At 36.1% G+C, this 72,089-nt stretch overlaps 5 protein-coding genes across 9 annotated transcripts in view; 2 read left to right on the top strand and 3 right to left on the bottom strand.

Moving 5' to 3' along the window:
- The first annotated feature begins 12,572 nt into the window (after positions 1–12,572).
- LOC127952439 (hepatic leukemia factor) lies at positions 12,573–26,858 on the top strand. 2 transcript variants are annotated; one of them, XM_052550885.1, is made up of 4 exons: positions 12,573–12,886; positions 14,644–15,000; positions 21,710–21,921; positions 22,803–26,858. In XM_052550885.1, the coding sequence occupies exons 1-4, from the start codon at positions 12,772–12,774 to the stop codon at positions 23,016–23,018; spliced, it is 900 nt and encodes a 299-aa protein (XP_052406845.1). In that variant the 5' UTR covers positions 12,573–12,771; the 3' UTR covers positions 23,019–26,858. The 2 variants fall into 2 exon arrangements, with proteins under 2 accessions (XP_052406845.1, XP_052406844.1); XM_052550884.1 differs by having other exon boundaries at positions 12,574–12,892.
- Positions 26,859–27,526: 668 nt separating this feature from the next.
- LOC127953628 (monocyte to macrophage differentiation factor) lies at positions 27,527–44,436 on the bottom strand. Of its 4 annotated transcripts, none has more exons than XM_052552862.1 (8): positions 44,284–44,436; positions 35,898–35,979; positions 35,627–35,787; positions 34,987–35,061; positions 34,666–34,767; positions 31,994–32,063; positions 29,254–29,502; positions 27,527–28,322 (listed from the first exon to the last, which is right to left on the bottom strand). In XM_052552862.1, the coding sequence occupies exons 1-7, from the start codon at positions 44,310–44,312 to the stop codon at positions 29,299–29,301; spliced, it is 723 nt and encodes a 240-aa protein (XP_052408822.1). In that variant the 5' UTR covers positions 44,313–44,436; the 3' UTR covers positions 27,527–28,322; positions 29,254–29,298. The 4 variants fall into 4 exon arrangements, with proteins under 4 accessions (XP_052408822.1, XP_052408824.1, XP_052408821.1 ...); XM_052552864.1 differs by lacking the exon at positions 44,284–44,436 and adding an exon at positions 37,770–38,100; XM_052552861.1 differs by having other exon boundaries at positions 27,527–29,502; positions 44,284–44,435.
- Positions 44,314–44,871, bottom strand: LOC127953629 (small integral membrane protein 36-like). The gene has a single exon (XM_052552865.1). It carries the CDS (start codon positions 44,752–44,754, stop codon positions 44,461–44,463), a length of 294 nt encoding a protein of 97 aa, XP_052408825.1. The 5' UTR covers positions 44,755–44,871; the 3' UTR covers positions 44,314–44,460.
- Positions 44,872–65,713: 20,842 nt separating this feature from the next.
- On the bottom strand, positions 65,714–67,336 carry tmem100a (transmembrane protein 100a). Its single transcript, XM_052553034.1, has one exon. It carries the CDS (start codon positions 67,334–67,336, stop codon positions 66,884–66,886), a length of 453 nt encoding a protein of 150 aa, XP_052408994.1. The 3' UTR covers positions 65,714–66,883.
- Positions 67,337–71,178: 3,842 nt separating this feature from the next.
- The window catches only part of pctp (phosphatidylcholine transfer protein), an 8,656-nt gene continuing 7,745 nt past the window's right edge, over positions 71,179–72,089 (top strand). The window contains exon 1 of the mRNA XM_052552742.1: positions 71,179–71,351. Within this exon, the coding sequence (XP_052408702.1) occupies positions 71,223–71,351 (129 nt within the window). The 5' untranslated portion in view covers positions 71,179–71,222. The remainder of the gene's footprint in view (positions 71,352–72,089) is intronic.

The raw sequence follows: 72,089 nt of genomic DNA, 5'->3' as shown, positions 1-72,089 counted from the left end.
ACCTTCTGGTATCTAGCCCAGCTCTCTAACCATTAGGCCACAGCCTAATAGAGAAGTGATATATAATCACATGACACAAACCAGCATGAAGAACAAAAACATGCTGAGAAACATGTTAGTGTATGTGTGTGGTGCTGTATGCATTTTAGTGCTAATTCAGTCAGCTGTGAACCCAGGTGTGTGCGTGTATGTGTGTGTGTGTGTTTGTGTGCGTGCGCGCGTGTGTGTGTGTGTGTGTGTGTGTATGCGAGGGTGGGTGGGTGTGTGTGTTTTGGTAACTAGTGGCACACTTGCATCTAGATACCTGTTGTGGTTAAATAGCATTCACACACACACACACACACACACACACACACACACACACACACACACACACACACACACACACACACACACTATGTGAAAAATAGCATCACTACAACACACCCACACATACCCAAGTAAATGTTACACCACTGTAAAATGTAAATGACGTAATTAGTATTTGATGTTATTTACAGCAACTTTGACAATTTATTTATTGGTATATTTGTGTTTATATTTTTATACATTGTTGTTGTTGATGTTTCAGCTGAACAGTTGTTTGTTTGTTTTTAAATTAATTATCTTTTTTGCCTTACTTTGACGGGTTGATGACGTCAGGTTGAACCATGGTCACAGTGACAGCGGCTTTGACAAATATGGTACACGTTTGTTAGTGAACCCAATTTATTTCTCCTTTCAAGACCTTTTAAATTGGCATCATCTTGAATCGGCCTTATTTCTTTGTAGCCTTGTGAATTATGGCTTTGACTGTAAGTGAAGTAGAAGCCCAGAGTCTGTGTGTAATTTTCTTCTCAGACTGACCTGAATGAAGCCCTAATTAGCAGAGACACACTTGAGTTTGTTTCAAGCATCTTCCAGCATTCATTCATCTCTCTACCTTCATCCCAAACGGATGCTCTTTATGTAAGAAGCTATTATGCTGTTGCAGCTCATGTCATATTGAAGGGGCCGAGATCAGATATTAACATGACATATGACTGATAAAAAAAGGATTATTACAGAGCGACTGAAGTCAGACCATAATCAGCTGCTATATCTGACACTGTGGTTTATTATTATTATTATTTTGGCATTTTAGTATGATTTCTGATGGATTTTGTAACACTGTAGATTGGAGAAATGATGCCGAAAATTCTGATTTGATCACAGAAGTGAATTACATTTTAAAATATATCCACATAGAAAATAGTTATTTTGAATTGTAATAATATTTCACTTTTTCAAATTTTCTGTATTATAGATTTTAGAACACATAGAACAAAAAAACTGCACTAAATGGTCTGAAATGAAAACAAAAATACAGTAGACACAGTGAATGCTAACACGTGACAGGTTTCACACTGATCTGTGGGAAATTACTTGGGTGTACACATTTACATCAATCTCTTCACAGCCGTTTTTGATAAAAAGTGGAACTTACAAGATCAGATTTGACCCTATAAACCAGCACTGTCATGAAATCCAAATTCCAAACAATGAAGTCCGGTGCAAAACAGCTACAAATGAGAAATCAAAATGCACTCCTTCTTTTAACAAATGTCCCTGGTTGTATTGTGCCTAATTCAACAGTGCATGTTATATTGTGTGTTCTCAAATCAAGTATGGAGGTTTTAAGAATATGGCATTGGATCGACATGTGTTTGAGTAAATGATTAAATAATATCACTTTTAATATGTGGTGAATGTCGTTTTATGACGTATTTAGTGTTCACGGCTATCAGATGGTCTATCAGAGGTCATCTTACAGTCATCGACTGAGATAAACGAAGACATTCGCTGGCAGTTAACAAGCCTAACATGGAAATGCGAAGATGAAGAAAGATCAGAGACTCTAAACAATAATGTCTCAGATATTAGAGATGTGGCAGGGCTGCTGATGCACAGCATGTCCATGGGGATTTTTTGAATCAATAATTAATCAATATTTTACAGTCCAAACGTGTGTGGGAAGGTGCTTACCTTCTGGTCACACCTATTTGACAAATTATTATTATTATTTGAAATATTGCTGTGGTGTGATGAATAATTTTTTGCATGTGCAAATATCTCATGAAACCTCTCAGTTAACTAGCATGCATATTAATCGCATTAGCAAAATAATTAGAAATAGAAAATCATCAAAGAATTTGCAACAGACTTATATCATGCTTTAGAACAAGGCAACTTCCCAATTATTTTGTATTAGTTAGATATTTGTAGTTCCTTGTTAGTGCCATATTAAATAATTCAGTGGAATAATTCTGTAAGTGATATAATCTAGAAATAAAAACGTGTTAGTAACGCTCTTAAACAATCTAGTGAAATCGTATTGTAATATAATATTCTAGAAATAGACAAATCTAGTTAGTGAGTTAGTTTGTTAAAATATCCCATGCTACCTCTTAATTAAATCGAGCTCATAAAGCTGCACAGAGTAAATAAAAACGACACAGACTGCTTCAATTATTATTATTATTATTTTTTATTTCTTTTAATTGTTTTTTTTTATATATATATATTTGACAATATGCATGTTGCGTGTTGATATATTGTTCGAAAAAAAAATCTGTCCTCGACAAAAGTGAATGGGGGCAAATATCACTTGTTAATCTCTGACCCTGTTATCTTTTCCTATATAGTTCTGGTGCAATATATTAAAAATAAATAAATAATACATAAGGCATGTGAAAATCTGAGAAACAGCCACAGATATCAGCTTGAATGTGTATAACAGACTGGACTGGAATGGCTTATGTTCAGTGATATGAAAATATAACAACATATTTATTTCTAAAGCCATTTTCTTCTCTCAGCAAATGTTTATACATGTGACTGATTTGATTTCTGGATGTAGCTTCAACTTTGTTAGTATCCGTGACTCATCATATGCTGAACAAAAAGTTATTATTATCATCTTTACATGTGCTTTCATCTGGTGTCTCTGGTGCTCATGGGTCATACAGCAGATCTCCAGTCGTCTTTCATTTGTAGATTAAACCGCTTCAGTCCTGTTGACGGCAAAGCAGCTCTAATGAAACGCAGTGGGTGTGAAACCAGGCGCTGCTTCAAACCCAATTACATCTGTCGCTCTCTCATCTTTTCATGAGCTAAACACACTGTGGCTCATTGAAAAGGACAATAATCAGGAACTAATCAGACCCTGGTGTTGGCCCCTGATGAAAGACTCATTTTCTCTGCTTGCCATCGATCCTGATCTGTTTTCTTCTCGATAGGGAATCTTTCTGAGTGCACATATTGCCATGGCAACATTGTAATGAGACGTTGTCTGGTGTGAATAAGTCTACTGGGAGATTGAGATTTTATTCAAAACCAGTATGTGTGTGTGCAACAAGAGAGAACGAAATATATATTGGCTAAGTAGCAGATGCAGGGTTATTGTGGAAACCAACACCTGACACTTGAGACGCACCTGTGCCGTGTGTTACTGAGTGTACTCTTTGGGAATAATCCAGGGGAAAATTACTGGAACAGAACACATTTAGTTAATTACTTAGGTAGGTAGGTAGGTAGGTAGGTATGTCAGTGGTTTTAAAGAGCTCCCTTTTTTAATAATCTATCAATTAATTCTGAGGGTAGGGTAACATGTACAGGGTGAAAAGCAACGGTCCTAGAACTGAGCCCTGCAGTACTCCATACCGAACTTGGGACTGATATGATACCTCTTCATTTACTGCAAACTTTTGTTACTTGAAATACAATAAATGTTAACAGAAATAAATGATTAATCACACACACACTGTACGATTTTTTTTTTCAGGAGTGAAGCATGCCTGTTGTCAGAATGTAATTTATGTATGTATTTATATAGTTATAGAGGAATAATTACTTTTCTAAAAGTTACAGAATGAAGCACTTTTGCTGCAAAACAGAGCAAGAAAAGTCCTGTTTTCACGCAGAAACATTAATGAAATTGACTGGAAATGCAGCTTGGCATCATCCGTCTGTGATTGTTGTTGGCTGAGTGGAGCGTGTGGCATTTCACACCTCCCCGTCTCTCCTCTCACATCTCTCTTTTCTCACAGAGATGGGAAAACTCGCAGCGCTCATGGGCTGAGCTCAATTACTGAGATATCAACTTCTTATTACTATCCTGCAGGAATGAAATGTTCATGGACATTTAGATCCTGCTGATTATCTAACTATCAATAATCGTGATCACTGATGATTTGTATTATGGAAAGATGTAGCAAAAAGTTAGTTACCATGAACTGATAAACCATAAACTAGAAATCAAGCTTAAACATTTCTGTTATTAGAAACAAACAAGGGTAACCATGGGAGCTAACAAACAAGCAAGGAAGGAACAGGAACTAAAACACAATAAAAAAATACAGGGAAAAAATAAAAATACTTCAAAATAAAAGACTTACACCAAAACTTAGGGCAGACACAGAGCACATATGACAGTTCTAACTAACTGAAACTAACTTGCACTCACTCATTCACTCACTCCCTCACTCCATCACTCCCTCATTCACTCGCTCCCTCACTCACTCACTCCCTCACTCACTCACTCCCTCCCTCACTCACTCGCTCCCTCACTCGCTCTCTCGCTCCCTCACTCACTCACTCCTCCCTCACTCACTCACTCACTCACTCACTCACTCCCTCACTCGCTCCCTCGCTCCCTCGCTCCCTCACTCCCTCACTCACTCACTCACTCCCTCCCTCACTCACTCCCTCACTCACTCACTCACTCCCTCACTCACTCACTCACTCACTCACTCACTCACTCACTCACTCACTCGCTCACTCTCTCACTCACTCCCTCACTCACTCCCTCACTCACTCACTCACTCACTCACTCACTCACTCCCTCACTCACTCACTCACTCACTCCCTCACTCACTCACTCACTCCCTCACTCACTCGCTCCCTCACTCGCTCTCTCGCTCCCTCACTCACTCACTCCTCCCTCACTCACTCACTCACTCACTCACTCCCTCACTCGCTCCCTCGCTCCCTCACTCCCTCACTCACTCACTCACTCCCTCCCTCACTCACTCCCTCACTCACTCACTCACTCCCTCACTCCCTCACTCACTCACTCACTCACTCACTCACTCACTCACTCACTCCCTCACTCACTCACTCGCTCACTCTCTCACTCACTCCCTCACTCACTCCCTCACTCACTCACTCACTCACTCACTCACTCACTCACTCCCTCACTCACTCCCTCACTCACTCACTCACTCCCTCACTCACTCACTCACTCACTCGCTCACTCTCTCACTCACTCACTCACTATTTTTCCCTGTTCCATTGGAAATCAGTGAGTGAGTGAGTTTTATTTTATTAGTTAATAATTTAGTTAGTTTTAAAGGGTTAGTTCACCTAAAAATAAAAATTAGTCCATGTTTTACTCACCCTCAAAGCGTGCATGGCACGTTCGTCTTACATCATCCCCCCGAAACTTTCAGCAGAAGTAAGAAAAAAGTATTCATAATATGTTACATTTGGTTATTTTTCATACAAAACACATCAATTCACTACAGGAGGTCTTTATTTACCCCCTGGAGCCATGTGAGGCACATTTTATTATGGATGTGCATACTTTATTTGACTACTTTTGGACTGTCGAACAAAAACACCCACCTATTCCCTTTCTAACACTTGGAAGAGTAAGGAAACTGTTTTATATAGCTCCGATTGGATTCGTCTGGAAAAAGAAAGTCATATACACTTAGGATGCTTTGAGGGTAAGTTAAACATGAGCTGATTTTCACTTTTGGGTAAACTTACCCTAAAGTGTTGGTTTGAGGAATAACTCAGTGACAATTTGATAAGTAATAGAAATGATGGTAATGAAATGGGGGGAGGGGGATGTAGTGTGTTTAGTTAGTTGATAGGTTCTAAACATACATACACATATATATATATATATATATATATATATATATGTATATATATTTTTTTTATTTTATTTTTTGGTATGAATGCAGTGAAATAAGTAATCGATTATTATTGTAGTAATTATTATTCACAGTAGATTTTCACACAGTGAGGCGCTGAGGGCTGCAGCAGCAGTGCAGCACAGAGAATCACGTCACCAGCAGTTCACCGCAGAACATTATAAATCTTTCCGATTTCTTCCAGGGGATTTGAACGCACAAACCTTGAGCTCTTAAAAGATTTGACCCCTGAGCCGCACAGTGGCATCAGATGCTTCCAGAGAGCTGAGGGAATCGCTGGTTAACCGCTCACTCCCTTGAGTTCAGAGCTGAGCTGTCCTGTAGTGAAAATCAGTCATTGTACAGAAGAAAACTTACTGTGAACTGTTATGACTAAACAGTGTTCAGCCCAAAGGAAATCCACAGTGATCATGAGCCTCACTACGTCACCGTATGTGAAGAGCTTTAGATCTTGTGAGCTCCCTACAGAGTCCAAAATTAAAGTAATGAGTCACCCGAAAATGAGCTCTACAATCCGTGTCATGCACACATATATTAAGTGTTTTGGCCGTATAATGCTGAATACAGCCTTTGAATATGTGGAAGTGTGAACGAGAACGGCCGTGAGGAAGATTTTCATGAAATAATGAATACTCTTTTACTCTGTTTATCACACAAGGCATCATGTGACTTCAGAAGACTTACATATGGACTGTTATTATACTTAAATGGGTTTTATTTTTCAGGTTATGAAAAGTTACATCATCACCAACTGATTAAACGTCTGAAGATAGAAAGCCACACAGAACGACACGAGAGTGAGGAAAATGTGAGAGCAAGTTTATTTATAAAGTACCAAATCATATTTAATACAAATACATTGCAAGAAAACAATGTTCTTTATTTACTATTTATTAAAATTTATGAATATTTTAGGTAATAGGTTTAATAAATTTAGACTTGTCTTTTACCAGTTTTTTTTTTATTATTATTTTGTTTTTACAAAACACTCTCTATATAGAGCTAGTATCTGTATCACTGCTTGATTCAAGCATTAAAAGGGAAACCATCTTAGAAATTCATTTTCACAGGGACAACATTATATTTTAATAAAAGAATGTAATGTACAGTTTCACAGCAATTTTCACTGTAAACTGGCAGCACTGTGTGTTTTGGACGCGCTATCCTCAGATGAGAGATAATCCATCATGAATCCATCATGAATTTGTACGTACTGTGCTTCTTCTAGCTGCAGTCGGCAGACAGACTAAATCAATGATGGCACTGAAGAACTGATGTGTGTGTGTGTGTGTGTGTGTGTGTGTGTGTGTGTGTGTGTGTGTGTGTGTGTGTATGTGTTTATCCAGCTAAAACAGTGCTATTTTTCAAAAGTAGCAGTATGCTAATTCAGTTTTAGCAGCCTAAGTTTAGTGACGTGAACACAAGTAAAGAGTGAATGACTGTTAATCCACTTAGTAGCTCTATTTTTACCATGGTTAAATGTCCTTCACATGATTATACAGTTAAAATATACCCTGACCCTGACAGTAAAGAAAAAAATATCAATATAGCATGATAGAAATCATCTGGGTATTTGTCATAAGAAGGGAGAGATTCTCTGTGTGTGTGTGTGTGTGTGTGTAGCAGTCAGATGTTCTCTGTAATCAGGATTATCTGCGTCTTCTCCGCTCTCTGATCTCAGTTCCCACTGCTGAACAGGACAAATAAATCCTAAAATAACCCACTTTCCCAATCTGGCCTCGAGCTTCCACACTGTGTGTGTGTAATACATTTTAATGTAAAATTATTATTATTATTATTATTAAAAAAATATATAAAATCATTATAGTTCTAGAGGAACCCTATATTGTTCAAAAGTTGCTCCCTCACTCTGCAACCTCCCTCTCAGCTCTCGGTAGAAATATGAGGATCTATCCAGGAGACACGGCTGAGATATTAAAGAGATGTCATGTATGATTTTCCTCTTGTATGTGCACAGACAGTCACGAGGTTGATGATGAACATCAGTGGAGGTTCGTGTGTGTTATCTCAGCGTGAGTCTGCTGGAACGCAGCGGAGCCAGCGCTGGATTATGTTACATAACAGCAGCTCTGGCTCTGACTGCATGTCTTTCCACAGCCTGCCACAGAGACTCCAGACGACTGAGAGGAAGAGTTACACCTGTTACAGCGCTCGCTGACGTCTACGAGACTGTAGCGCTCCACAGAAGACTGTGTGTGTGTGTGTGTGTGTGTGAGAGACAGAGAATGTGCCTGTTGTTGTTGTTCCTCCGGTCGTCTCGCAGGAAGTGACCGCCCTGCCACTGTCGTCCCCTGAGAGACGTGAAGCTATCAACTCCACATAAGAAACACAATCAGAACCAACATCTGCATGGGAACACACACATGCAATTAGCCCAGCTGAGAACGTTTTTTCCAAAGTTGAGTTACTGTATTTGTCAAACCCATGCTTCACGCTGATAAAGTATCGGGCAGAAATAGCCAGTCTAAAAAAAATCACATGATGCACACAAACACAAAGAGTTCATTTGTTTACAGTCGAGTCTCAGTCGCTTACAATACACACAGACACGCACTCAAGTAACATCAAATCACCCTCAGGCCATCCAAGATGGAGATGAGCTTATTTCTTCATCAGATTTGGAGAAATGGAGCATCACTTGCTCACCAATGGATTCTGACGGCACCCATTCACTGCAGAGGATCCATTGGTGAGCAAGCGATGCTCCATTTCTCCAAATCTGATGAAGAAACAAACTCAACTCCATCTTGGATGGCCTGACGGCGAGTACATTTTCATTTTTGGATGAGCTAGTCCTGTAAATTCCTTCAAATTTCCCTAGAAAACTGGGGCAGCCTATGAAAACGAACTACAGTTACCTGTCATTCCAACGGTTAACTATACTGTTAGTCAGATAATGTGTCATCATTTTCTCTCATTTGTGTGATAGTACTAACCACAGAGAGTAATTAATCTGAAAATGCATCAGTAAATGTCGTGAGCACAAACTACCGAGCTTAAAAATACTGAATTTTCAGAGCGGAGACAGAACAGACCGTTGTTTCTGCATTTCGTATTTTCTTTCTAAATGCTTGACATGTCTTTGCGAGTAGGAAGTAGAAACTCATTGGCTGCTTTTGTTCATTGATCATGTAGGAGTGACTTTACCTGTAAACCGAAGGGGAGGTTCTGACCAGAAATACAAAGAACGAAGCCGCTTTCATTGAAGGAAACACAGAGCTTCAATAAAGGAAATGCTTTAACTAGGAAACATCGAAAAGAAACACAAACAAGGTGTTTCTAAAAGCATCTCTCTGGAAATCTGAAACCCCCCCCCCCCAAGAAAGACATCACTGTTTGGTTTTCTGTATAATTAAACATCTATTATATAGTACATTCATTTTGAACATGAAAGGCAATGATATTAAAAATGCAGTACTTTATAAACAATGCGATAGAAAAAGGCAAAGCATCTCTTCATGCATTTAAAAAGGTGACGGTGAAATCACACACAAAAGACTTTACAGGAAAGAAACAGACTGACAGTGTGAAGTACCTGTAAAATCTCCATTTCTCTTCCTCAACTGATAATAATGTGATCTCATGTTTCTATTGTCTGGAGTGAAACATGATCATCGAGTTTACACAAGCAAGTATCTTTTGTTAGACCTGCTTTCTAGCACTTTAAAGATGCAATAAATATCCAAATGTCTTGGTCTGTTAAATATTTAGGATGGTTATATGTCAGTTTAGTTTTGTTGAAAGTATAGTATAGTTAATTAGAAATAAATTAACCACTTTCCTGAAAGTTTGTTTTTGAAAAAAGTATATTATGTTCACTTAGGTTGCATTTATTTGATCAAAAAGTGCAGTAAAAATTTGAAATATTATTACAATTTAAAATAACTGTTCTCTATGTGAATATATTGTAAAATGCAATTTATTTCTGTGATCAAAGATTAATTTTCAGCATCATTACTTCACAGTCTTCAATGTCACATGACCCTTCAGAAATCATTCTGATATGCTGATTTGCTGCTTACAAAACATTTATTTTTATTATCAATGTTGAGAACAGTTGACCTGCTTTTTTTCAAAACTGTGATACATTTTAAATCCTTTGTAGCATTTTAACATTCGTTATTGTCACTTCTGATCATGGGAATGCATCCATGCTTAAAAATAAAAAAAAGTACTAATTTCTTTCTAAAAATCAAAAAAGTTTTGTGTATTTTAGCAACTAAGAAAGACACAGGCATGCATTGCTGCAGTTATGGTTTGTAACATTCATGTATTTGGCCAATAATCCTTTTATTATCTGTGGTATGTGCTGCACAGCTTGAATGAATTCAAATAACTCCTACTAGAAATGTGTCTATTTTTACCATTCTCCCCCCTCTGTGATTCACACAGGATGAATACAGTAGCTGCTGCTGGATGTGAAGGGTGAAAGGAAAGCGGAGAGGACAGGAGCTGTGACCGTGGGTCTTTTGCTCCAGCCGGAGGGTCGTGCACCTGTGGGTGGAGTGAGTGGGCCCAACACAAAACAACACAACACAGCATCCTAACAAGCTTCCTTTCATTTGGCACAGACGCCCGTCAGTGAATCTCGCTATATTTAGACGTTGGTTGTGATACAACCCTAGGCCACTGTATTTCATTGGACTTTTATCAGACTGGCGCATCTCTTTAATTGTGAAATCTGTCGTTTCGTCGGCTATACTCTCTGAGACAGGAGGGAATGCAGGTGACACCTCACTGAAACATCAGTCTCAGCAGCGAGTGAGTTTTCTCCGCATTCCTAATTTATCTCTCAGGACAGGGAACAGATGAGATCCACCATCTGTGCCACTGTTACCCCACGAGCATCATCATTAAATCTGTGCGAGTCAGCGACCCAACCAATTTGATGATAGAATAGAATAGAATAGAATAGAATAGAATAGAATAGAATAGAATAGAATCTATCAAGACCTCACATTGGAGAATCCGATTTGGATGGATGGATAGATAGATAGATAGATAGATAGATAGATAGATAGATAGATAGATAGATAGATAGATAGATAGATAGATAGATAGATAGATAGATAGATAGTGTGTGTGTGTGTGTGTCCTACTTTTGTGCTCGCGTCGTCACAACAGTCCTTTGCTGTGGCAACCGCGGTTACTAAGCATGACACATGCGCACTCTGTCGCACGCTCCGTCTCACGCACCTGCCGGTGCACGCGCACAACCCCTGCGCGCTCACGAAGTAGCCGCTGGTGAATTTTGGGGACTTGCATGACAGTAGATAACTACCTCATTTCAAAGCGCTCACCTTCGACTGTATAATTGCACCTTTATATCTAGGGACTCAATAGGCGACGAAAGCTGACTTCCACAAGAGCTCTGGTGTTGTGCTCATCAGTGTAAATGTGCAGACGTGAAGTCAGAGCTGGAACTGCTTTCACTGACTCACTGTACCGGGGACCGCGAACACATGACATTCAATGTGCCGTGGCCCGTACTGATCTCACCGGAATTACCGACTGGCTGCTGCTATTGGACAAAAGTAGGTCAGTTCCAGCCGAGGGCTGAACGCTGCCCAGATGTTCCTAAAGTCAGCGCATTGCGCACCGGCTTCGCTGTGATTGGATGTTCCGTTCCGCGCACGCAACTCTCCACCAATCACATGCATGCGTGTTCTCTTTCTGCTGACTGCTGGTTACTAGCACTGCCTGTTACTGTGTAGTCAGGGAGCACTGGCCATTCCAAGAAGAGGATTTTGTGTTTAGGGACGGTCGAATGCGGGAGGGCTTAATATAAACCAATGCATTCAGGTCAACTTTGTTTATTTTTTTTTTCAGAGTGTGATCCCATATGCTTTCTAATTGTTGTTCAACAAAGCATTCTATAGCTGTCCTTCAAAACCACAGTGAGCTGCCTATAGGCAGCATTGTAAGGCAACAGGCAGCTTCTGCTTCTGTAGAGAGCTCCAGATCGCTAGGTTTGGAAGAGTTTTGTTATTGTTAACCAAAACTAAAAGCATGGTTGTTGACTGACATAAAACTAGATAAATATCATTACATAAATGTTATATTGATTATTAATATTACTCAATGTAATATTAATATAAAAAAATGGCCATGATAAACTGAGTTTCAGTCAAATCACTGAAATTACCAAATGGAAATAAATAAAAGCTAAAATGAACTAAAACAAATTAAATATAAATAATTAATAAGTAATATTTAATAATAATAATAATAATGATAAAAAAGTCAAAAAAAATTGCTAAACATTAAAACAGAAAATATATAAATGAAAGTGAATTAAAATATTACTATACATACACATAATCTATAGTAGTATAAAAATAATACTAAAATAACAATGTTTTGTTATAATATTTGTTTCCTCTCGCATTCTTTTATTGATATTAAAAACAGCACGGGGTTAATACATTTGCAGTGGTTACAATGTAATAATCTTGAAACGCAAAAAGAATGAAATCGAGAACGTGCAACAATATATCGAGCCATGATGGAAGAACACGCCCCCGCACTCTCATTGGTCGGGGCTCAATTCAACAGCTTGGCCTGTCCATTGACGTCACGGACGTCAGTCTTCGCACATGGAATTGCGAATCAGTTGCGCTTTTGCGCTGAAGCCAGCCGAGCTCACGGACGCGCGAGAACAGAGCAGCCGCCGCTCTCCAGTGCGCACGGGCTGAGGACTCTATTCCGACACCCCACTGCAGAGCTCTCTTCTTTATAAATTGGCTTTTTAATTCCGTTTCTTCAGGAAGACTGATCTCTCCTTTACGCGATGGAGAAGATGTCTCGACCTCTTTCTATAAACCCAACTTTCCTACCTCCGACCCACGGCGTCCTGAAATCCCTGCTGGAGAACCCCATGAAGCTGCCCTTCCACCACGACGAAGGTAAAGGTATGTGGATGTTGCTTTGGAAAGTTTAAATAGTCTTCTGCATCAGCTGTTGGGTGTCAGGCGCGGTGCGCGCTTTGCTTTCATTATAATCTGCGCGTAAACGCGCATCACGTCACGGTGTTTTTCAGTACCTGCTCATGCATGCATGCTGTCATGTATAACTGATTTGAATTATGGTGTGATTTTAGATGTTTATTTATATGTATTATCATATTTATGTTGATATTTGCATTGCATTGCAGTGTAATGTATTCATTTTACGCGCAAACGCAGATCCTTTGCGCAGTGAATTTAGCCGGAATGCATGATGTTACCTGCTTAAAACACGCGTATTTTACTGTTTATAAAGCTTTTACTCACATAGAGAATGAATAAGCAGAGTCTGCTCAACTGATACTGACTTTATTTGGATAATGAAGTTCGCACGCAATGGAGATGATTTGTGCTTATAGTTTCCTATAGAGGGCGCTACTGAGAGGCTCTGATTGTCCTCAATCCTCATCACACGTTTACAGTGTAAATAAAAGTCTGTTTTATCTTTGGATGCCCTATGAAGGTCGTGCATTGTCAAGATATAACATATGCATGCTGTTTTTTGTTTTCTCCAGTTTGCAAAATAAATGTTTATTTGGTTGCGTTTTTGGATCACCCGGTTTCTTCACTCTCATGTCATTCTTCGTAAAACTGTATTTTCTATCTTCTCTGGAGAAGTGCTGAGAAATAGCCATTTGTTTCCCGCGTTGAGCACAAAATCACAAAAAGCATAAGAGCCTGCGCTGTCATATGAGTTCAGAAGAGCTTGAACAGAGTGCAATAACGTGTTATGGGCCACTTTTAAGATGCGTTGGAACAGTGCGTGTTGTAAAAAGCTGCGTAAAATGATTTCAACTGAATCAAATGTTGATACTTCTGTGGTGCTTTTTTTTTAAGGAACTTGGGCTGCAACTTTTGTTATATGAAAAATAAGTGTCTTGAGTAAAGCTCAAAATTCCTTCTTTAGTGAAAATGAAAGTCAAAGCCTTTTGGGGGAAAAATAAATAAAATATTTTGCATGAGGAAGCATATTTTCATAAAGAGTTTTTGCATTGTGAAATTTACATTTTCAACCTAAATTTTCATTACTGCAAAACTTTTTTTGTTATTAAAATCTGTATAAATGAACTGTTAGTTTGGGACAACATAAATAAGTAATAAATAATACAAAATAACAATTTCCATTAAAAAAAATATTTTTTCATTGTTAAATTAAGGAAAACAAGCCCATTTTTACCCCAAAATTCTCATTATTTGCATTACAGTGTAAAATTATTTTAATAAAGTAATTTATTTATTCAAATCATCATAAATTGAGTCTTGGAACAACACAGATGTGTAATATATAACACCATTTTGTATTAACAAGATAAAGCATATTATAATGAGTATGTTTGCATAGCAAAATTATGACTTTTAAGCATGCAGTAATTATTTTAACCCCAAAGTCTTATTACTTTATTACAATTATATATATATGCAGATTTGGGACAACACAAAGGTGTAATAAATAATATTTTGCATAAAAAAAGATAAGGAATATTTTTAATATGTCAATTAAGCACATTTCCAGTGAAATGACAGTGAAAAATGACTTGAATACTGCAATGTTTTCATTAAATTCGGCATGCATCACAACACATATACACATGAACGGTTACAAAGTGATAATGTTTTAGCCGGACAGTGACTATAACGCCTCCATCTTGTTCCTCCAGGGTTTGGGAAAGAGAAAGAGAAGGAGAAGAAGTTGGAAGAGGATGGAAATGCCATCAACACTCCTCAGTCTGCCTTCTTGGGCCCGACCCTGTGGGACAAGACCCTGTCATATGATGGCGACAACTTCCAGCTGGAGTATATGGATTTAGAGGAGTTTCTGTTGGAGAACAATATTCCCGCCAACCCTGGGAGCGAGCAGAGCCAGCCTTCCCAGCAGCCCCTGCAGCAGCAGCCGCCGCAGCAGCCGCCCTCCGCCCCGCCCACGCCTTCGGTGGTGGATCTCAGTAACCGGACAGCCACGTCCGTTCACTCCGGCATCGGGGGCCAGAACTGCCTCCAGAGTCCCAGCAGAGCAGGTACCCATCTGTTTCTGTTCACCTACACTCTTAAACAAAGCGGCTTTTCCATAGAAGATCCATTTCTGGTTCCAAAAAGAACCTTTGAGTGGACAGTTCCGAAAACTGTATTTAGAACATATTTAGAATCTTCAGAACCCTCGGTGGAATGAACAGGTTCTTCATGGAATCATCGGTGCAAATAAAGAACCATTACTTGTTTATCATCTTCTGCATGTCGCTTTGGTTAATCATCAGTGTTGTCTGACCTCTGTAGAGCTTTATAGATTCAACAGTGTTATAATCCAAACCTGAAGCGTCTGTCGTGGAGTTTTCAAGCGTCCGTCAGATTCCTTGGACTTCGCTCAGCGGCGACTACTGTGTGTTTGGCTGAAGTCCATGTGGTCAGGTGTTTGAGGATCATGTTCACTCGCAGCTGTGTTGGAAGCTTTATCTCTGCCACCTTTCAGATCAATCGAAGCCTGTTTTGCAGATTTTGTAAGAAAAGCCATAGATGGTTTGCACATGCACATGGTACAGGTCATGTGAAACAAATAAATAGTGATGGTGTTTGCTGCACTAGTGCGTTCGTATGCATCACAGCGTTTAGTTCTGCCCAGACGTGACTGACAGCTCAGGAGGAGCCGTCAGAGTCACCCGTCACACTGATCAGACATGCCTTCATGAACCACTGACTTTCACACATACTTCACACGCTTTGAAAGCCATTAAACCTGTCGTGACAAATTTCCGACAACATGCGTTACGCCTTTAATTTGCGTAAATGCAGTTAGTGCATTAAATCATGTATGTTTTATGGCTAATGTGAGAGGAATGAATGTGACATTCATCCTGTTACACACCAAACTACAGCAGATAGTTTATGGATGTTATATTTAAACACGCATGGATGAGCAATGACAAACAAACACAACACACTCCAGCATACATAAATGGAGATCATTTGTGTAAATCCTACAAAGCACGGTCCATTTAATCTCCAAAATCAAAACGAGTAAAAATAATAGTATTATGCATGAAGAAAATCAAGCATATTTTCATGACATTACCATTTTTTGTATTGCAACAATAATAATTAAGCACAATTTCACCCTGAATTCCCATTACTGAATTACAATGAAACCTTTTAAACAGTTTTAATTAATAAATAAATATGCGAGCAAACATAAATTAACATCAATTAAATGCACAGTAAATTCTACCAAGGAATATAAATAATATGCAATTACAATAATTTATTATTATTTATTTATGTTCTTTTCAGAAAAATCCTAACAAGTCTGTTTCTTTTATTTACAAATTGATATAATTAATTATCACTAATTTACATTATATAATTTGTAATAATATATTATAATATAATAGTGAAACATCGTTTCGACAAGTTTCAGGAGATTAATTTATTCACATATGAGGAATATATTTCTATAACATTTTATTGACATTTTTGATGTTAAGAGACAAGTTGACAGTTTAATATATTTTAGTGTAAGGGTTTATAAAATCTTCTTTTATTGATTAAAAATAAAGTGAAATGAATAATCTCAAAGGCCATCAAAACTTTTTTAAAAACTTGATAAGAATTTATTATATATATATATATATATATATATATATATATATATATATATATATATATATAACACATATATATATATATATATAACACATATATATATATTTATATATAAAAACATATATATTGTGTTATTTTTTATTTAAAATATTACAAATATTTTTATGTTTAATATAAAAAATAGTAGTTGTTTTATTTAAATGTAAAAATTTATTAAAATGTAAAAAATATGTTTTTTTTGTATTTAAATGTATTTATTTAATATATAACATATATGGCATTCTGAATAAATTCATTCTGAAAAAAAAATATTGTTCTATTTAATTACATGCATAAATTAAATCATATTTGTAAATGTCATTGCAAACTTTTTTTTTTTTCTTTTTTTATAAGGTTCTATATCATGTGTATAAATATCAATGACATTTCTATCTCCTTATTCTGATTGGGTGAAATATTGAACCAGGCATGTTTTGACAGCAGACTCATCCTCTGATGCATCTGAAAGCAGTTGAGAATATAAATCTGCCAGGATTTGCAACAACCTGCAGACTTTATAGCCACTTCAAGGGAATAAAAGTGTAGAGTGTGTACAGTAACCCTCTGCCTGCTTACAGAGACAGAAGAGTCTCTATAATGTCTCTATAATTCTCGGTTTATAGTCTTGAAATATATTAGTTAGGAACACAAGCGATGCTGTTAAAGCGTCTGACCGCGGTTTTGCATGCGCATTTACATGTGTGTGTGTGTGTTTTCTGTCTTGATGGACAGTTCAGGCTCTGTTCTGCACATTTCGGCTCACGTGAAACCAGCGCGTTCTCAAAGCAGCGTGCGCGTCCATGTGATCAACACTTGCGTCCGCGTGTGCCACAGAGAGAGCGAATGACACGCCCCTCCCATTCCTTTCCAGCGGTCTGATTAGGCCCCGCCCCTCGCTCGCTGACACGCCCCGCCCCTCCCACCCGTGTGTGTGTTTCTCGAGCAGAAGTACAGTATGTTCTCAATGAGACTCACATTGCCTGCGTCGTGCCGATTCACGTGCGCTTGAGCCGAAAACACACGCTTTTCCTGAGGGAAACAGAGATAAAAGTGTTTTCACTACAGAGCTTGTGTTTTGGGATGTAGGCTGCAGTCACCTACTGTTGTTTTGCAGGCTTGAGCAAAATTCAGAGTTTATTTTAGAAAGAAATTGACTGGATTGCAATTCCCAGTAATTAAATGGCACAATTAATTTTGTCTAATTATTCTTTAATATAAATATTGCAAATGAAGAGCCATCCAAACTTGTTTTTATTATTATTATTATTATTATTATTATTATTTTATTCTTGATTGAACTTAAGAAAATTTTGTGCAATATTAGTATTAATTTAATAATATTAATGTAATATTGAATATACTTTATATTCAGATTATTTTAATACAATAATATTTGTATTAAAATATATTATTTAATAATATATGTATTTTATATTTATTAAAATATATTCACATATTAATAATTTAATAAATTATTTAAGAAATATTAATACATGAACTATTCTTCCACTATGGTTTATAAAATAATTAATTAAATAATCAACATAAATAAAGTTTTTTAACTTTTCTTTCTAATTTATTTTCAGAGAACTTAATAAGAATATTTCGTATTTTTCAATATTAAATGTAAACATTTTAATTTATATTATTTTATGTAATACTCTATGTATTTAATATTATATATTTGATATATTATGATTTGTTATGCGATTTAATAGTTCTTCAACCATGGTTCATAAAATGAAAATGTAATTATATGTTAATTAAATAATCTTACTAAATTAAGCAACGTTTATACATTTTTTCCACATTGTTTTCAGAGAACTTAATACAAATATTTTATATTTTATAATATTAAATATTTCTTAAAATGTATTGTGTGATAAATTATATGTAATGTATTATTTAATATTATATGTATCTAATATATTTTGGCATTTTCAATATATGTATTACATTTAATTAAAATATTATATATTCTTTTTTTATTATTACATATGGATGTGAATGAACAAGTTAGTGAATTAAAACATTTTATAAAATAAAAGTTAAAAACAATAATAAAAAATAAATAAATAAATAAAAACAATGTCCTGACACCTCCAAAAATCTCTTCTGCTCACCAAGGCTACATTTATATGATTACAAATACAGTAAAACTTGTAAAATTGTGAGATATTATCACTATTAAAAAGATTTTTTTCTATATCAATATATTGTAAAACGTAATTTATTCATGCCATCAAAGTATTTTCAGCATCATTACGCAATTTTTGTTTTTATTTTTATTTAAAATATTTTCAAATAAAAAAGGTTCTAAACAAAGCAGGCTTCCCGAAGCTCTTCCTCGCTGCTGGCGGCTTCAGAGGGATTTAGTGTTTTCAGGAAAGATCAGAATTCCTGATCGGATGAAGTCCTGCACCGTGGAACAGTCCAGAAGCACACAGCCAATGAGAAGCTGCTCCTCGCACTGAATCCTCTAAGAGGCTCTTATCTGCAGTCTGCTGCTCCCTAAAACTCTCCACAACACATTTAAACAAAACTGAATACAGAGAATGTTTAGTGAGTTTGATGTAAATTTAGAATAAGTGAAAACACTCACTGAACTCAAAAACTTATTTGGACTCCAGGGTTATTATAGATGAACTAAAATAAATCAACTTTGATCTATTTCTGGTTGTTGCCAAGTTGCAAACATTCCTCATTTTAATCAACTTGATGCACTGAAATAACAAATTAAACTGAAGTTAAAATTTATAAAAACTGTTAATATTTTTTATTATTTGTGATAAATTGATAAAAACTAGAGAGACCCATCAAAATAAAAAAAAATTCAATTAAAGTAAAAATGTTATTTTAATTTTAATTATACTAAAATGTATTAAAACGCATTTTTGTTGCTTGAAATAAAATATACATTACCTTGATAAAAAAAAACTAGCATTAGCAAGTTAGCAAGCCAACATCTCATTTATTTGTATATATATATATATATATATATATATATATATATATATATATATATATATAGACATTAACTGCTAAAATAAACTACTAAAAGTGAAAGAAACTCGCAACAAAATGAATGAAACATTAACTAAAAGTATATATATATTATTATATTATATATATAATGCATTCAAAATTAAATATTATAATTATTGGACACTTTGTCACAAGTCACTTTGTTTTCATATTTTATTGCATTATATTTGTTTTTTATTTGGATAGAGACATTGTGTACTGTATTTAATTTTATTAGTATTATTATTTATAATATTATCAATAACAATTATTTTATTGTTATTATCTACGTTGGTCTCATTTTAATTTCATTAAATGTGCATGTACTACACATATATTTACACGTCTCTTTTTGGTGTGTTTTGAGGTGTTTCTGTACAGATAACAGTATCTGTTTGTCAAATACGGTGACGTTCTGAGTCGAAGACATTAACAGCTGCTCAGCGCTCTATCACTGCTCTCATCACAGGTTAAAATAGAGCTTGTTAGGGGGATTTGTTCCTGCAGCCGTCCACTTCCCCAAAGACACAGACACCTCCCTTCCTTCCTTCTGTGTGTGTGTGTGTGTGTTTGAGGAAGTGAAGGGGCCGGGGTTCATGGGACGGTCACGGTCACACCCCTGAACACTCTCAAATGCTTTCACTGCGTCAGCGCTCCGCTAGAATAGTATTATATTTAATGCATAATAAATATGTTATTATATGTTTTATTAGAGGTTATATTACTTAATATGTATTATTATTATTGATTTATAGTAATATTTATTATGAATTTATTCTTATATACCATGTATTTTCTTGAATATTTCTTATCCTACTAGTAGACCCTAAACAGTCACTTATTATTATACTCTATAATACCATATAAATATTATTATTAATAAGGCTGTTACTTTTGTTGTTGTTATTATTATTATTATTATTAATATTATTATAGGATTTTGTCTCATAAGCATGAACATGCATAATATTATCTTTTAAAGGCAGTAAAGATATTATCATTACATCGCACTTTCGTCTTGATCGGGTCAGTTTCGATAGAGTAGTTCATGAGTTACTGTCTACTTGTTTGTAATCTGGCAGGGACACACACACACACACACACACACACAGAGAGATAGAGAAAGACCTTTGTCAAGCTTAAACAGCAATCTGGGTTCTGAAAAAACCTCCCATTTCTTTCAGCTGTGACCTCTGACCCCTGCTGTGTGTTTCTGTACAGCTTCTCACTCTCACGCTGCTCATGAAGGACAAACAGCTTTTGAGTTTTATTGTATAATCTGGTTGTGTGATTCAGATTGTCTGCTTCACATGCAGTTAAACTTGTGTTATTATGTGTAATAGTATATAAAAGTAAATGAACTGTATTTATAAAATCATTATAAATCATATTACCATCTTGTAGTTCAAATTATATAATAAGACATCAACTAATAATAAAAACAATATACAATACATATAAATAATATATAAAAATACAATTATATAAATCATAAAACTTTATTTATAACATTAATATTCATATTATTTATTGGTGTTATAAATTATACTATAAAACAATTATAAAATATTAATAAAAAAATATAAATAATAATTTATTTTCATAATATATAATAAATTGTATTATAGTTATTATAATGATATATATTGTTAGTTATAAACATATATAAATATTCTTATTTTTATTATAATGGTTACTTAGTAGTGATAAACAACTATAAAACTAATATATATAATTTTTTTTTTTTTACATTTATTTATTTTATTCATCAGTATTACTTATTCAGGTATTATGATAATTTGAATCAAAACATATAAAATATTTGTAAATATGTGTGTCTATAAGGGGGGTTCATGTGTCCTTTGGTGTTGCACATAACCAAAAATCAACAGGATTTACTTTTTAAAATACATTTCTCTAGTCTAATAAGCATTTATATTAATGTTAACGTTTTGATTATGCTACTTTTTTTTCTTGCTGAGCAAGTTTCCTTTCTATAATGTTAATCGACATGTTTAAACAAACCCTGATTGGTTTTCTCTCCTCTCTGTCTCTGTCTTTCTCCCTCAGTTCTCCCTTCGCGTGACACACCCAGTCCCATAGATCCAGACTCCATCCAGGTTCCGGTCAGGTACGAACCCGACCCCGCCGACCTCGCCCTCTCCAGCGTCCCGGGACAAGAAATATTCGACCCACGCAAGCGCAAATTCTCAGCAGAGGAGCTGAAGCCACAGCCTATGATCAAGAAGGCGCGCAAGGTCTTCATTCCAGATGACCTGAAGGTAAACATAAACAGCGAAGCATGACGCACAGAGAGCATCCAATCAGAGAGTTCGTCATGAGTCATGTGACTGTTTTTTTACGGAATAGAATATTTAATACAATTTTGTCACCATCGGAAATTTCAAACAATAGTGTTCATTTCGTTGAAGGATTATTTGTGTCATAATTTTCGTGAACAACTTTTTCTTATCGATGAAAACGAGACAATAACAATATAAAAAAAAAAAACAGTTTTTAATGACAAAGACAAAAAACTAAAATATAATCTAATTTCTGTTAACGAATAAAAACGAGATGGAAATGTTAAAGAAGGACAATTTGGGAAGATAAACAGTCGGACTCAGTCTCAATGTCTTAAGTACATTGTAGCGTCCTGATCTAACCGCAGGAAAATGTGACGCTGTGCGTAAAAAATAAAAAATATAATCATAAAAATATTCTTCATTAATTGGAATAACATAAATGTTAACTGAAATTAAAAAACAAATCTATAACATAGCAAATAAATATAAAAAAATATGTCAATTTAAAAATAAAAAACGTATTTTATTTCATTTCGTTTAGAAGCTTTAGCTTAAACTAATGTACTAAAATAAACAAAACAGAAAAAAAAAAAAAAAAAATAATGCATTACAATTTAAATAAACCCTTTAGATTTTAGTCACCTAAATCTACTTCAAATTAAGTCAACTAAAATTGTATGATATTTAGTCGACTAAAACTAGACTGAAACTAAAACAATTCAGATGACTAAAACTAAATGGCATGTCGACTAAAACTAAATCAAAATTTGCTGTCAAAATGAACACTAAAAATTAATATTAATAACAAAATGAATAACTGGTTTTTCACTTGTTTCTCTCTCTCCATCTCCACACAGGACGACAGATACTGGGCACGGCGCAGAAAGAACAACTTCGCAGCCAAACGCTCCCGGGACGCTCGTCGGCTGAAAGAGAACCAGATCGCCATCCGCGCGGGATTCCTGGAGAAAGAAAACACGGCGCTCAGACAGGAAGTGGCCGACCTGCGGAAGGAACTCGGCCGCTGTAAGAACATTCTGGCCAAATACGAGGCGCGACACGGCCCTCTGTGAGCCCCTCCCACCCCACACAAACCCCGCCCACCTCCACAAACGCCCCTCGCCCACCACCAACCCCAAGGGACTTCTGCGTGCCTCTTTAAGAGGCGACAAATTCTCCTCTCCTTTTTTTCACGTTTCTCTTTTCACTTTTCTCTTTACAAACCCAGTTTGCATTCTTTAGTTGATTTTGTATTTCATGCGTGTGTTTTTCCTCTTGTGTAGTTTCACACATTCACTTCTCTCGCTTTCCTTTCATTTGTTCCATACGTCCGTTTATTCCTTCACCAACGATGGATCGTTTGTCTGGAAATGGTTTTCTCTGGAGTGTTTTGTACACCTGTAACACAGACTTATTTTCCTCGACGCTCCCCCTCCTGTCTGTCAATCAACCGCTCGACCCCACCCCCTTTTCCCAGAGGCTCCACCCACTTCCTGTTGCCCGAGCTTCTTTTTGTGTATATTAATGTATTTTAGTTGAATAGCTGTAACGCACCGACACCTTTCGTTCTGTGAAGTGTGTAAAACACTAGCTAGCATCAGAACATGATGTTTGTTTTGTTCTTTTCCTGTTCTGTGTGTTTTGTCTGTTTTATTTGACCATTTCTTTTAAACCAACACCAGCGTAGTTTTTGGCGTCTTTCCCACATTGTCCATGGAGCAATAAGCCTGAATCTCTTCAGAGGGCAAAACACATGAAATGTAAGCTAGCCTGTACCATAGCGCCATCATTTCCGCTGAAGTGCGGAAACTTTCCCTTCGAAACTTTCCCTCCAAAAATGCTTTCTGTCTCGCTCTAACTCCCTGCACTAATGCGTGTTTCACAATCTGATCTGGTGCAATGTTTCTACCTACACTATAATCTGCCTGATATATTTATGGACTTTTGTTGTTTTTGTTTTTTTGAATGGAATAATTTTTTTTCAAAAATATTCAGTTGTTAATTACTACTATTGTTGTAGCTGTTCTTATTGTTATGGCTGTATAGTAATTTTTCCTGATTGTTTAATGTTTCATTGGATATTTCAGCATGACTTTTGTTTCAGAGCTGCGGCCTGAATCTAATTGTAAATGGGTCTTTTTATTTTCTTTTTTTCCCTTCTTTTTTAGGATAGATGATTATTCTATCCTGTCTTTTTATTTTTATTTGTTTTTGTTTTTTTACCCAGAGCATGCATTAGAATATTTGTCTGCACTAGCAGATATTTGTAGTGATTTATTTTCTTTCTTTTAGTTTCGTAGCTTCGCGTTTCTGTCGGGTGTATGACTGTAATGAATGTGTTTTAAGAGGTTTTGAGGCGTTCGTTGAGCAGGACGGTGTTGTCTCAAATACTGTGGTTGAAATCAGTTTGTTTACTGCAGACCAAAAGATACAGCACACAGATTTATTGATAAAACAGAGTTGATATATATATATATATATATATATATATATATATATATATATATGAAATCTATTCTAAGTTGCTTTTTTGTACAGTATTTTTCCTATATAATACCGTCTGAATATTTTCAAGGCACAACAAAACCAGAAATATATGATAGCTTACATATATATCTATTATTCAGAGCTAAGTGACATAGTGTTTTGATATATTATAAAGAATATAACTGGGAGTTAATGCGAAACCCGCCATCATTTCCTCTATTTTGGGCATTAAAAACCTTCTGCACCCTCATATTCAAATAGCCTTTAGTATTCTGTCTCAGGGAACGCTAGCAGCCGGACCTCGAACCATAACTCCTGATAAAAATGAAATATATAACTTATATTTATAGCTGTGTTCTGTACATCAGTAGTTTTTTTCCTATCGAGAGGAGCTGCAATTCCTCAGTCTTATCTCACACTCTTAATGCTGTGTTTCATTACAGAGCATTTTACAGTATTGCTATTGGTTCTTTGAATGGAAATCTAAAGGCTATGCTTTTTTGGTCTCTATAATGGAGTCGGCAGAGTGTTGATATTGAATGTTAAGTGCGGCGGCTCTGAGAGATTTCGCTTGGTTGAATGTTAGAAAAGTCTTGCTGTCGAAGGGGTTTGAGTGCAATGTTTCGTAAGAGTTTCTGAGATCAGTTTTTATTCTGTTTATTCTATTAGAAGTTACAGGGTTTAAATCCAGAACTTCTGATCAAAGGTCAGAAGTTGGGTTTGATGCGCTGGTTACCTTTTTAAAGTCCTCGTCTGCCCCAGTTCAGGCCAAAGTTGAGAGGTGCACAGATTTGTATTATCGACGATTGATGGGGCAGGAATGTTTCATTTAATTTCCCTTGATTTTATTCCTTGTGTCTGTTTGTTTGTTGCATAAATGCAGATGTGAGATGCGTGTATAAAGCCTTGTGTAGACTGTTTCTATCTGTGCAAAACTGAAATAAATCGAGGATTAAGCCAAACCCCTTCTCGTGAATAATGACCCCCGGAAATACCTCCCTGAGGGCGTGAGGACAGCCCAACCCAGTTTTCAGCCTTTCACCAATCTGTTTCCTCTCCTTGTTAGACAAGAAAGTAATCTCAGGTTAAATAGGTTTGACTCCTAGGCCACCATTTATGGTTCCTTCATGTGCTATCAAAATTACCGTAAATATAAGCAAATTGGACTGCGTATCAGGTTGTATTCATGATTGAATCATTTTAAACATGGCGGAGGAAAAAAGTAATGGTTGGAACATTAACGAGATTTCGCACGCGCGAAATATCCATTTTCAATTGTCAAGTAACATACAGGCTAAAGCATTGCTCACACAGAAATCATAGCATACATGTAGCCTAACCAACTAGTAAATAAACGTTTTCGCTATCACGAATGACTGGATTTCGCCCGCGAATTTACGCTGAAAAAAGTAATTAAATATGGCCGCATTCCTTACCTCCATATTGACGTATAACAAATTGGTGTGTATTATGTATTTTACACAGCGAAAGCATCATATTTCTCTTAAATTTAAGAACAAAGTAGCAATCTTATAATCTCGATATTGAGGATTGTAAACAAACCAGATTTTATTCATAATATGTTGGGTATTTTTAAAATATCGAATACATTTAGGCTTTTACAAGATTTTCTTAAGCAGTACACCATAATAATCAATTTCTTTCGACATAAAAGCAGCTGAACTCGATTAATTAGTTTTTACCCAACTTCAGAAATAAGACATTTACAATAGCACGTGAAAGCAGCGTCAGACCAGATACATCTCGAGCTGGGGTGCGTTTCCCAAAAGCATATAGTTGCTAACCTGTTAGCAACTTGGTTGGCAATGGGTAATTGTATTGCAACAAACAAAGTTGCTAACTTAGTTAGCAACTATGCTTTTGGGAAACTCACCCCAGGACAGTTTGATTAGCCCACATAGCAAATCATCTTACTTTAAAGGCCATATGCATCATCTTATAAATTCATTTTTGGCAGTAGTCTATTCCCTGTTTTCTGGGACACAGCAGTGAGATTTTGTGAATTGACTTTCTTTGGTAAAACTCACTACCTCAGTCGTTGAAAGGAACCTATAACAATATTGAACCTGTTTAGTCCAGTGCCTTGAATTACCACACACGATTCCAGACACATTTTAAAGCTTATATTACTTGGACCGGATCGGACCCGCGTGGAAAGGGCTCGCGCGCTGCTCCAATCAGACTGACCCCAAAATCCACCCCTTATTCGACACAAACTCAGACGGTTCATCTCGAATAGAAATAAAACCGCCGTATTGAAGGCAACACCTGCAGACAGTCTATGAGAGAGACTGGAGATGTTTGAGCTTGTGTGTCACGCGAATGAAGCAGAATGCTGCCACCTTTTGACTCCTTGTTTCTCTGTACATTTAGTGTCCAATAAAGACTTCAGTTTTTCTCTCAAAGTCTGTGATTGTCTTTTTTCATAACTTGGTTCGTCTGAATTCTAGACATTAGCCTATATGTTCCATGCTTTTAGAAAATGAATAAACAAAACAATCAGGAATTATTGAAATCAGGGTATGTTGTTACATTTTGATTAAAATAATAATAATAATAATAATAATAATAACAATTCTTATAGGAATAACATGCACTGATAAATCACTCCAAAACATTATTTGAGTACATAAATTAGTATTATATATGTATAATTAGTATACATGGATTATTAATAATGCAATCAAATTGAATAAAATAACATGAAACAAAATACAATATAACAATAAAATGTAATATGTTTTACTATATAAAAAAACAACTTAAAATATATACATATAGTTTTTTTGTATTTAGATTACTTTGCTAATACATTTGCCTCTAAAAAGTAAATTTCTATTCAAAATAAGCAGTTTCACTCTCATTTCACATTAACACACTGCGTTAAGATAATATAATGTTTACAATAGCATGAGAACATTGAGATTAATGAATTAATAGAAGTGCTTAATTTGATCCAGTGTTAACAAGTGAGATCGATATCCATCGAATAATAAAGTCTTCATTGTGTCATGTGTGAAACATTGGACCGAGCCACAATATTCCAGATGAAATGATCACAGACACACATGCATGAGAGTTACAGCTCATGTTTATTAACGTTAGAAACTTGTTCATTATTGGACACATGTAGTCTTTATAGTAACACCAGCACCGAAACACTAGAATGATGTGTGATGAGGACATCAGAAGCGTTAGAAGAGGTTTTGTGGTTGGTTTTGAGAAGGCCAGAGCAGAATTATGTGCCAAAACAGGATGTAGAAAGATTTTTACAAAAGTCTGTCCCAGAGAAGAAGAGGTGGTCAAAATGACTCCGTTCATGCAGTCCTAACACATCTCATCAAACATCCCCAAATCATAATCAAACTCTGCATGACCCAATTACAAAAATATAATAATTAACCTGCAAAAAACAGAATATGAAGAAAAAAAGGCTTTCACTTGTATAAGTGCTAGCATAATCTTTCACTTTAACATCATTACAGGATGAACAAGTAATTATGGATATTCTGACACAACACGAGAAGATGTTCATAGACCAGCACAGTGAAAATATTACAAAACACTTCACTAGCGAGAAGCTGCAAAGTTTCCTGAATCTCTTTCAGATCAGTGCTTCAACAGATCTGCACAGTCAAACTGCGATCCAAGCCGAACGCATTCACAGTGTCGCATCGCAGAAACACGACAGAAACCAGGGAATGATGAAAGATGATCCTGCTGCTGTCAGGTCGTCATGTGCATGATGGGAAGAGGAGCGAATGCTGCCACCGTTTACCAAGAGATATCACGGCAGACAGAGAGCATTAGTTCAGAAACGTTTAGTTTGCCCATATTGCACGGTCGATATCGAAGTACATCTCATTAATCTGTAGAAAACATTGGAGAGTCATATTTCACGTCAAATCAAAAAAAAAAACAAAAAAAAAAAACAATTATAATAAAAAATACAAATAATGGTCCTAAAAAACAATATGCTTTAGTTTCTTGCAATGCAATTTTACAGATTAAACTACTTTTTTTTTTTTTTTTTTTTTGCAATTCAAGTTTTCAAGATTTGGGGGTGAAATATGAGCCGTTTTTGTCAGATTCATCACAACAGACACAGGATGTTATTCTAGGATGTCATTCACATGTCATTGGCTAACACTTCTTACTCACAAACCCATCAAATATTGTGCCAACTTTCAGAAACTTCCCAAAGTGTCTTTAAGGTGGTTGAGGCGGTGAGATAAAACATCCCATAAACCTGGTTGTGCAGAGAAGCATTCAACATCGTTTCTATCTGCCATCAGCCTACAAATGGAGTATCAAAGAGAAGTGGTTCTTCCTGTTAGAAAAGTGCCGCATAGAAAAAAAAAGCTCTGTGCAACGCTTTCAAATCCTGCTGAGAGAGCAGAAACTCAGGGGAAGGAGGGTAGAAAACCCCCAGCGCTTTGTAGAAAACAACTAGCCGTACGTTTGAAGTAAAAACCCAGTTAGTTGAGATGCAAAAATGCAGATTTGATACAGAAAGTCACACAAGTAAAGTAATTCACTACAGATGATAAGAAAATGCTACTGAGTGTGTGTGTGTGTGTGTGACTGAATGCACGGAAACATAATTAAATATCCAAAAGAATCACAATTCATCTGCTTTTAATGGAATGTATTTACATAATACTGATGAAAATGGAAAAACACAAACATTGCCGTCTTGTTGCAACTGTGGTAAATGTGCATCCAGTACTGTGACACACACACACACACACTTCACTGATCCCAGTTGGATAGAAAACCGTAAACATTGCATGGTCGTACTGGTAACCGTTGGTGTTGTGATGTTTTGGTGACGGAGGAGGAAGCTCAAGCATCCCTGATGTCCTCCAGCGAGGAACTGCGGTACAGGTACTTCCAGATGGCGTAGTAATGGATGGCAGCAGCAAGAGCCACGAACACGTGCCAGATGGCATGAGCGAACGGTATCACACCGTCTGATTTGAAGAAGACGACACCCAGGCAGTAGACCACGCCTCCGAACGCCAGCTCGTACAGCCCGTCTGTGTTACTCTGATCAAAACCAGAACCAGACACAGTTACTGACATGAAAATCAGCGAATAAAAGTGTGCTATGACATGTTTGACAACCAGGTAAAAATCCATGAAACTAAAATGTTCCAGAAAAGAACACTGATGCCACAGAATAACCATATTTGGTTCCACAAAGAACCTTTCAGTGGTCAGTTCCTAAAAGGAGCATTTTATCTTAGTGTGGAACACTGCACAAAAGGTCCTTTATCATGGAAAAATGAAATATTGTTAAAGGTCCTTCATGGAACCATGTGTGTCAAGTTCAAGGTTAAGTTTGGGTTAAATTCAGGTTAAGGTTAAGTTTAGGTAAAGTTTAGGCTAAACTCAGGTTAGGTTCAGGCTAAACTCAGGTTTGGTTCAGGCTAAACTCAGGTTTGGTTCAGGCTAAACTCAGGTTTGGTTCAGGCTAAACTCAGGTTTGGTTCAGGCTAAACTCAGGTTTGGTTCAGGCTAAACTCCGGTTTGGTTCAGGCTAAACTCCGGTTAGGTTCAGGCTAAACTCCGGTTAGGTTCAGGCTAAACTCCGGTTAGGTTCAGGCTAAACTCCGGTTAGGTTCAGGCTAAACTCCGGTTAGGTTCAGGCTAAACTCAGGTTAGGTTCAGGTTAAATCTGAATTTTTACATTTTCTAAAAAAAAATACATTTTATTCTACAACAAAAAGTTCTACATAGAACCATCAATGACAATAAAGAACTTTTATTTTTAAGAGTATCATCTACTATATTTTAATTTCAGATGTGTAAAAGGTAATTTAACAATGTTTTGATGGTGTTGCATATAGAGTGCTGCAGGAATTAAATATTTTTGGAGGCCAACACCCTGAGACAGGTTCACTTTTTGTTGTTGTTGTTGTTGCTTTTATTTGATTTATTGCCTGAAACAGGGTCTGTGGTTAACACAGGTTAAGTTCAGGGTTAAATAAATAAAATAAAAATACACTAGCAAGATGGATCCCTGCGATTTGTTTTTCTGAAACTCGTCTTGAAAAAGGCAGGTGCTAACAAGTGTCCAAATGGGACTACAGAGGTCATTAAGGACATTAAACCATCACACTGAAGAGACAAAATCATAAACCTTTGTTGGTCACAGAGTTTATTTTATTGCAATAATCCAAAAGCCAAAGGAAATGTTGAGCTTTGAATGCAGGGAGTTTTATTTGGTGCCCTTGGATTTTTTTTCAAGCAAGTGTAGCTACTGCTCCTTACCACAAGGTGGCGTCAGTGTCTGTGAAAACATGATGTACATGAGACACTTGCTGTATTTTGAATGTAATGAACACCGATCTGCTGCTGTCTCTGACTCGAACATCATACAAACCCGACACAAAGGTTATCAATAGTGATTGAATTTCAAAGCGTCTCTGTTTGCTCACTCCACCGAACCCAAGTCTTTACTGTATTGTACAATACACACTGCACACATGTGCTGTATTTACACTGTGTATGTAAGGGTGAGTCTCACAAAAGCTGTCAAACTATGCCTGGATCATATTTCATCCAGAAGTCAAAAGAAAAAAATAAGTAAATAATAATGAAAATTGATATATGAATCATATGAATGTATCATTATAATATATTTTTAATATTAATATTGTTGGTAATACAGCAGAAAAATAAATAAGTAAATAAATAATAATAATTAACTCATTAACCTTATTTTATTCTAGGTAATTTCAATAACTCAAGAAAAAAATATTTTAAAAATAAATAAATACATATTTTAGAACAATTAAAAATATATATTTTTTTATAAATAATAAATTAAAAATGACTGGGATTACATGAAAAGAAAAAAAAAACAATATAAAGTGCATTATATTAAACTAGCCTAACATATATTATCTATAAATATATAGTAATATATTATAATATATAATTGCATATATGAAATATCTATATCTATATCTATATAAATTCACTTCATTAAATATTAATGCTATTACATTTTTTTTTTTTTTTAAATTAAATGTGATTTTAGGGTAAACTATGACCTGGAAGTTTTTTGGGAGATTCACATGTAATTGTCCATGTGATAAAGTTTTTATTCACTTCTGATCCGATGTGTCAGTGACTCAATTCAGATGCTGTTGTGTTTGATTCTGAATTGTGGAAATCCCACAGTGAACATTTCAGGTGTGACAGGTTAATGTGAAAAGCCTGACGACTCAAAAACTGGGTCAAAGGTGAAGGTGATCAGATTTCCGTCAGGGGAATAACATTCAAGGGCAGGTTGGAAATTTCTTGTGTCACAATAAAACATCACTGTGACTAAACATTTAGTTTTCTTCAAATCTATAATACAGAATTACTTCTGAAGTCATTTGTAAGGCTTTTGTTAAGGCTTTCTCCATCCTCTGTAATGACTCCTCCCACAGCAGCTTTAAATAGTCGGGTTAATTATGGGGTCTGCTAATTAGCGCTTGGCCTTTAGAGGCACATAGATCAGATTAAGACGAGCTCATAGACTCACCATTGATGTCACCACCAGCGCAGGAAAGAAGCCCATGGTCAGGTAGAAGGCCAGCTCCACTAACTTATACCTGCACAAACACAAACACACCATGACAATTACACACCTCTCTCACTCGAGGGGAATTACTACAGAGGTAAATATTGTTCATTTATTTCATCCTCTATTTTGTGCATGTTTAATTGCCCATTCTGTTGTGCTGAACCCACATACGATTTAAGAAATTATTTATCTGCAATAAAGTTTTAAATAAAAAATGCTATATATTTGTATACAGATGTATATTCTAGGGATGCACCGAAATGAAAATTCTTGGCCGAAACCGAAAACCGAAAAAAAGAAAACCAAGGCCGAAAACCGAAACCGAAACACCGAAAGAAATTATGCCAATTATTAGTACCATTGCATTTATTGCTATGACCGTGTACTAAGTTTACTAAAATTAAGACATTGCAATTGCATAAATTAATATTAAAGTTTCAAAGATAATTACAATTACATAACTTATTAAAAAAAAAAAAAAACATAAGAATACATAATTATAAATGATGCAAATATTTATTAAGCACATTGCAACAATGCACAGTATAAAATAAAATTCAAACTAAAAATGTATCCCACTCATGTGTATATTTAATAATAATGTACAGGCCTACTGGCCTGCAGAAAGGTTTTAAAATGAACACTTCTCTCATAAAAACAAAGTGCATTTAGGTGAAGTGCATTTGAAAATTGTTCTCTGTAGGACTAGAAAGTGCATTACTTCTCCAGTTGGCAAGACTGTTATCACTTCTGGGGATGGGGACTTCAGACAGATAACCATCTAGCTGTTGAGCAGTTGAGCTTGTCATCTGCCTGACATTTGAGAAATATGTGAGAGAGTGTATTTAAATAGGGCCAGGGCATAAATAAACATTTTTATCAAATTAAAGCAGAAATCTAGCAGAAAATCTAGCATAAATATGGCTACAATCTGATATTATGTATGTATATATGTTTGTGTGTGTGTGTGTGTGTGTGTGTGTGTGTGTGTGTGTGTGTATACAGTAGCCTAAGAACAAAATAGCCAACGTATTATTATTATTTGAGGCACTTTCTTGCAGAATTCCACTGAACATATCAGACAACGATGGTGCATGCCCCTCATCTGGTGCAGAGACCAGTCTTTTTTTCTGCGCTCTGATCTGTCTCCTGCACTTGGCGCTTCTCCGTCTCCACGCGGGTTCTCCGCATCCAGCGCGGCCTGGATCATTTCTCGTGCGCGCTGCCTTATTTCCGCATCCAAGTAATGGTCTTTATAACGCGGATCAAGCACATTCGCGATTAAGTGCAGAGGATCCGAAAAGATCTCAGTGAGACGTGTGCTAAGAGACTCTATAAGACTGTACTTTTCTTTGTTTTTACTTCGTGGTCCGTCTTAATCTCTTTGTTAGGAGACGCTTTAGTGCTGCGAATAAAGGAATACGAAGAGAGAGAATGTTCTCACTGGTGTTAAGTGAATATCGCGTGGAGCTCGTGGTCTGGGCTATGCAGGTGCACGTGCAGGTCGCGGTTTCTGTTTGCGTCATCACAACATTTCGGCCGTGTTGTTTCGGTGATAAAAGTCTATCGGCCGAAAACCGAAAAGGCCATTTTCGGCCGAAAATTTTCGGTGGCCGAAATTTCGGTGCATCCCTTGTATATTCTTTATACATTTTCTTGAAGGATGTGTAAACCAATATTGCAAATAACACTTTAAAGTATTTTGTAAATATTTTATATAATAATAATAATAATAATTGTTGTTGTAATTATTGTATAAATAATAATAATAATAATAATAATAATAAATGTTTTTTCTATATAAATAATAATAATAATAATAATTGTTGTTGTAATTATTGTATAAATAATAATAGTTTTTTCTATATAAATAATAATAATAAAAATAGTTTTTGTAATTATTGTATAAATAATAATAATAATGGTTTTTCTATATAAATAATAATTGTTGTTGTTAAATAAATAATAATAATAGTTGTTGTTGTATAAATTAAAAGAATAACTTTTTTGTTGTTGGTGTTATACCAATTATATTAATAATAATAATAATAAAAATTGTTGTTAAAGAAGTAATAATGATAATAACAATAATAATAATAATATTTGTTTTTGTGTATAAATTATAATAATTGTTGTTGTTAGTGGTAGTGGTGTTATACAAATAATAATAATAATAATAATAGTTGGTGGTGGTGGTGCCATATAAATAATAACAATAATAACTTATGATTGAATTAATAATTTATAAATGCAACAAATCATAACATTAAATATTTACTATTTTGTTTATTTACTGGCCAAGTTGTACATAAAAAAAATAAATAAAAAATAATGATAATTTAAACACTTTGTGCATACTGATTATCTATCTTGCTCCTAATTTTAACAATAATAATTGATAAATAATAAAATGCATAATTTTAATATTTAAAAATTGTATGTATTGAACTGTACGTGTCCTCACTGTACTCTACATGCTTGTGGATACTCTACCAATAATCACATCCAATGTAATTGCACATTCAACACCATATAACCGAACACTGTGTGTCTATTATTTTGCATAATAAAGATCTCATGCATCTGGCATCCCCTGACATCTACAGACATGGTGGTGACGTCAAACATACTTCTCGTGGTAGTTGAACACATAGATGGTCCCAGCGGCCGCCATCAGCCACACAAACCAGCGCATGTGAGCGGCGAGCGGCCCGAGCTCCCGGAGATTGAGCCTGCGGGAAAACACTCCCTCATTAGTGCTCACAGAGTTTCACTTTACTGCTGAAACACACTGAATCGTTCACACCCGCAGAGTAAAGTGACCAAACGAAAAAAACACACACACACACATAAAAACATGGTCATTTAATCATGAAGCTAGTAGTATGTTGTTGTTTTTTTTTAAATGCATCTAAATGCAAAAGCAATAAATGTGTGTCAAGAAAACATACCATGGTGTATAAGAGGCAGCGATAAAGAAGTATATGACGACTCTGTCACACATGTGGAAGCAGTGCTCCATGGTCCTGAGGAAGAAAGCACACAGGAGACAATATTCATGTGAACTGTGAGTTTGTGTACCATGTGCACCAAGATATCTGATTCTGATGCATGTTAAAGTTGATCAAAGTGCACAACTAGGGAATAGCTAATTGAAAATGTGCTCACCCTCAGGTCATCCAAGATGTAGATGAGTTTGTTTCTTCATCAGATTTGGAGAAATGGAGCGTTATATCACTTGCTCAGCAAAGGATGCTATGTAGTGAATGGGTGCCGTCAGAATGAGAGTCCAAACAGCTGATAAAAACATCACAATAATCCACACCACTCCAGTCCATCAGTAAATGTTTTTATCAGTTGTTTGGACTCTCATTCTGACGGCACCCATCCACTGCTGAACAACTGATGTAAAGCTAAATTTCTCCAAATCTGATAAAGAAACAAGCTCACCTGCATCTTGGATGTGTAAATGTTAAGCAATGGATCATTAAGCAGTGATCCACATGAAACAATAACTGAGGTGATTAAGTCTTGCATCTAAACGTGCTTGTTACTCCCACCGTTCTTCACCGTGATGCTGTGCGATCATACCTCAAGTGGCTCTTTTTCCAGGAAATGATGTGGAAGACGGTGGAGACGAGGAACAGAGCGATCAGACCCATGCCATACACCCAGGCCGTGATTCGCTCCCAGCGGTCATCAGACAGCCGGTGTAACAGAGCCATGCCCACAAACGCCGGCACAATCAGCAGCTACAGGCCAGAGTTTGAGGAGGAAATAAGCACTGAGTCACATGACACTCCAGACAAGCACTGAGCTGGATCTGTTGAACTCTATTGATGAAGGAATGCATGTTCGTTACCGCATGGGTGTAGCAGTTGGCTGCGTGCTCGTAACATGTGGGCTGGTAACGGCAGTTCACAGCGGCTCGGGTGTTCATAAACCTGAAACACAACAAACCACGCATTCATATTTAATAACACCACTTTCATCTGACATATGTTCGGAAGAGGTGTTGTTTTCCTTAACTGAAATTATTTAGAAATTAAAAAAAAAAAAAAGAAGGAAAAGGAAAAAAATAAATAATCTAAAATGGTTTTATAATAATTTACGTAAATATTCCAGTTAGTTTCCCAAATTACCAAAACTGAAAATAACTAAAATAAAGCTGAGGAAATAATAAAAATAAACTCATATTTAAAAATAATAAAACAAACACAACTATATTAAAACTGTAGCTAAAATTAAAATGAAAAAAAAAAAAATATATATATATATATATATATATATATATATATATATATATATATATATATATATATATATATATATATATATATATATATATATATATATATATATATATATACACACACACACAATCTTCTAAAAAATATATAAGTATATGCAAAAGCCTTCAATCAAAATATTTTTATCATGAAAAACAAATGCATCCAAATGTTTCCAAAATACACACTAAAACATTTCTACATAATAAAAAATAAAAAAACGAAACTCAATTAAACCCTAAGAGACATTTATACTTCTGAATGAATCCAATTATATATTTATATATATATATATATTTTGTTTCTAACATATGCATGATGTGTTGTTGTTGTTTTTTTTTTTTTTTTTTTTTTGTTGTTTATAGACAACACCCTGTGACTTTTCTTTTTCTCTCATATCTTTCACCCCATCAGTAAACGGCCACTAGCCTCATAATCTGCAGTGTGACTCATGCACATGTTCTGTTTACTCAGGTCTTTGTTTGTTTGTTTGTTTGTTTGTTTAAGTCTGAAACTCCTCGAGGATGCAGCGGTGATGTCAAACATGGTGGTGTGTGATGCAGTGGTGCATGCTCATTAAAAACACACACGCATCCGTATCCATGCTGCATTCCCCGCTCCCTGCGTCCCAACACCCATGCGGACCAATTCTGACACTGCTGATGTTTGGAGAGCAGAAAACCACAATCAGACTGCAGAAACGAGTCGAAGAGTCAGTGTAGAGAATATGGAGACAATCTTATGTCAATGCAACGTCTCATCTCTAAACAGTGCATTTTTACTGGCCTGATCAGACCACAGAGCATGCTTTAAACTCAATGTGTGTTCTGATTCATAAATAAAGCATGCAGCTACAAGAGAATAACAAATAATAATGATAAAAAATAATAATGTTCATATTGCAAGATGAACTTTATCCCTGTTTGTGGTCCGATTTCTGCGTCAAGAATAGAGTTTATAGTCTGATCTGTGATTATGCAATATACTGTCAACAAAAACACATAATCTGTAATCTATGCATGGTCTTATCTCCAAATAGAAAATCAATAAAAAAAAAAACTTATTGGCTCGATTTGAACTGTAAAATACATGATCAGACCACAATAAATACAGTCTGATCTCTTAATACAGAACATAGTCAGTACAAAACACCCTGCTTTCTATGCATGCACTGAATACATTAATAAACATCATGCATTAAAATAAAAGCATCACATCAGGATGTGTCTGTATGTCAGTGAACGGCCTGATCTCAGAACAGCACAGAATCAATAAAGATGCACGATCTGATCGCTGGATGCAGCTTGAAGATGCATGATCCATTCAATATCTGATTTCTGAACAGACTGCATATATGAACAACAAACAAATTAACAAGCAAAAACAGAGATGCGTTAATAATCAGAAAAGCACGTAGTCGAACCCGTTCACTGATCAGTACTCACCTCTGGAAACTATTAACTCTCTTCATCTCGCGAAATCTCAAATAAAAACAGATCTGAGATCAGTAAATCAATCAGATAATGTAATTGATTCAGATGTCCGTGGCCTACGACGAAATCTCCATTCACAAAAATCAATCCCAGATCCAAACGAAACGCGTCCGTGGCACCATAACTGCTCGAATACACCCCAAATCATTCATAAAACGCCGTTTTGTCGCATCATTTCACCTCGCGTACGATTCCGCTCTCTTTCTCTGCATTTATCCCTCATTCTGTGTCAAATCGAAAGCCGGTGTCGTACATTTTAAGCATTTTTTAGGCACACATGATTGACGGGTCCTTCCGCCAATGGGAGGGCGATCGGCGTGAGCCGGTCGATGCGTTCGACCAATCATCAGCAGGAATGATATCGCTTTGTTTGACGCAAGAATAGAGGGCGGGGCTTATGGTGGCGAGAAAGTTGCCATACCTGTTTGAATCGTGTCCTAATCAAAAGTGACACCGAAAAGGACGATTGTGTTACAGTAACCTAAACCTAATGCCATGAGCAACACACTACTCATTTCCTAATTTCTAAAAATAAAATCTACCATGCTTTTGGACATGCACAATCTTTAAATGACCTCGGAGCAATATGTAAATACCGTGGTATATGCATAATGTAATCTTTTACAGCTTTGGTGTCAAATTATACTTTCAGGTATTTCAAATACCATGGAGATACATGTAAATACCATGTTATATGGAAATGTGTTCATACATTTCCAAAGTATGTGGTTTTACCAGGTGATATGTTGCTGCTCTTATCTGTATCATGTGATATTTTTCGGATACCATCAAAGTGTTGTCTTGTAGCTAATTGTGCACTTGTGCTCCTGTTTTGTACTGAGATTTCCCTCAGGATGCAGGAATATTCGTCCGGTTGGACTGGCACTTCTTCTGTGTATGAACACACATACACTTACGCATTAAAATGTGTCCCGACCTGCATGTTGCTACTATGCTGAAGGCAAACTTGCACAATATTAATGTGAAACAGCGTGTTTGGGTGAAGAGCCACCGTGGCTTATGGACTCTGTGACCAGAAGCAACATTACATAAACCAGCACCAATGGCATTAGATGTCACCCAACATTTATGTAAGGCTGTTAACTGAATTGAGAAGACGTCTGTGTCGTGTGTTCCTACATTTTGTCTTGTTTTCCAGGAAAAAAAAAACATCACAGCATCACTGAGAAAAGAAAATAAATTTTCTTGTTTTGAGAGTTTTACTAAATGTTTCTTGTTTTCAGAGAAACTGTCAAATTGTTTTTTCATTGGTGCAAGAATAAAACCTTGTTCTCCTTATATACCACTCAAATACTTTGTTGAATAAAAAAAAATATGGTACTCATCAGTATTTGACAGTTACAAGATCTATTATATAACTGCACTAGACGGGTTTAGCTTTCTGACTGTAGGTCTAATTGTCTCAAACTTTTTGCCAGGTCATCTTATTACAAAGTACGGTACTGAGAAAAAAAAAAGTTCTAAGAACATTTCACTTATGTTCGCATCAAGTTATGAAAACATTATGTCTAAGTTGGGAACATTCAACACTGGAAATTGGAAATTTCTTTAAATGTTTAAAGAAAACGTGCATTCTTGTTTATGTGAATCTTAGCAAAATCTTTAAGGGACTCTTCTGTTTTAGGATTTTGCAAACATAAATTTTCTCTGAACCATCTAAAACTAATAAGTTGTAAAGTTTAAAACATTTTAGATTAATGTCCAAATAAACTGTTTCAGAAGGGGGAAAAAATACATTCAATGAACAACATTTCTGTGCTAACATTTTGAGAATTGTGGAAGCAATCAAAAACAACAAAAAGAGCAATGAAATATAAGTGCTATAACAAGTCTCAGTTAGGTTAACACAGTACACGTAGCATTGGATTTTAACTAATATAATAAATAAAAAGAAAACAGATAGAATAAAAAAAGAATAGAGCAAGCTAGTGTTAGAGGTCTTTACACACACACACACACACACACACACACACACACACACACACACACACACACACACAATTGCATAATAAATTAAAAGAAAATAGGATACAAAAAGATTAGAAAGGTAGTTCGATTTTTTTTTTTAAGAATAGAATTGGAATAGTGAGTGTTAAAGTTAGAGGGTCAAATAAAGATGGAAGAGATGGGTTTTAAGCCGAAAGAACATTGATAGAACCCTTCCAGGACATTAGCCTGTGGTACTGAGGTATATACCATACGTTACCATAATCTCCACAACATTAAAATCATTTAATTCTTCTTAGCATTTGTATAACAAAGAAGAATGAAAAAATGAACACAGGTTACAGCATTTTCACGATTTAATGGGATTATGAGCAAATGTTCTTGACCTTTACACCATTCAGACGGAGGCTTAAATCACTTCCTCACAACGGTTAGTTCTTGTTTAGCTGTTGCATCCCACAGTGCACCAGAAATAGAACTGAGAAGTGCAACCACATGCACCAAATAATAAAACAAACCAAAAAAACATTGCAGAAATTGTTTTTTTAATAAGTCCTATAAAACCATCACAGGACCTGTGATTTTTATTTGCAGGACAAGATAGAGTGCAATATGAGCTAAAATGGCACCAACCCAACTGCTTTTAGAGCGGACTGACAATATGTGCTTCAGTCTCAGATAAATGCACGATAACCAAGATAAGGTCCTTAAGATCCTTCTTGGTTATTGCAATGATTTGCACTCTCAACGCAGCCCAGCTCTCAGAAACCAGCAAACTCTTGTTGCTAGAGAGAGTGCAGTGCAGCAAGAGGAAGCTGAGAGGGCTAAATAAACTGGGGAATTACACTAAGACACTAACAGGAAAGCTCATCCTTCTCTTCCTTCTTGTAATCTTTCATGACGTATTTCTCTACAGTCAAATCTTCTGTTCAATCTGAAAGCATTTAAGGGATACTCCAACCCGAAATGAAAATTTTGTCCCTAATCACTTACCCCCATGTACCCAAACACACCCCCAAAATATGTAATATATTCCAATTAAAATCATAGATCAACTGAAAAGCTAACGGTAACCTAGGCTAGCCTAATGTTTTCATTATAAAAAGACCATCTATAGATCCAGGTCGCCAAACGAACAACATTTTTCACTTTGTCTCAAGGTAAAAGTCTGGAGGGATTTGAAAATCTAATTACACCCAGATAGTTTTTCCCAGAGGGAAACATCTCTCATTACTCTTTCATGGACTGTAAGAGAGTAGGAACCGCGGTGACGTAACAAAATGGGCCACCTGAGAGGAGAAAGCTGCAATAATATCCCAGAGAGCAGGGACAAACACCCTGCCCCAGACACAGGCCCGAGCTCCCAGAATCCTCTCTGTCTGTCTCCTCACAGAGCCTCTCAGGACCGGCCCGGATCAAACCTGCTCCCCTGGCCATGTTTCTGTTACGGAAACTTGTACCGGATGCATGCGTTTATCCCAGTGGAGATGTCAGATATGTTGTTCTCTTGCTCTTAGCTTTTCTAGCTAACAGAGCTAATGCTAAATGTTTGTATTTCAGAAGGGTCTTCATTAAAGGGGTCAAATGATGTAATAAAATAATGAATATCTCTTCGGATTTGAGACTTTAGTCTTTGCAACTTTACAGATCTTCTTAATGCACCAACAGCTTGTAGCACTCCAAAGAGAAAGGAAAAATTGAAATCGCATCATATGACCCCATTAAATAGCTTGATGAGTAATTTTCATAATGGAAATGAAACAAAGTATATGTGTCTCTTCGTTCGTGTGTTAGTGTGACACAGTGCTATCTTCTGTTATCTTTATGTTAAATATTTAATATGAGTCACTCAACCTTTGAAACAGATGAGTGTGTGTGTGTGTTAATGATGGTTCGACAACGATAACATTTATCTAATTTATCTAATCACCAGCGCTGTGAGCTGGCAAGCATTTTTATGATGCTCTGTTTAAATAATGTATGCATAGTTTCCATAACAGTCAATACACTACTGTTCAAAAGTTTGGGATCAGTAAGATTTTTTAACATTTTTGAAGAAAGTTTATTTTGCTCACCAAGGCTTCATTTATTAAAAAAAAAAAAAAAAAAAAAAGTGGTATAGTGAAATGGTTATAGTGAAATATTATTACAATTTAGATTAACAGTTTATGCTATTTTTTATAATTTATTGCTGTTCAAAGCTGTATTTTCATCATCATTGCTCCAGTCTTCAGTGTCACATGATCATTCAGAAATCATACTGATATGAAGAGTTGCTTCTCAAGAAACATTTCTGATCATTATCAGTGTTGAAAATAGTTGTGCTGCTTCATATTTCTTTGAAAACATTTTACTTATCAATCACAATTTCTTACTGACCCTTTGAACTTCTAAAGTGCATTTTTACAACCGAAAAAAAAAAAAATCATAAATTAATTAGGCAACTAATCTAATTGAAAAAACAAAAATGATTAGTATATATTATTAGTAAATATTTATTTTGATAGAATTATATTATAATTTATCATACATTATTACTTTCAGTATTATAATTTTTAATTATATTATATTTTTGCATATATTATGTAGCATATGTTCATATTTTGATTCATTTATAGCCTTATATTTGCTCATAGGACAAGACAGAATTAATTGATTTTCATTAAAAACATAAAATGTTTCTCGTTTATTCCAATAAATCAAACAAACAATCAGATGAAATAGTTATCAAAATGAGCTGCAGCTCTTAAATTCATTTTACAGGATCATTCCGGGTAAGGTATAAATAATGTACTGTAAATGTCCTGTATTTATTATTTTTTTAAGTTTCTCACTCGGAGAAACTGAATTGTAAAAATAGCTAGTAAGTACGAAGTAGCATGACGTAAAGCTCAGCAGCTAATGGGGTCAAGACCTCTGTGACAAAACAGTGATTTAAACCCTCACTGTACTGCAGACACACACCCAAACAAAAACTTCAGCCGTGGTTTTTCTGATGGATAATCTAATCCACAGGCCAATGAGATCAGTGTGTGTGACACGTCAACTCAGAATAGATGCGGTATGTTGTCTTGGACAACTGTTTAAAAAGCAATCAGCGGCTCTGCGGACACTTCACAGAAACACCTGACCTCTGTTTCACTGATACATGGATCTAGGGGTACAGAAAAAGCTCTTTTATAGCTCAGGACACTAATGGCATTGTCTATTACATCACATTTAAGCATCAGTTCTGTCTCAGATCTTTCTCCGGCAACAGTCAATAGTTAGCCCAAAATGTTTGAAATTTTAAAGTAAAAGATTTTAAGATGCAATGGTAAACACCTGCTAATTGGCTAATGGCAAGTCCCCTTAATGGACCAGGTAATAAATTTAGGTTATAAAAAATTGTGGGAGCATTGGTGTTGATAAAATGCTGAATTGTCCAGTGTTCTTGTCATGTTTATAAAAATATTTCTTACAATTCTACTACATTTTTTTCACATAAAATATAACGTTATTTGAACTTTTTTTACTATTCAAAGAAATGTTAAAATGTCCTGTTTTCCTGTTATTTATATGATTTTACAGTGTTCTGCTAACGTTATTTTCACTGTAAAGTTATTTGAACTTGTATTTATTAATAGGCAATTCTGATGTTAAAATGTCTGGTTAAATTGTTGTGATTAGAATGTTATTTAAAGATTATGAAAAATCGTTTAACTATATTTTCACCCAAATTATGACGTTATTACATTCATTTTTTAAGAACATACAAATTTCAAGTTTCATTGTTGTAATTAGAATGTAATTTGAATGTTACAAAAATGCCCTGCATGAGACTTATTCACCGCAAATTTAATGCAGTAAAACCTAAGATTATTTTTAACAGTAAGATTCTGGAAACCAAAGCTACCGATTTTTACTGTAATTCCAATAAATTTAAAAGAACATTCCATGCATATTACTTTAAGAATGTTTTGTCCTAAAATTTATATAACTTCTAAAAAATGTTAATGAAAATTGTGAGAAAATACCTTTTAGACGAGGGGACATTTTAAGTAGCTTTACAGTAAAAATACTGTTAAATGTACAGACTTTGGAAGTAAATGCGAACCATCATCTTATAATTTACAGTAAAAAATCCTAAACTCCCTGCAATTCTCTAAATTCAATTTATTTACCACAAATTTAAGTACAATCCCCGTAAAACCTTAAGTGTTGCTACAGTATTTTTAACAGTAAAATACTTGTAACCACAGCTGCCTTTTTTTAACGATCCACAAACTTAATGTTCAAATCATCAAATCCTGGAATAATCAGTTTTTATCGCATACTTTTCTGTAGGCCTTAATCTGAGCACAGTTTGACAAATTATAATTTTTTTTAGAATGGACCATTTTAGAATCTATTTTAGAACCTTACGGAGTTTGTTCTCCCAGAGAACCAGAACAAGCCTCTATTCATTCTCCGTTGAATCTAAATACTGCAGAAGAAACAAGAGATATGAAAGACTCACCGTTTCTTCTCATAATCCGATCCCGACATGATTCAATCTTGCACAGAAGTTAGAAGTTCTACACGACGTCGTACACAAGTTATTAAATGAGACATAGAGTACTTTTGAGTATGTACAGTAGATAGAAAAGATAATGTGTGCCTTTGAGCAGCTGTTATCAGTCCTTCTTCCAGCCTGTCAGACCAAAGTACTCTTTTTCTCGGTGCCCAGAGGTTCGTAAGTGGTCACCATCTTGTTCTGGTCCCACCTGGCATTGGCGGGCGAATTCTGCATGACCACCAGCCGGATGGGAGTGGGGTTGACGTTGGGCATGGGGTCGGGTGCGTACTCCTTGGTGGGGTCCTTGCCCTGGCAGTCATAGAGGATGCAGGAGATGAGGAAGACGAGGAGGAGGATGACATAGCTGGCGATCAGGATGATGAGGTTGAGGGTGACCGGGTCTATCTCCACATCATCGGCGATGAAGCTCATGGTGGCGGTGGGACGGTGAAGGACTGAGACGGATGGCGAGCCGTCTATCTCAGGACATACAGACCTGTGAGGGATTATCTGACACAAATCTCTCTCTCGTTCTGTCTCTCTCTCTTTCTCCTCCACTGACTGCCTGTCTGACTGCCTCTCAGTTCAGTTAAATGTGGTTTATTGGCATGACTAATAATCGTACATCTGTATCGCCAGAGCATTTGCGGCTTAAATCTCTAGCTTCGTTTAGTTTTAATGCATTTTATTGGCATCACAAACACATTTGTACTGCCAAAGCATTTTCAGATGAGTTGCATATTAGGACAAAGTTAAAACTGTGCACAATGACACACTGAATATAAGTGTTGTTAATGCATATATGACAATAATATAGAAATCTTGACAATAAAAATCTTATTCAGTAACAAGACAGGTTGAAGAAATCAGTAGCATTTAAAGACACTACAGTAGCTCCGTGTAGATACATTGGGCCAAATTTTTGTGATAGTTTAGATCCCAAAAATACAGTAAAAATGTTAAAATATATTACAATTTCAAATAACTATTTCCGATGTGAATGTATTGTAAAATGTAATTTATTTAGGTGATGTAAAGCAGAATTTTCAGCATCATTACTCCAGACTTCAGTGTTACATCCTTCAGAAAAAATTCTGATTTGCTGCTCAAGAAACATTATTATTATCGATGTTGAAAACAGTTTTGCTGCTTCGTATTTCTGTGGAAATGTGATACGGTATGTTTTATTTTCTTAGGAATCATGGATGAAAAGAAAGTAAAAAAAACTGGGTGTATTTTGTACATAAATCTCTTCATGCATGCAGTAAAATCACTGTATGCATATGCACACATATAAATGCATGGAGCCTTCATCACTGGTTTTCTAGCAACTCCAGCAAAACATTAGTGCAGTCTGAAATCTAGGTTAAAGTTATTGGTTTAGATGGAGATTAGGCAGTGCCTCTATTGTTTTCTGTGTTTCATGTCTTTAAGACACATGCACTGATTGTGTGTGTGTGTGTTTTGTGTGTAACACAGTGCAGGGCTCCTGCGTAATCCTAATCTTGATTGTGAGGAGGGATTGAACCATCTGTTTTAGCAGCATTCACTCTAAATCGATCACACACACAACAGAGAGACACACACCACCACTGGAGACAATGTTACCATCCTCAGCTTAAAAAAAAGAACAAAAAAAGACAGAAAAAACTGATAGAAATAGAAAAACTGAACCTAAACTACAATGCAACTGAAGACTCTAAAATGCACCAATGCACCAATTAATCAGTCAATAAATGGGAAAATTCAGCATAAACTAAAATGCAACTAAATGCTCCAGAAATCATTATGTATATTAATTAATTAAAAAATACACAGTTGAAAACAATTTAGTAATATCATTCAGTTAAAGTCCCTCATTCCTAATGAATCCAGGGGGAAATAAATAGGGCATTAATGGTGCGAAATGCATTGGCAATGCAAGGTATTTTAGCATAGCAAAATCTGATTTTAAATCAGAGAGCAATAGAATGCATGAGTGCAAATTAGAACATACCCATGAAATGTATATGCTGGATATGAATAATTCACACATTCATGACAGCAGGTCTATTCAGTTCATGTTTAGTGCAAAGTCTCTTCTGAAGCAGCAGAGGGCAGAAGAGCTCAGGGCTGAATAATACAGGCCTCAATCTTTAAGAACACCTCAACTTTCACCCACTTCAATTTTGAAGAAGATACACGTGCCTGTGCTTCTAAAACAGAATTACGCTCTTATATGATTTGCAATGAAAGTACAATGAGTTCATGAAATGAAACACATTCTGAAATAATTTTTTTAGATGATGGATGAGCATGAGATTTTAATACTTTAATACTTAAATGCTAGAGGTTTAATCACATCACTAACACTAATATGAGCAATAATAGTAATGACTGTTAATAATGAGAGGAGCTCTGATGGCTCTCTGCCTGAAGAACAGATTGTTGCCTTCATTGACTCTGCTGACATTATCAAAATGATAAGTGAAATCTCAGAGACACGGCGGCACCGCTACATTTTGAAATCACAAGCTGTTTTTCAGCGAATCAGACATTTATATAATGAATAAGCAGGAATGAGCAGTTTTTTTGCAGAGGTGCGGGTGGAGTCTGTCCTGTCTGTGGTGCCAAGCTGTCCAGAAAGAGAGACAGCGAGTGCTTCACCTCCCTGTTCCAGGATCAGGTTTTGATAACGTCAGAATTCAGACTTTATTTTTGACTGACATGCGTAAACAAGCCGCCCTGTCTTCCACGTCAATCCCCACAGTTCTGCTTCCTGATGTTTGTCACGTTTATTCCTGTTCCCGCGTCCCTGTGCCACTGCACGTTTACTCTGGTGGCAAATACAGCTTTCCTCTCTTGAAATTCCCGGAATTGTTTTCACAAAAATAAAGTTTAACAATAGAATTGGTTTGCAAAGCAGTCTGAATTATTTTCAATTAATTAGTCAAATTAGACTGAAAAGGGGGACGTTGTGGCCTAGGGGTTAGAGAGTTTGACTCTTAACCCTAGGGTTGTGGGTTTTAGTCTCGGGCTGGCAATAACATGACTTAGTTGCCCTTGAGCAAGGCACCAAACCCCGAACTGCTCCCTGGGTGCCGCAGCATAAATGGCTGCCCACTGCTCCGGGTGTGTGTGTGTGTGTGTGTGTTCACTGCTGTGTGTGTGTGCACTTTGGATGTGGGTTAAATGCAGAGCATGAATTCTGAGTATGGGTCACCATACTTGGCTAAACAGTACGTCACGTCACTTTCACTATCAAAGCAATCTGGTTGTTTTGTGAATCGCAAAAGTCGATTCTTTTCTATGGATTGGTTAATTAATTTCACCAATTGAATGGTGTTTTGTGAATCGCAAAAGAGTCATTCTTTCTAATCTTCTCTTTTTAATGAATCGATCAAATCGATTTGCAAAACAGCCGATTAGGAATAGTTTTGCAATTTTACACTTATTAATTATAGAATCGAATCTACATGCAAAGTGGTCTGAACAAATCACTTTGTGATTTCCAAAAGAATGGTTCATTCGTTGATTCTTTTCAATGAGTCAGTCAAATTGGAGTGCTTTGAACGGTTGTTATGTGATTTGCCAAAGAATGGTTTATTCTAGTTCGATTGACCCTGTCACATTGGATCATTTCACAATTTTATTAGCATAAAATAATTATAGCATGAAATTATATGGTAAGATATGTGCAATTATCACTAAAACTGAACAGTGCATTGCAACATCTGACTAGCAATGCATGTGGCGTCGCTACACGCTGTGGCTTGACGCTGTTTCTCCCTAGAGAGCAACGCGTGAGGAACGTTGACATGAATCGTGTGGAAGAGTCTTGAAACCCTTACAAAGCATTTTATTTCCCTGAAGTCCATCAACCGAGGTCAAAAACAGACTTTCTCAATGCCTTTGGCAGCAGTTTGTGGTTTGCGTAGGAGGACATTTGGTAATTGCTATGATAAACCAAGGAGACTCATATCAGGGGTTTGCCAGACTGAAATTTTGTAGCTTAATCCAATTTCACACTCATTAAGAGCCAATAAACTATAATTTGGAAGCTTTGTTGGAAGAAAAAGCACAAGCATAGCTACAGTTTGCTTGTAAAGTTTTGTTCTGTGTTTCCCAAGAGCGTTGTAAGCCTACTCTGATCGAAGCTCCATTGGTTTCAACCCTTTGGGAAACGCAGCCCTGTTCAGTTTACATGAACTGGCAGAGATCTCCAAATGAACTGTATGTTGTGTGAACTTCTGAATTAAAAAGAGCTCTTTTGAGTGTTTTTCCTGTGCTGAGAGACTGGCATGGCTGTAGGAGAGAAGCAGTTTGCAGAGGTTTGTTTGTGTTTGTGTATGGTTTATGAGGACACAAATGTGTATAATGTCTTGGGTACTACAATGTAAACATGGTTTATGAGGTCACTTCCTGTGTCCCTGTAAAACAAAAGGCTTTAAAAAACATACAAAACAGTGTTTTTGTGACTGATCAGGGTAAAATATATTTAACTGATTGTGTTAAAGGGATCGTGACCTGAAGAATTTTGGAAAATAATCTAATTGCGCTTTATTTTTTAATTTTTTTACCAATATTGCGATTTAAATCCAATTATTTTTTAATGCTCTTTATGTTCTGTATTTTTCAACAAAGACAAGCTATAATCATTGTATAGTATGATCAATACAATAATAGGTAGGTTAAATATATGTTTGTTTCTGTAGGCAAGGCCTATATGTGAAAATGAAATTAGGCATGAATTGATATGAATGATATTTTATTTAACAACTACAATCACAATAGTACATTGACTGATTTGTTGAACTTTCAACCTTGTAAGCATGTGATAATTATGACAACATAAAGCGCTGACAATTAAGCCTGGTGTACACATTAATATGGAAGTCAGTAAGAAATCACACAAATTAAAGTAGATTGCAGAAATATAAAAACAAATCTGTTGCTTTACCGCACTACTTTAGGTAATTCAAAGTCACTGTTATAAGCATATGTAAACATGTGGACTGCACTTTTTAAACACTGTCTGTTAACATTAGACCGACTTTAAAGGAGACATATTATGCCCCTTTATACAATATGTAATATTAGTTTCGGGTGTCCCCAGTTTCAGCTCAAAGTATCCCACAGATCATTTATTATATCATTTTGAAGATTTCGAGTGCAAGCAGAAACACTCTGTTTTGCCAGACTGTCTCTTTAAATGTAAATGAGCTGCTCCTCCCCTCCCCCATTTCTGGAATAGAGCTGCTATATAGCAGCTTTGAACTGCTAAAAACATCTGTTTTGGTTCTGATTATCATGTTTATTGCGCTGAAATCATGCATTTAAAACCATATTATTTTAAACTTCTAATATATTTTCTGAATGCACACATCTGAAGCACACGTACAGAAAGCGGATTTCACAGCACATGAGTACTGAACTAAGTTCTCATTCACACACAAGTTGACATTAAAAACACACACGAGTTACAGAAACAATGGGCTATGTCTGTGAAAGTAAACAGCTGGGAAATAAATCTCATGTTTATTTGAGATCTGTGTGGCAGCAGTGTAATATACAGTAAATAAATCATTAAATCCACTGCTCTGTTGTCTCCTCTAAGGCTGGGAGTCTAAACACTGTTCTGTGCTCGTCTGTGCAGCCAAAGACAACATTAGCATGTTAGCATGTCTTTAGAGGCGGCTCACCTTTGTCGCTTGTCAAAATGACGGTGCCTTGGGTGGAAACTTACAGATTAAGTGAATGTAATATTATAATGCGATCCATTCGCAATGTCACTAGGGGAGCGAAAGCAGACTTGTTTTTTCAGACACTTGCAGAAAAGGGCTTACCAAAGCAAAGTGACTGGGTACATATTTTTTCACGTTTCCTTGGTTGGCAGATGCACGGGGACCTGATTATAGCACTTGAAATCTGGAAAGTCTAATTTTCATGATTTTTCACCTTTATGTGATATATAATCTTATAAGAATATATATATATATATATATATAGGGCCTAAAATTAACACTTGCCAAGCACCAAATGTGTTAAAATCAGCGTTGGTGAGTCCATGTAACAGTGTCAGTTGCCAGTTGGCGGGTAAAACGTTTATGAATTTTAACAATGCAATGAACAGCCAGTTTTAAAGAGATTCGCGGTTTTTGACATAAGCAAATGAAATTTTCTTGATGGCCCGGCATGATTCTACTTACTTTTACCTGAGATGATTTTGTTGCTTCATTTCGGAAGATTAACTTTTCCCTTCTTTACAATACCGTTGTTCAGCATTTTCAAACTTCTTTTTGCCCCCAAAAGAAGAACGAAATCAAACTTAATTTGAAGTATATCAGGGCCTTAACTTTGGGGTGGGGGACTGGGTCATGCCCCGAGTCTGTAGGTTGAAACGTCATCGCTCTACCACCTGATTACTGCAGATTCATTTTGCCGGTGGCACTAAATGCACAATCATAATTACCTCAATTATGACAACATGGCACGAACGCCGCATTAAGCTCATCCAACCCCAATCCAACACCTGAACAAGCTAATCAATGACTTCAACATGACTTGGGAGTATGAGTGCTTATGAACTATTAAATGAAACGCATTTGTCCGTGTTTCACTCCACTGTGCTCGTGGAGAGTGCTTGAAAAACTGTGTATCTTCCGCGGATCCGTACGCTTTCAACTCATTGAATTAGTCTCGAGCAAGACTCTACGAAAAATCATAATAAAGGCGACAGCACACCGCATTAAAATAAATTCTCATTCACGTTTTCATAATGCTGACAAAATTAAAAAAACAAAACTAAAATTAAATCATCTTTGAGAGCAAGGGGGCCCCCTGGTGTTTCGGGGGCCCTACACAGCCTGCATATTTTGCATATAAAGAGGATCAGCTCTGGTCTGAACGACTTGTGTTGTAAATAATAAACGAATCATAGATTTTTTTTTGTATTTAATCAGTTAGATTAGTTTCCGAAACAGTCTGAATGACTCATTTTTCAAATCGCAAATCAAAACACTAAAGTTCTTCGGACAAAAGCAATTGGAAGAGACTTTTCACGCAAACTCATTCTGTACAAAAATGTAAATGAGTGTTTGTTTCTTTGTGCTCGTGTGTGAATGCAAACCTGCAATGTCACTCGGCCTGTGAGGTGTCTGGGAACCCTTTCCTTCCTCAGGGCTGCAGTGTTTGTGTTAGATCAGCCGAAAGCCCTTCTTCTGGGTGTGGGAACCGACTCCTCCCTGGACTCCACATTTCCTCTAGTCAAGGACCGAGCAGCTGAAGCCCAGACCGATCTGAGCCGCTGCAGTTTACCTACATTTAACACACACATGCACAGGTTGGTTTCACTGACAAATACATAACCACATGTTCACAAATAATGTTTCATATATACAGAAGATTGTGCAGGTTAGCCCTAAGTATAGTAGATCAAGTTGTCATCTGAAATACTGTTTGATTGAGACTAAATCTGATTGAGATTGAGTTGGCATCAGTTTATATTCTAATCCAATCAAATATGCAGGACATATAAATGAGTTGTCATCCAGTAATTCAATGTGGATAGCAGTTCAGATCTTTCGAAAAAGTGTTGTGATTGTAGACCTCTTCTGAAACTCTAGAAGAGACACAAGATTACTTTTTTCTCAGGGGAAACAACTGTAGACTTAAGCTAAAGAGGTAGAAATGACTGTTCATTTTATCTCACTAGTGTCCGGGAGAAACAACTTGACTATTTTTATAATGGGTTGTAGCTTATATAATATGAATGAAATCAGCAGTTTTTCAAAGGCGTCACCTGTATATTTTAGTTTTTCTGCGATGGTCGCACACTTTGTCCTGGTTTCGGCCTCTCTTTTTATCCTCCATCGGAAACCCTTTTCACGCTCATCCCTCAGCGGAGGAGGCAGGAATGTTCACAGCTAATTTAGAGCCTGTCTGTCCAATAACGCCCTGCGATCTCATAAACTCACTCTCCTGCTGAGGCCGACAGTTACCTACAGAGTGATGAGTAGTCATAATAAGGGAGCAGTTGTGGCCCTAATGGTTAACATGAAGGTTGCAGGTTCGAGTCTCAGGTCTGGCAGGGATTTAAGGTGGGAGAGTGAATAACCAGTGCTCTCTTCCACCTTCAATACCATGACTAAAGTGAGACCCCTGAGCAAGCCCCATCACCCCCCATCAACTCCACAGGTGCCGCAGAAATAGCGGCCCACTGTGTTGGATGGGTTCAATACAGAGCACAATTCTGAGTATGGGTCACCATACTTGGCCACACGTCACTTCACTTTCACTTCACAAAAAACTTTTTCAAGATAACGCAGATATTAAAAATTGCGAACAAACGTAGAAGAAAGAGGAAAATGCTTTGCTTCTTCTGCATTCATTCGCAAAACATTTGCGTTCTCATAAAGTATTGCATTGGCCCAAGAAGCTTTACTGTCGCTCGCAAAACATTTGTGAACAAACACAGTTTCTTGGGGCAATACGGTACTTTTGCAAGAGAACACAAATGTTAAATGAGAATGCAAAGCTACTTGAGGCAACACAATACTTGTTCAGGAGAATGTTTCGATGTTTCAAGAGGTGTTTTGCAAGTGAAAGCAAAGCTTCGTGGGGCAACGCAATACTTTTGTTAGAGAATGCAAATGTTATATATAAGAATGTATAGCTTCTTGAGGCAATACAATACTTTTGTTAGAGAATGCAAATGTTATATATAAGACCGTAATGTTTTTTGAGTGAACGCAGAGTTTGTTTGGGTCAATGCAATAATTTTGCAAGTGGATTCAAAGTTTCTCGGGGTAACACAAATGATTTGTGAGCAAACGCAGAGTTTATTGGGGCAACGCAATATTTTTGTGAGAGAACTAAAAAGTTTTGCGAGGGAACGCAATCTCATATTTTTTTCTCCATATTTTTAGGATCTCCGTAGTAACTTGTTTGCACCTTTAAATTCATCTTAATATGTGACTCCAAAATGTATTTCAAGTTTTCCTGTGACTCCAAAACCTCATGAGTCACGAGGGTTCACGAGAGTTGATTGTGAAACTGTTTCAGCACACACATGATCTGCTGGTTGTGTGTTTCTCAATGTATCAGTCTTCCTGTGACTAAACACATAACAGACCCTCAGCCATCGTGTCACAGCATTTAATGCGTCTCTGGAGGTTGACAGATGAACTGTGAGCTTTTTCTCACAGCAGGCCGAGGTAAGATAAAAGGAAACATAGCGCTGTGAAGTCCGTACCTCTCATGACATCACCGTTAAATGCTTCCCGACCTCCACAGCTGCTGACGGAGACACACCCTCACGCTTCCTGCTTAAACCATCTCAACAATTCACATCGTTCACCCTGGGAAAAACGCCTCACTGCCAGCCACCACTTTCCATGCAGTGCCGACAAAAAATGAGAAACCGCTTGTTATTTTGTGGTCACAAAAGCCTAATAAAATGACCTTTGATTTCGTTTTAATAGTGTGTCCCAACCCAGATCAGATTGGACACTGATGTTACACAGATTGTGGGTGGATGTAATATTAGAGGCTTCATTCAGAACTACTGTTTAGCCCAGAAGTAGTCCATACAGATTTGTTATAATTCAAGTCCACTAAAGTTCAAATTTAGAGTCAGTATTTGCTGGTAATTTTTTTTATGTAATTCTTTATCTCAGAAAATAATGTGTTGTTCTTCCCTATATACACCCTGTGTCACCTTGTAACTGCAAAAAAAAAAAAAAAAAACTTTTTGTGTGCATGTTGTAATGTCTGGTGAGGAAAACCAGTCAGAAAAAGTCTAAAAATGGAAAATAAAAGATGTAATGCCAGACTTGGTTCTGTGCATTAAGTGCTGACTGGAGCTTGCTGATGATTGTAAGAAAGAAGGAGTGGATGAAAAGATTGGAAGTTATGACAATTTTAATAAAAACAAATTATGCGGTCAAAACTTGCATGTAAATGTGTTCATATTAAGAGCAATAACATGCATTTAGAAATGAATTCTCATTTCTTGCATACTTAAACCCTGTAGGTGCTGACACTAAAGAATCGTTAATTCTAGTCATTTCTGTTCAAAGAATTGGTCAGATTGGTTCGCAAAGCATTCTGAATGACTTGTTTTGTGAATAGCTGAGGAATAGTTCATTCCAATCGATTGTTTTCAAAGAAAATGTCTAACAGGTTCAGAAAGTGGTTTGAGATACTTTTTAGAGTTGCAGAAAAATCTAATTTTTTTCTTTCTTTTTTAATTAAATCTACATCATGCAACCTGCAGTCGACTTGAACTGAACCTGGAAATTTCCCTCAAAGGGACATATTTTTTCTATCCTATAAAGTGCTTCTTCTTTGGATTAGTCCTTTTGGTAGACATCCCTTCTGTGAACTACACAGAAGTTCAATATGAGCTTGAATTGTTCTTTGTTTTCCCATTTAAAATGTATATGAGTGGAGTAGATGCGTGTGTGTGTGTGTGTCCTGAGGCTCATTGATAGCAGTGCTGATGTCATAGTGTTTTCCTGAATCCCAGCTCTGAGATCATTGTCTAAAGAGGTTGTTCAAAGGTCAACCGATCTCACACGTCAAGAAACGACACAACCCGATGCTAGAGCAATTGACACCGACACTGGGCCGTTTCCTTTGAGATTTCATTGAAATGTTTTCACACAGCTTTCTTCTTCTGCCCAAAGCTACCATTCTGAAATGTTAATATTTGATATTTTTGTTATATCTGAATAGCCTGTGGTACACAGTAAATGAAACAGATATTTCTAAACAAATACTGAGCCATTAGAAATATATTTTTTCTAATCTCACAGTTTACTTAAATGTAAGGATCGAAAATGATGACTACTTAAGAGGAAAAACCCTAATGCTCACCAAAGCTGCATTTATTTGATAAAAAATAAAGTAAAAACAGTCAAATTGTGAAACATAATTGCGATTTAAACTGACTGTTTTCTATGTGAATATATATTTTAACTGTAATTTACTCCTATAGCTGCAAAGCTGAATTTGCAGCATCATTACATCAGTCTTCAGTGTCACTTGATCCTTCAGAAATCATTCTTATATACTGATTTGCTACTTAAGCATTTTTGCTTATTAGCAATTTTGAACACAGTTGTGAGGCTTTATGTTTTTTGTGTAAAGATTCTTTGATCAATATAAAGTTCAAAAGAACATAATTTACTTGGAAAAATAAATATAATCTAACATTAGAAATGTCTTCATTGTCGCTTTTGATCAGTTTTAAAGGCTGCATGATTGCTGAATTGCTGAAAAGTAGGCTATTCATTTCTTCCAAACTATTAAATGGTCGTAATCAGTTCGCAAAGTAGTCTGAACAACTCATTATGTGAATCGCAAAAGAACAAAGTCCAAAAGAATAGAAATCTTTTGTAACATAATAAATGTCTGTCACTTTTAAACAATGTAACTAATGCATCCTTTCTGGAATAAAGTAGGCTAATCATTTCTTTGAAACGTTTTAAAGTTTCCATTCACTGGGACCATCATGAGCTGATGAATTACTCCCAGCGCACGGCAGTCATTTTCTCACACAGATTTCAATCAAATATCGCTCTGCGTTTTCCCTTGCTGGAGGCTTGACGTCTTTCCTCCTCTGTGGCATTGTGGGATACGTCTGTCTGAGGCAAAAGGCAGCAGCTCTGCATATCTAAGAGAGCTCTTGATGAGGAAAGTTGAACAAAGGCTGACCGGCCTGAGCTCCGCACTCCTGGGTTTAATTAGGAAGTGTGTGTGTGTGTGTGAGGGTGGGAGTCCAGCAACAATGGTTGAACGGGGTAAAAAGTACACCCCGATCGATCAGCAAGAGCCAGAGCTCTGCGTCACAGTGGACAGTCTGCGTTAACGCTCGCTCACTCGCTCGCTCCCGATTGTTTGGCCTCAGGGGAATAGCGCTGCTCAACGCAGAGGCAGAATTGATGGAAATCATTCAAAAACAAAAAGCCATTGTTTCATAAGAGCCTTACCACCTTCCAGCTCAGCACACAATGACTACATAATGCTTATCCATCTCCATAAATACAAACACACATGCATTGGGAAACTTACTTTGAATCCAGTGCTTAAAGTGGGGCTGTACGCACCGCTACACAGTACCAACACTTTTATATTTTAGCTTTTAGAGTACCTGATCTTTTCTGTGCTTACTGGCAATTCTGACATGTTGCCAGGACTCTGAGTAAAAGCGTCAGGGTCTGAGTGATTATATGATCCAGTATATGATTAGAAAGGACACTATTGGTGCTTTTCCACTGTGTGGTGTGACTTGGCACGGTTCGGCTCAGCTTGCGTCTCCACTGCAGTTTAGTATCGCTTTAGAGTAGGCGGGATTATTTACATGTCCATATAGTTGGACTCCAGAAAAACGTTTTCATTCCTTGTCGCCCCATCAAGCTCTTGCTGGATCCACTCCTCTGCTATCAGCGAGAGAAACGTCTGTACTTCCTCAACAGACAACGAAACAGACACTTTTTTCTTGTTAAAAAATGTGTTCTCATTCAAAATAGTGGCATTCTCTCCTTCACTGGCTGTGCTGCTTTAAATCTAGTGATTCTGTTGTGTTTGTGTCAATTGTTCATTGACGCAGTTAGTGACAATTTTCTTGGAAAATTTTCTTGGAGTTTACACATCAAGTTTTGGTAATGGTATGGTACGGCACGGTACTGACCAGTAAGGTTCACTTTTGGGTGGTTTTCCACTGGGTACTGTACCTGGTACTTTTTAGTAACACTAGTGAAGCCTCTCTTGCAGTGACATCCATTAAAAAAATGGCATCTGGTCTCCTTTCCCACACAGTGACAAAGTGGAATGTTAGCATTAGCCATTATGCTTTTTTGGCTAAAGGTTCCAGGCTTGCCTTCTAGTGGCTTTGCGTGAGTCTTTATCATTCGCTTCCTGTTATTTTAGCTGTAAAAAAACTCAACTCAACTCAACTCAACTCAACTCCATTTATTTCTAGAGCACTTTCAAAAACCACAATGGGCACCAAAGTGCTGTACACAAAAGAGAAAAAACATAAACAAATAAATGCAATCTATATACATTACAAATGATAACTAAATAAATAAATATGTTTAAATGAAAATAAATATGTTTTTAAAATGGAGAGGTTTGAAAACATATAACATAATGAGAAATACATTTGTTATACCGTAAGTTATACCGTGCTCATCAGAAATCTTTCCAAATGGAAGCAAATAAAGAGAAAATAAAAGGGGTCCCAAAATCGAGCCCTGAGGAACTCAACATGTCAACAAAACCATGTTATAGAGCATGATATTGCAAATTGGATTTCAAATTGTTTTAGGTATGTTTCTTGTAGTGATTTACCTATAATGGCTATCGATTAGGAAGTTTTGTAACTTCAAAGAAAATAGATACTTCCACTTTTCAAAATAAGGTGGATGATTTTTAGAAATGGACTAAATGGATTATGCAGATCACGTGTCTGTAAAAAATACTGTCAAAATGGCAATAAACGTATTTTTGTGAGTCAGTTCTTCATGTTGTTTGTGTGTTTTCTAACAAGTTGCTACATAAGATGTCTATGTTTGTCCCATTCATCAAACCGCCATCCTTCCTTGCGCTAGTTGTACTGCTTGTTTAGCAACTAACATTTTTAAAGCATACAACAGTGCCAAAATTCACATTTGATGTATGAATGTCATTTGTGTTGTAGCATGAAATGTGAAGAGGATCTCAGTAATTTAAAGTAGTAATTTATGAAAAACCCATAAGTTGGACCAGGTAAATAGTGCTGGATTTTATGAATAAGTTTAGTTTACACAGAGCAACATTTCAGTAAAACAGTTTTCCTTTGGGGTTTTGTCTTTTCGATGCTGAACTGCATTTCCAAAGACATGCTTCTAGACAAAAGTTGAGAAATCACTGTGTATTCATTGTGGTTTATGACATTATGCTTGTCTTTTGCAATACTGTGTATTCACTGAACAGCTGTGCCAATTTGTAGTATTTCAACAACAAAAAATTATTGTCTTTCTTGTTTTTGCCATGCATATTTTTCATTCTGTTGGGCGTAAACCTGTCTTTGTTATTCTCATTTATGTTTCAGTGTTGTTTCAGATGTTTCTGTTAAAGAAAACAATAATAGCAAAGGGATACTCCATGAGGGCATCTCAGATCATTTGAGAAATCTTAACAAATCTGATCAATTTGAGGCATTATTGACAGGATGCACATAAGATCGGGCTCATTTACCAAGGATAAACATCTGAGAAACAGGACTCATTTTGCCAATACGTTTGAGATTAAACAGTTCTTTTTGTTATTTATCTTTTCCTCGGGTTTCACTCGATTTCTCAACTCTCAACCAGAGACACACGGAGCTCTGCCAGCTTTTTCCTTTGAAATGAAGATTGCTGTTGCAACACCGTAATTGCAATTCAGAGAGTTCAGAGCTCAGCGAAGTCAAAGGGCTCGAGTTTATTTAGAAGCCTATAATGAAAACCGCACTTTCTCTTATTCCTTCCTTCCTGTTCTTTGTCTTTTTGGCTTTTATTCACAATCAAAGAGAGGAAGAGAACTAGGGAGTCACCCTGAATGAAATGAAATGGATGACAGTAACTTCGCTCAGATCAGTGAGACGTGTTTTAATCAGCATTCATCCTGAGTGTACGCCAGTTCAGAGTCGTGTCACTGCCAGGAACCGTCTGGCACGGGAAGTACAGCGATCCCACGCTGAGATCTTCCATCCCTGAGGCTATACGACAGAGTTTTCAGCACATTAATTGGCTGTCCTGTCTCTCGGAGAGACACTAAAGCAGATTTATTAGCTCCGAAAACGCCTCCTGTTCAGTTTCTTTGCATTCAGACTCAGGTCAGGCTGTTTTTCTTGGGTGTTGTGTGTTGAATCGTCGCTCAGAAACAGCCGGAGTGATGCTTCGCTCTGCTAGAAACACAATACCACAGATTGGCCAACTTTTAATGGACAAGCAAATGCATTTCCTCAAAGGAGGGCTTCGCATTGCCGTGCCGCTGTAGGGGGTTCAGCACAGTGTATTTCATTCGTGAATAAGAGCACTCCATCTAAAGGTCTTCTCACTGGTTTTCTTTGAGTTCACTCTGCTTTCTTTTAATGATGTCAGAGGTCAGACAAGAGCCATAAATGCTGATAGAAAAAATGATTCAGTTGTGATCATTGTTTTATTGTGCAGAGTTTGCACTTTCGTATCTCTGGTTATTTAATAGGGTTCTCAGTTATACTAGAAATGTATGAGCACCCTATAACTTTCTGAACTTTTGTTTTATGGAAGAGTTGTGTGAATAAGTCTTTAAAATCAATATATTTCAATTAGTTGGGTTCATTGGTGGCTGGCAGCAGTGAGCTCTTTCAATCTGCTGATTCCTTGCATTCAGGTGAAGAAACGGCTGGAGGAAGTGATGTCGTAGGACGCCCGTCTATGTCAGATAGAGCTGAGACACAAACAATGAGCCACCCCTCATCCTGGCCCCAGATCTGTGTCCCCGGGGTCACAGCTGAGATATTTCACCAGATAGAGAGAGACCTTGGCTTGTGTTCAGGAACCCCCTGCTGCTCCTGGGAGCATGACTCAGTTAATCAAATAAAACACAAAGACATGGAGATGCTAGAGTTAAACCACATGTTTGCCTCGGTCTCTTGTTTATTAAATGCCTTGAGGTTTTGGCTACAGTACACGAGGACAGAGCAGAGCATTTAAATTAAATTTAAAAAAATATATATAATATTCCTTCATTTACATTCACAAATAATTCACTTGTTGTTTTTTGTAATTTGACAATCAAATCTGTGCCCAGCTCAGATGTGTCTCTTTTTGTGGCTTTTTCTCAAAAGAGTTATTGTGGTTTGACAGCTTTGACAAACTTTATTAACTTCGTCTCATGTTTCTTAAAAAAAAAAATTAAGAAATGTACATTTGTCAATGTACAGAATTTGATGATTAACAGTTTTATTTTCCAGACTTTTGTTTCTGAGCACAGTTTGAGACATGGACATCTACACAGGTAAGATTATTATAAAAATATTGCATTATAAATAAAACTCCCAAAAGATCTCTCTTATATGTCTTGATTACTTATTAGGATTGAATGTAGAGCAAATTAAGATTTTTGTGCTTTAATTTTTTTAAGTCTTTTTGTCACATTCAGTGTTGTTATTGTAACAACTATTTTAAATAAAAATATAGTAATAGTATAATAGTTTGAGTCAATTGAAATAAATCGGAAATATATGGAAGCCTGTTTCTGCCACCGAATAATAATAAAAAAAGATTCTTGCAATTGCGAGATTACATATCTAACTTTTTTCTAAGAATTATGTGCTATAAACTCAGAATTGCAAGTTATAAAGTCAGAATTGTGAGATATAAACTCACTTTTAATAACTTCATATCGTTTAAACTAACTTTTCTTTTAGATGTAAATTTGCAATGAATGTCAGAATTGTGAGATAAAATGTCAGAATTAGTTTTTTTATTTTTATTCTGTGGCGAAAACAAGCTTCCATAGAAATAAACTTAAAAATGAATATTAGAATAAAAACTAAAAGTAATATTTAGGTGCTTTTGCACTTGGAATTACTAAATATACAAAATGTATAGCATAAAAAAAACTAATTTATATAATTTAGTTTAATAAGTGTACATTATGAAGGACAAAATTAAGCAAAATTATTCAAACAAATTCAAATGAAAACTGAAAAGTTAACCATTTAAAAGTTTTTATAAATAATAGTATATAATATAACTCTGGTCTAATTTGTGTCATTTTTATTTCTCCAAAGAACTTTCCAGAAGAACATCTGATGTGTCAGGTGTCAGGCCGTCTCTCCTGTCCGTTGTGTGTCCACTCGCTGGCCATCGAATCTAACGAAGTGTGTTGTGGGTGCTCCTCTGACGCAAACAAACCGTTGAGTTGTAGTGTCCGGTGTCAGGGAAACGCATAGCAACGCAAATGCTGCCTATAAATATATCTCTAAGTCCAGCTATTTTAAACCGTCATGTCGAAGCAAGCAGTTCAAGGCCACAAGATCACCTATAGAGAATGAATATAGAGCTGATGGAGTCAGGGGAACTACAGCTGCACTGCTTCAACAGTTCAGTGGTTTGTGCTATTCTGCACTAATAGACCCTTTTTTTTGGTTTAGCGTTTAAAACAGAAATACCAAATCTGTGTGTTTCATATTCAGTAAACTACATGTGCATCTATTTTCCACTTTTATGCCATGATGCAAGGTTTTTCTATGGGTTTCAGAGTGGTTACAGCATTGGTGTGTGGTTCTGAGCAGTTTCCAGGGTGTTGCTCTGCTTTTCTGACTGGTTAGTGCAGTGGTTCTCAACCCATCACAAATTCAGTTTTACAATTAATTTTAGTTTTTACATTAATTAAAAAAATGCAGGCCTACTACACAAATATAAGCTATAGCCTAATGTCTTTTATGTAAAATTATTATGTTTTTCATATATTATTTTCAGACATGAGCACACCGCGCTAATAGTCATCAACAGCCATTAGTTCGGTAAGATGGAGCATCAGAATGGACAGGTTTGTTTTTAAGGGAGAAAAAAGAAATATGGATAATGCCAGTGAATGAACAACTAGAATAGTCGCAGTATCAGTAGTGAAGGAGAGTGCTGGATTTTCGGGTTTCCCCTGCAACTCACTTAAGAAGTTCAGGCAAATGGAAACACCCATACTACGCAGCAATCATCCATAATTGAAGAAATATGGCAAAACATCTCTGGAGAGAACATCATATTACTAAGTTCAATATATATTTGAATCAACATAGGCTACATTTGTGAACGCACATTTTCTGCAATGTCGCACGTCAAGTCATGTTCCCATGCGCGTCTTAGACTGCATCTTACAATCGCAACTTCATTGTGCTGTTACTCCTTTCGAGCCAAATTTCACAAAATTGGTCAGCTCCCGAAAGCATTTATTTCAATGAATGTAATCGATTAGATATCAAAATATTTAGGCTATAATATTATAAATCATGTTGGTTTGTATTGTTGACGTAATATGTAAATGATATGTGTGCAGCCCGCAACTTTCAGCATGTTGCGTTATCAACAGCTAAATTCAAATCTACTTTCGTGCTTTTCGCCGAGTCAGAGACGGACGTGTTCAACGTTTGTAACATTATGACAACTATTTTGTATTTTCTTTTGTTTCGGATGTTTAATCATTTAATCAATAATTTATAATTTATATCATAATAGTGTTCCTGTGGCTCAAGTGGTAGAGCATTGCGTTAGTAGGGCAAGGTTGTGGGTTCGATTCCCAGGGAACACATGTTAGGTAAAAAATGTTAGCCTGAATGCACTGTAAGTAGCTTTGGATAAAAGCGTCTGCTAAATGCATAAATTTAATTTGATGATATATTTGATTTGAAATTTTACACACATTGTGTAGGTAACTATAAAGTTTACTCGACTCTTCTCCCAGTTCACCGAAAAACTTTGTCTTATGGGAGGAGAGGATGAATTTGTTATAAACCCAAACTAACATGGTGGTGCCGATCAATTGTTTTTGATCAAATAACATAGTCATTATAAAGGTGTTTTCAAACTCCCAAATACATTTACTATACTTACACGTATTTGAGAATCGTAATATCAGATAATTTATAATAAAGTGAACACATTAGAGAATATTCTGAATTAAAAAAAAAAGAAAAACTAAATAAATCTGAACAGTCTGCAGAACAAGAACATGTAAATGTTAATTGGATTTGACTCGTACAACAGCACTCACATCTGTTCATCACAGTTCTCTTTCATGTCTTATTGCGCTTAAACTGTCAAATAGATCCAAGTTTATGATAAAAACATAAGTTAGTCAGTTAAACACTTAACACATAATCACTTAACACATAAACAGTTAGTTATTTTTGTTAAGATAAACAGCTGAAAAAAAAGAAAATCACATTTTCTATTAGATTTGTGTGGCAGCAGCGTAATATAGTGTACCTATACTGTTGTCTATGCTGATAATATGAAAATCACTCACTGCTCTAGACTGAATAACTTCTATAGCTTTAATAAGAAGACAGTTCTAACTTGACTGCTGCTTTCAAACAGTGTGAAGATGAACATGGCAGATTGTGTGCAGCTCACTCAAAGCAGGGTCTCTGCTAATACAGCAGTCGTGGGCGGGGCTTGTAAAATGTGATGTCACTTTGTACAGATTCTGCGAACGGGTTGTTCTGAGAAACTGCTTATGATTTATGGGGATTAAAAGAAAAGGTGGATTTTTATCATTATAGGGTGGTTGTGTACACATGCTGCCAACACACATTTATGTACAAAACAACATGCAAAAGTGAATTTTGCATAATAGGTGCTTTTAAAAAAATCTGCCTTTCAAATTCTCAACCACATAAGCAGTGAAGTTTGGACACAGCCGATCGCATACATGTGCACACAATACACAGTGCAGATGTGGAGCGCAGCTGAGCTCATTGTAAAAGAAAGAAAGAAACATTTCCTTCCATTCATTATTGAAAGTTTTAATCGCAGCATCTCACACGAGAAAGCTTTTTACGTTAGGCTGGCGTCTTTCAACCAAACCCAAACCACTTCAAACAAACAGCACGAGTGAATGGAGAAATAATTAAAGCCAGTCTGCTCTAAATCAACTGCAGATATAATGATTCAGTCTCAACTTAAACTTCAGTTCAGCATTTAATCAAATTGAACAGTAACTACATATTCAACTTTAATGTAACAGTTGCTTTTAGTTTTAGCGTTTACATATAAATTAGTTGGTGAAATGATTAAAATGATTTTTGAAATCATTGAGATATTTTTTTTTAGTTTCACAGAGGTTTATTAAAAATAGTTCTGTCAGCATCTATCAAATATAACATTTTCACAGACATAATTGAAGAAATTACTATTAAAATCAGAAACTGAATTGGGAAACATTAATAAGCACCTGAAAACAACAATTCACAATTTGCATGATCAAATACACAAAAATCACATAAAATCTTAAATGTGATTATCGGTGTTTTTAAGTTACTTCACAGAAAGTCATAAATCACTGCTCGAGTAAGAGCATGTTGGTCTGTCCTCATAGTCTGAAATACAAAATAAATTCAATAAAAGAAAATAACGTCTGGTTTTCCAGCCCATTGCAGTTTATATTTCATAATACTAGTGATATAAGTACCATGCGTCCACAATAGTGACATATAAAGTATCTGGGTGTCAGAAATCATTGTTCTTCATTTCCTCATTTTCCTCCCTTTCCTTTATGTCTCAAAGCGTCTCTTTCCATTAATCCACCCGGACAGGAAGCAGCCGTGGATTAATATGCCACTTCCCATCCCTGGGTTTGCACAGCGGTTACTTGTCTTAATTTTGATGCTTTGTATTGGCTCACGTCTCAGCTAACCAAATGGCCCTGCTTGACAGGCAAAAGAGATGGAGAGAAAGAAAACAAAGAGAAAGAAAGAAAGAATGCACTTATGAACCACATTAAAGGTCAGCTAGCACTGCGTCAGAAACTACTTGAGTTTGTATTTGAGGACGCTAAAATTATACAATATCTAAACATTCTTAAATCAAAATAACTGAAGATATTAATGGGATAGTTCACCCAAAATTGAAAATTCATGTCATTGCAAACTTTCTTTATGCTGCAGAACATAAAAGAAGACCGTTGAAGAATGTTCGTAGCCAAACCGTTTCCATTCCCATTGACTTCCATTATATAGACAAAAAAAAAAAAACAAACAAAAAAAAAAGATAATGGAAACTGAAACTGAACATTCTGGAAACTGAAAATTCTAATTCAGAAAAAAAAAGTTTTTTTTTTTTTTTTTTTTTTTTTTTTTAATTTTCCAAATAGTTTCAGTTCCCATTGACTTCCACTTATCTTAAAAAAAAAGAAATACATAAAGGTATGGTAAAACAGTAAATAATGATAGAATTCTCATCTTGTTTTCTGAAAAAAATTTCAAAATAAAGTTAGTTTATGCTTAAAACAAGAAACAAATATACACCTGTATAGGGTAAAAAAAAATAATAATTCAAAAAGAAAACTATTTTTCTTAACCCATTGATAGAACGCTTTTCTTGTTTTAATCATAAATTCACTTAATTTTGAAAATTTAATACCTTAATATTCATTGTTCTTAAGTAAATGTATCCTGATTTAGGAATTTTTGGCCATTTGTGACGAAATCAAAATGGTATTTTTTTTTTTTTTTTTTTTTTTTTTTGCAGCGTTGATTTTCCAGTTGCTAGTGAGTTTCTATGTAGTTGCTAGTGATTTGTTGTTAAGTGGTTCTAAGTGCATTCTGGGTGTTTCGAGTGTTTTTGTGTGTTGTTAGGTTGGTGGCTAAGGTGTACTGGGAATTTGTCGGTTTATGGGATGCATGGCGAGTTACAAACTGCAGTCAGCGATCTAAACAAGCATCCAACCCGATGTTTGAGAAGTAGCAAAAGGGATACTTGAGAAAGTAAATATTAGAAAAATAATTGTTTTGCAGTGCAGCTGTATCTCGACATCTGGACACATGCAGCTCACATGCGTCTTCTCTCCATTAACTGTCCGGAATTCTCAATCTAAGAGCCATTTGTGGAATACTTTAATTCCGTTTTCTCTGAAAGCGTTCATTTTGTCTCACCCAAGTGTGCCACACACATCTTTAAAAGTGAAGCTAAAACATGACGCTTTGATTTGTTCATCATGAAGGTTTCGGAGTTCGTGCTTGTGTCATATCAGGAGATGCTGCTCCTCCGATGGGCAATAAATGTTTTTGACCTGGTGGCTTGCTGCAGTATAGATCTTTATATATAGATCTTTTAGATGCAGGATAGACCCTTTCCATGTAAACCAGTGGAACTCGAGCAAAACCAGGCCAATCGAAGATGGTTTCCGTCTTTTCACTCTGATGCATGTTTAAGTATTCGTTTTTCTACACAAGTTCGTTTTTAGTTAGTTATTTGATTCTATAAAAAATGGAGTTTCGTCACTCCCTGAGGCCAATTTTCCGTAAACTGTCCCAAACATGATGCTTCGAATCATAATTTTCTCAATCGCCCTCTGGTGGTCGGCTACAGTATAACTAATAAACCCCGCCCCCTTCCATGTTAACCAATGGGACATGAGCCGAACTAAAAAAAAACGAATTGCACTTCAGAAAAGACAGCTTCCATCTCTTCCGGTAGTTCTTATCACTCAGATATATGTTCAAGTGTTTGTTTTTCTGAAAAGTTATTTGACGCTTTACAAACGGGATGTGGCGTCAATGATGTCATCTGCACGGGAAAGTCACTAGAAGGCAAGCATGAAAAAGCTAAAAAGTGTAACAGCTAATGCTAATGCTTCTGGTAAATGCCAATACGCTTTCCCCAATAGTAAGTAATACAGACCCTCTCGTCTCTCTAGTAAGACAATCTCTGTTTGGCTTCTAGTGGAAGGAAGCGGACATGAGTCGTCCATCTTTTTTTACAGTTTATGGTCCGACCTGAGGCAAAACATCTGGATGACGCATCGACTCGTTCATCGTGAAGGTTTCTGAGTTCATGCTTGTGTGGAATCAGGGTAAGATGCTCCTCTGATGGGCCACCAGTGCCGTCTGACTCTCTCGTCTCCTCTCTTTCTTTCTCTCCATCCGCACCTTCCAGCAAACGGCGCTCAGGGCGAGCAGCACCAGGCCGGCCGAGAGCAGCACCAGTCCAAAGTAAGATATGGTGGAGCCGTGCGAGTTGAAGCTGTACGCGACAGCCGTCACCACGATGCCTGCGATCAGGACCACCACACCAAAGGGCACGGTGCAGCGGTAGCAGGACAGCTCTGCTCCGCCGGTGGCTGCCGTCAACTGCCCCTCGTTGACCAGGGCGATGGTGATGGCCAGCGGCTGCAGCTGAGGAGGCTCGTTGTTGTTGGTTTTCTCTTGCAGGATTCGCTCAGGAGCTCCGGGGATCGTCATGGTGTCTTTCAGCAGCTCGGTGGGCATCGCAGGGTCAAGGGTCAGTGTGCTTCTGGGCATCGGCCGCCGTCTGAGCCGTCACTATGCTCTACTGTGCCGGTTTCCACACCTAGGAGAAAAGCAAAAAAGCTAAGTTTGTTCGTAATGCTTTACAAATTCATGATAAAGAGAAAAAGAGAGAAAAAAAAAATCTGTTGTTCTGGTGAATTGTTGTTAACTAAAACTAAAACTAATTTTTTTTAATTAATAAAAAACAAAATAATAAATGGTAATGACAAGAATTGTTGATTAAATTATATAATATATATTAAATATATATATATATATTATATTATACCTGGAGCACACAAGCTGGTTTAATACTAAGTGTAAGTGCTAGCGATCTAAACAAACCCTTATCCCGATGTTTGAGATGTATAGTGAGTAAACGCAAGGACTTTAGAGTTGTTTTGGTTTTCAGACGGGAAGAGCCCCCCGGATCTGCTTTTGGAGCGGCGTCTGAATGACGCAGAGAGAGCTGCCACATTCCCTGGAGAGCTCGGCGTGTGACATTACAGACCGGCCCGTGAAACACGAGCGCCGGATAAATTAACAGCCATCTCTCAAGGGGCTTTTTCTTAAGAGGGTCAGCAGATCTGCCAAACGCCCGCGACTCTCTCCGCTCTGAACGATACACATTACAGCTGCAACATTTGGCCTGGATTTCAACCCTCAGTCGCTGTTTAGATCCAATTCAACACTTTTCCATTAGATCTTCTTCAGTGACCCATTGCACTGTGAACATGGTATGATAAAATCATGGTAACTCATTAAATCAATTTAACTGATTTTAACTTCATTTTTTAATTTAATACAAGATTCAACTCGACTTTTAAGTAGGATTAGTATAATTAAGTTGAAATTACTTGTGCACCCAGTTTAATTATGCTTAAAAAAAATAATAAAGCAGCAAGTGAGCTTTTACAATCTAGAAACTGATGATTTTACCCCTAACTGAACATGCAATATTCAGAAAACTGTTATCCAGAGTAGAAAAGTTCTTTCTTTAAAGCCAAAACATACAATAAAACAAATCCAAATAGATGGGCAGACTAATTTATGAATTTTCTTATCATTTTTACGAAATCAAAGTAGTTTTTTTTTTTTTAAGTTGAAATTTAATTCATCAGTTCTAATGAAAGTAGATAAAAGTCATAAAATATCAATCTGACACTTGTAGTAGTATGTTTTTGAGCCTTTCAGATTTATCACAAAGGTCAGTTTTAGTTTAAATGCATCTGTGCATTGAATGCTTATAGCCTATATTTATTGCTTTATATTTGTAATGGTACAGAAGTGACTTTATATGTTAAAACATATGTTTTGGTCACTTAAAACAGTTTTTATCATTATATTTTCATTCCATTTACAGTTTTCAATATTGCAATTTCAATAGTTTTATTGCATTGCAGTGAGTATGCATATATATTCACTCATTTAAGACATTCTAGACTGAAATTGTATTTTTTGTAAGAGAATACTATAATAGTTGTTTTATTTACAGCTTTTTTTACAGCGTATGTCAGAAAATGCATGCATGAAGGCTGCAGAAACGTGCAACACCCTTACTAATATACTAATTCACTGTTACTCATGTAAATCCTACATGTGAATGTGAAATAATATTGCATGGTGAGTTTGGTGCATGCATGAAGGTAATCTGAGAGTGGGGTCAAGTCACTCACCTCACACGTGTTTTCCATCCTGCACTCCAAAGATCCTGTTCAGCAAACTAAAGACGTGAATGTCCCGTTTTACTCCAAACACAGTGTGCTGGTGAAGATCTCCTGTGAGAGACTGACTCTCTCTCTGTGTGTGTGTGTGGGGCCCTCATTCACTAGATGAGCGTCTGTGTTTCTCCTCCTCCATGTGAACTAACACTGCTTAAGTCTCAACTCAGGGGGAGGAGCGTATGCGGCAGGTTTGACCATTTCAACGAGTCTTTTGTATACTGTAAAATCTGCTTTTGTCATATATGACCCTGGAGCACAAAACCAGTCTGAAGTCACTGGGGTGAATTTGTAGCAAAAGCCAACAAAACATTGTATGGGTCAAAATGATTGATTTTTCTTTTATGCCAAAAATCATTAGGATATTAAATAAAGATCATGTTATTGAATATATTTAGTACATTTCCTGCTGTAAATATACCAAAACCAAATTTTTTATTAGTAATATTCATTGCTAAGAACTTCATTTGGACAACTTTAAAGGCCGTTTTCTCAATATATCGATTTTGTTGTTGTTGTTGTTGTTTGTATCCTCAGATTCCAGATTTTCAAATAGTTGTATCTCAGCCAAATGTGTTCCCATGTGTTTTAAAAACATCCCAAAATGAAGATGGCTCATGATGTGTGTGTTTAGTTTCCGTTTTATTGTATTAAAATATATATCTTACAATAAATGCATTTCACACTTTTACAAAAGCAGCCTAATGACCTACATTTTCTTGGTGCATATATGAATACACATGTATTTTAAAGTTATTTATGTGGAAGACACTTTTAGCCAAAACAACTTTCAGGGCATTTAAGGTTGCCTATACATATATAAAAAAAGAGAAAAAAAATTACTGGCATTTAAAAGTACATAGTAAAAATGATTCATATAAATGCACATACATTATTCATTTAAACATCTGACATGATAGATACAGTATATATATATATATACTGAGTGCCTGATTGAGTGTTTGTGGATGACGTACATTTGAATGTGTTTGGGATTTGCTTTCTGCTCTCAAACACATGCACATGAGACTCAAGCATCAGTGCATTTTTCTTCTTTTTGTCTTGTAATTTGATTCAGGGTGTTGTCTGCAGTCTTCCTTCCCGGAGGAAATCTTTCCTCAAATGCACCATGTCTGATCTCTGTAGCTGACAGCAGAGGCCTCTGGGAGTTTTGTCATTTAACTGCAAGTTCTGCAGCATTAAAGCAATCGATTGAGCTTATGTTATGCAGTTGAAGCATTTTGTTATGAATCTGGTGAAGTATAAATATTTGAGCTGGTCTGCAGGTATGGAGTATCATCTGGCATCAAACGCTTCAGTATTGGGTTACTAACAGATGCTCATACATGACTGCCTGACTGTACATTATCTCTTACAACATAAAAACAAACCAAAAAATTATGATATAGAAATGGAAAATAAAATACAAAAAGTAAAACAAAAATGCTACATACAAAGTAAATTAAATACTAAATAGAATAAAAAGAAATCGAATATAAAATGTTAGATAAAAATATAAAATAAATGAATTGTCTCTTTGATTTATTGTGTGTTTATAGTTTATATATCAGTGTTTATTTTGAGATTATGGCCAGTTGACTGTAAATTATGACCTGCTTTGTGGTACTAAATAAAATATACAATTAATTTATTCATAAAGAATTATATTAAGATATTCATAAAAACAATTCCAAAAAAGAAAAAAAGTAATTCTCTTGTTAATAACATATAACCAAATATACATTTGATGACCCTGTCAGTGTTATTTTGTGTGATTATAAATGGATGGCTGCACATTATCTCAACATACAACATAAAAAATGATGCATTAATACATTACATTTCGTATTATGAAATATAGTGAAATGTCATATAATGTATAAATGATATAATAATAAATTATATTAAATATATTAAATTAAAATTAAAACTAAATTAAAAATTAAACATTAATATAATTCTAAATGAAATACAAAACATGCTGTATACTTTTCATATACTTATTTTATATAGAAGAAAGCTGGATGTTCATATATGTACGGTACATATCTAAAATTCATTTAGTGTGGCTTCATGCGTGACCGCGCGAGCACGTGGCGCGGTCAGCTGCGCTCTGACGTCAGCAGCGCCGGTGGTCACATGACTCTGGTGGACGCAGCAGCAGCAGCAGCAGCAGTATGGCTCTGCTCTTCAGCGATGAGGAGGTCCAGCAGGCCTGGACCGAGCTGGACGAGCCGCAGCTCGACGGAGGATGGGAGTTCTTCACCGAGACCATGAACGTCAAAATATACCGACTCTACAGCAAGGTGAATGTAGGACGAATGACATGACGCGCACGCGCTATCAAAACAACCCAGCAAAGCGATCTGTCTTCCGCGTTACTGTGCATCACAGCCTTACACACATAAAAACATAAACCAAGTATATACTGTCTAACATATTGCAGTGGCTGTTTTTGAGTATACATATGTTAAAATGCTCAAAGAACATACATTCTTGTGTATAGTATTGAACTGTGCGTAATAACATAATGGTAGAATGTATAAGCTTCAAACTGACTTTAAAAGCAACAGATCTCTGTTGTGTTCCAGGGTTATTTTACAACTAAATCTAAAAACATAATGTTAAAGCTTGAACGAATGAATGAATATATCTCAGGTTTTATTTTGCGTAACTTTATGTACGAAAAATAAAAATAAAACTGAAATAATAAAAAATTCTTTAAAATATATACATAAAAAATGCAAATTACAAAAAGTATTTTAACTAAAATAAATGGAAAATATATTAAAAAAAACTTAAATAGTAATAAAACTATTATTTCAATGATGCTAAACACGTTTGTGTTCTAGAAAATAAAATGCATAATAGTTTCCATACTCTTTAATAAATAGAAATATTTTTTATAAAATGTCCAAATACACAGTTGTTTTCTATAAATAAACACACTCTTCTAGTTCTAGTTGAAATATAATAATTTTTGACATTTCTGTCCTCTAAACGTAAAATTCCAGTATCATCATATTTATTTATTTATTTATTTT

Source organism: Carassius gibelio, chromosome B3 (genome assembly GCF_023724105.1).
Source record: "Carassius gibelio isolate Cgi1373 ecotype wild population from Czech Republic chromosome B3, carGib1.2-hapl.c, whole genome shotgun sequence".
NCBI classification, from domain to species: domain Eukaryota; kingdom Metazoa; phylum Chordata; class Actinopteri; order Cypriniformes; family Cyprinidae; genus Carassius; species Carassius gibelio.
The sequence above is the reverse complement of the archived record's forward strand: the minus strand, read 5'-3'. Positions and strand labels throughout refer to the sequence as shown.

Coding starts and splice junctions, on each gene's coding strand:
- LOC127952439 (XM_052550884.1), top strand. CDS start 12,772: ATGGAGAAGATGTCTCGACCTCTTTCTATAAACCCAACTTTCCTACCT. Junction 12,893..14,643: donor CCACCACGACGAAGGTAAAG/GTATGTGGATGT, acceptor TTGTTCCTCCAG/GGTTTGGGAAAGAGAAAGAG. Junction 15,001..21,709: donor CCAGAGTCCCAGCAGAGCAG/GTACCCATCTGT, acceptor TTTCTCCCTCAG/TTCTCCCTTCGCGTGACACA.
- LOC127953629 (XM_052552865.1), bottom strand. CDS start 44,754: ATGAGCTTCATCGCCGATGATGTGGAGATAGACCCGGTCACCCTCAAC.
- tmem100a (XM_052553034.1), bottom strand. CDS start 67,336: ATGCCCAGAAGCACACTGACCCTTGACCCTGCGATGCCCACCGAGCTG.
- LOC127953628 (XM_052552862.1), bottom strand. CDS start 44,312: ATGTCGGGATCGGATTATGAGAAGAAACG. Junction 35,062..35,626: donor TGGAAAAAGAGCCACTTGAG/GTATGATCGCAC, acceptor TTTCTTCCTCAG/GACCATGGAGCACTGCTTCC. Junction 29,503..31,993: donor CGCTGGTGGTGACATCAATG/GTGAGTCTATGA, acceptor GGTTTTGATCAG/AGTAACACAGACGGGCTGTA.